Source organism: Anoplopoma fimbria, chromosome 21, assembly GCF_027596085.1.
Source record: "Anoplopoma fimbria isolate UVic2021 breed Golden Eagle Sablefish chromosome 21, Afim_UVic_2022, whole genome shotgun sequence".
Classification (NCBI taxonomy): Eukaryota; Metazoa; Chordata; class Actinopteri; order Perciformes; family Anoplopomatidae; genus Anoplopoma; species Anoplopoma fimbria.
In genome coordinates this window covers 8,940,681-9,012,220 of record NC_072469.1, presented here as the reverse complement: position 1 = coordinate 9,012,220, position 71,540 = coordinate 8,940,681, and the positions used below count along the sequence as shown (strand labels likewise).

Here is a 71,540-nt window from a genome sequence, read left to right as displayed (position 1 = left end):
TTTTTTTACTTTTATCTGGATGCGCCCCATGAATTTCAATGAGCTGTATTCCTAAGGCTACAAATCTTTTTTTCTTCCATTTTTCGAATTTCGCAGATGAGATTTGTTGTGTCTTTGTTGTTGTTGTTACACACCACAGCCATGTGCTTACCAACAACTTCCTTCCTGTCACTGCATCCATTGACCTGAATAACCTCAGGTACACACACACACACACACACACAGGCTCAGGTCTCACTCACACATAAACCCAATAAAACAAGGACTAATGTAAAACATGAGCTAAGGCAAATCTGAAGCTTGTTAAACACTAATACAGTCAGAGAAAGCTTGTAAATACGTCACCTTCATTTGTCCTTTTTTTAATGATCTAAAAGCTGATTTTTAAGATGTTTTAACTACAAGATTGTTGTGGGTGGTTGTGTTTTTTTTGTAAATGTTTGGGAGAACAATAAGAAGAAGCCCAATGACCACACTTCCATATGTTATGTGGGAGGGAAAAAAAATGTATCATTTTTTTATTATTTTTTTATAAAACGAGCCCGTTGCTGGGTGTGGAGTGGTGTCATCGTTTGAAAGAATGTGTGAGGGTATGATCTGTCTGCAGATGGCTGTTTTTGGTGTGTGTGTTTGAGGACTCATGTTTCCTTGGTTTATGAGTGTGTCTCTACAAACAACTGCAGTCATGTGACAGAGAGCACTCACTGACTCACTCAGGCGTTTTGCAGTCCCCACAGATCCACGCTGAGTGTACTTTTCAGATCGCTACCCTCTTAGAAATACCAATCTGCTGCTTAATTTTTGATGGAAAGGATAGTTTATTTCTCTATATCTCCCTTCTTTTATCTCTCTTTTTCTTTCTCGGAGTCTGAGCTTCAGCCCCCTCTCTCCCTACTTCTTACCCTTTCCATGAGGCCTCTGTACTCTGCCTTCCAGGGCTAGACCGGAGGCCTCTCTATCCCGCACTCTCATTGGCTAAGACTGACCACATGGTCACAGAGTGGGCCGCCCTGCTCCACTATCCGCCCAGCTCTCTGGGTGTTCACATGGAATAACTCTACAGCTGCAGTGGGAAGAGAGCAGGGGCCGGGAAAGAGACAGACAGAGAGAGAGAGAGAGAGAGGGAGAGACGGCGAGCCCAAAATGGACATGGCTAACCTATTCAAACATTTCTTTCGTGAGTTTTTCCACTTTCTTGGTCTTCTGTAGCTCCTTGTTTGCTGTTTTACAAGTGGTTTTGAGAGCTTTTGTCTGAAGTTTTCTCTCTCTGACTGTGCAGGAGTGGTTGTCACGGTTTTTCTTTCATCATACCCTTTCTGTTTTTTTTTTGTTTTTGTTTTTTCGGCTGCAAGTCGGTTTCGGCTTCAGGTCAGCCAAACGAATGTGTCATATGTAGAGCGGTCTGACAGTGATTTCTGTGCTAACATGTTGTGCTGATAGAGAGAAAGTGTGTTAACAGCTTTTCCAGGCTGTCTGTGCGAGCGGCTGCAGAGACTGGGTGGATATGCTTTTGAGAAGCCTTCTGCTGAGCCGAAGCCTGTAATTGCCTCAGCAATCATTCTCTGTCTCTTTTCTTTTAAACACACACACACACACACACACACACACACACACACACACACACACACACACACACACACACACACACACACACACACACACACACACACTCACAGTAATCCTACTCCCATTTTTTCCCCCAGCATTTGTCCTAGTGAGTGGGCTGCAACTTGCTGGATTACATTATCATGCTTGAAGACCCACTCTCCACCCCGTTTAGGAATATCTCAAGACATAGCCGAAGTCTGTTTTCTTTTATTCTACCCTCAGGGCGAGCTCGCTCATTCTGGGAGGGGTCCCCCCCCCCCCCCCCCCCCCACCTCCTCCTTCTCCTTCTCCATCCCGTCCACCCCACCGCCAGTCATGAGCTACAGTTGAAGGGACGGCGGGGTGCTCATGTAGAACACTGTAGTCATTGTGCTGAGAGGAGCAAGGGGTCTCTGCTGATTGATGGGACCTGGGTTCCCATCTCCCGCACCTCGCTCGGTTATCAGAGGAATGTCATTACTCCGTGGGCCGCGGATACTTTACAGCCACACTGCCACACTTTTTTTTCTCTTTTTTTTTTTTTTTTTTTTTTCAAAAGGCCCTGGCGCACACCCCGTGCTGTAATCTCACCTTGTAACTGTTGAGTGGTATCTCCTGTCTCTGTCTAGCTCCCTACTTGTGTGTGTGTGTGTGTGTGTGAGTGTGTGAGAGTGTGAGTGTCCACTGCTTGTAAAGAATCCAGAGTGCAAAGGGCTGAGGAGGACATAGCGATGAGCTAACAAACCTTTTGCTTGTGTAAACTGAGAGCTGTTGGTCTCCTCTCTCTTTCTCTCTTTCTCTCTTTCCCCTCCCTCTGTTTTCCTGTTTCTCAGCCTCCCCAGCGAGCGGAAACTCTAATTTGAGCCACATTTCTCTCTCCGAGCATTGGAGGAGTGCAAGCCAGAGAGGAAGTGAGAAGTTAGAAGGAAGTTGAATCATTGTGCGGGGTCTGTCTGTTTGACTCTCTGTCCCTCGCTCCTGCTTTCCAACTCCCGCTTCTTTCTTTTTCTCCAAACCGCTGTTCACTGTTCCCAGACCAGGAAAAGCAAAAGACATAATTATAATTAAAAGATTGGCGGGAGAGTTGTCAACGTCACTTAGGCCTTAAGATGTTTTTCTCCTGTGAAGCTCGCCACTCATCTTTGTTTGCTTGTGTCTTTTGCCATTAAGAATTGCTTAACAGGAAGTCAGCAGTGGTTTGGACTTGTTGAAGACTTTCAAGCACTGTAAACATGTTGGTAGAAAACAGTGTAACTTCTTCAGTGCAACTCCCCTTTAATATTGCGACTGTCAGTTTACTGATCGACTAGTGGTAATATTCCCATTAGAAAAGCTGGAACCAGTCAATTTCTACTTTTCCCTCGCCTTCAGTCTTATTTCCTGGTTTGCATAGTTACATATTTGCCTGAGAGTAATAGCCCCTAGTTACATACTGAATTAGTTTGTGTTGAGTTTAGCAATAGCTATCCTAAAGTCATTGTTTTAAGTCCATGTCATGAGTATAGCTCGCTAGTGAACTTCAATACTTTTTTTGTTATTGAATTAAATGTGGAGATGTCGATGAGTATCGAAATGTCAGGGACTGTTAGCTGTCATTGTGGATCAGTTCTGTAGTCTTGTTTTCTTAGTTCTTGGATTGGTTCATTTCTGTTTAAACTCAAAATGTTGCCATGTGTGATTTCTCTTCTTAAGAAAAAAATGGTAGAAAAACATTAGTATGTCTTTAACTCAAGTGTCATATGTATCAAGGATTCTAAACGACACTCCGCTCTGTCATTAGACTGATCCTAGAGGGGCGACCAATGCTAATGCTTATCTCTTAGCTTTCTTGCAGTTGCTCTCGTTTCCCACGAATAACTGTTATTTTACAAATTATTTTTTATTATTTCAAGCAGTGGACCAATCTGTGTCATGACATCTGTTGCTTCAGTGCTGTGCCAAATTATTGTCTAAATTTGGGTCACCAAATAGAGGGTGGAGGTTTACAGAAGAATAGGTCAAGTGATTTAGAGTTTTTTTTTTTTTTTTTTTTTTACAGTTAGAGATGCTGGAGTTTGAGAATGATCAGTGTTCCTGCATTGATGCAAAGGTAAACAAATCTCAAAAGCCAGGCTTGATCCACAACCAGTATGCTTTCAAAATTATTAACTTTTCAGAAAGTTAATAAATAAATACAACCACCTTGTTTTTCTACCAGGAAGTGTTCTGACTGGCCTAGTCTTTGACAGAAAACGCTGTACCGTAGCACTGCGCCTCCATCCCTCCCTCCGCTCCATCACGGAGAGACTGATGGCTGCCTGCCTGCTTTTGATGTCTCAGACGGCTGAAGTTGAAAGAGCTTTGAATGTTTCCTGTGCAGCTATCAGTCAGCCATGTTAGCAACTTGATTGAAGCCGTAGTCTTAGAAGGCACCCCCAAACCAATCCCATTGAAGAATACGCCAACTGGCTCTAGTCAACGTTCCCTTTAGTCAGTTCGACTCACTCTCTGTCTGCACACAGTGTCATTACATTTAATGTGCAAGTCTCATACTGAACCATATGGCTGAGGGCTGTTGTGTTGCGTCACGTCGCATGTCCTTTTGAAAGCGAATGACACATTGATGTCAAGAGTTTAAATTGCCACGGACACACAAAGGATGGACTTCAGTCACTGTTGTGCTGACCTGATTTACTAGAAAGTTTAAAACACTTTTGGCTCTTATTCATTTGTGGGGAAACAAAGAATCTCACTGCTGTTGAACTTGTCCCAGTGCTCATGTTCTGTTCAAGTACTGGGATGTTCAGACGCTGTCAGACAGCCTGACGCGGGGTGTTGTCGTCCACAGAGGAAGAGCCCTGGAATGGAGGGAAGCGGAGGGGTCGAAAGGGCCCGGACAGACAATGGATAGCCGGCCAGCGTAGGGAGGCCAGAGTTAAAAAACAAAACTAGTTCCTGTCTGTCACTGGCAGTCGAGCAAACTCCCCAGCACTTTCTTCTCCTCGTGCTGGTTCACCTCATCTGTAAACAAAAAGTGAAGTTTTTTTTTTTTTTGTTTGTTTGTTTTTGAGGTTTGGCTTATGCGTGTTAGGGTCTTTGTCATTGTTTGCAGTGAGTGACTGCCATCTGACACATGATTTCCTTCCCCCGCATCCTTTGCTCAGGAAATGCACAGGAAAAAGCATCTGACGTAGAAACAGAAAAGTTTCCAGTGCATTTTTTCTTATTAATTCCTCATATGTCTTGAAGACCTTTTCTTAAGTAACAGTAGCTGCATGGTGTGTGTGTTTCAGGGGAACTGCTCAGATTTCCACATCAGCATTGACTCATAATTCAGGTTTGTTTTCAGGTGGGGAGATGAAGTGTGGGCATGAGAGGAGGACCGTGTTCTCCCTCAGTTAGGGAGGAGTTGGGGCTGCTGTCAGGGTTGGGGGTTGTTCATTTGTTTTTAGTTTTTTTTTTTTTTTTTTGGTGTACAGGACCGTTTACATGATGCAGCATTTGGGCACAACATTGGCACTTTGTATTAGTTATTGACTGCTACTATTTACTCTTTAATTCAATTCTACTCAACTCCCTGACTCATCACTTAGTAGTGTTGTGGTAAAGCTGGGAGGTCTGGTGATAGACAATCCCATAATTAAAGATTCACAGCTTCAGTCATGATAATAACCTGTGATGTTTCTGTCACAACAACTGATGTTGTGTCTGTCTGACGTGCTTGACCTCATTGTAATATTTTATTCGATATGCAATGTTGGAAGAAAATCATATGCAATGAACATTACATTTTAATTATTGCACTAATTCCTGCTAGTTCTTTCTTTAAATGTAAAGATGATCTGACATTTCTACTTGTAGGAAAGTAAGGAGTATTTCAGATTTTCTGTGCAAGTCCTCACACAATGTCAAGTTGTGCTGATTTATTTACAAACTGTTTATCTCCATACTATTTTAGATGTACAGTTTGGCATTTTAAGCTTATTAGTTGGCACCCCATTCACCAGATCACTCCTCCTCTCTTGTTTACAGTCAATTGTGTTTTCCTCAAAAATTCAGCCTCCCACTGGACGTGGTTTGTAGAGGTCGGTTTATTTAAAGGTCCAAAGATCTGCTTTTTTTTTCTTTTTTAAACTTCAGTTAGGCTATGTATTAGAACTAACATATTGAAATATGCCAATTCTGATATGTTCACACTCGAAGCCTCTCTAGTACTGCTGCTCGGTCAGAGGTTTTAGATACCTGCACTTACCTGACCCCTGATCAGAGCCAAATAGCACAGCTTCATCCGCAAAAATATGCTTTAATCAACCACAAGAACCTGACCCACAAACTGCCTCATTTTATGCATAATAGTTGAATGCTTGTCCGGACGGAGACACGGGCACTGCAGGGCTTTTCTGAGGTACACCTCCAAGCTCCTCCCGCTAGGCTCAGCTACAGCTGGAAATGTCCAGAGTGCTTTCTTTCTCCCCCACCAACAGAAGTAGGAAGATCTAGGCTAAATAAACAGAAGCATCGTCCCAAAACAAAACAAGTAACGCTTCATTAAAGACATGAACTCTCGCTCTCTCGCACTAACAAAAACACACATAAACTTCCGTCCAACCCCTGAAAATAATTTCATATTAACAGGAAGTGTTATAATTGTAATAACAAGTATGTTGTTATAATAAGATCATTTGAATGATTAAGAAGTGCCTTTTTCTCCTTCAGAAAGTAGCACCAGCGACCGTACAACCAATGACTATTTGGTTGACCAGCCGAACCGACCAAAAGGCGTCTGCCCTACAAACCTGGCAGAAAACCACGACAGAATATTAAGAAAGTGCTTGCTAAGATCAATTACCACCAGTTAGGCAAAATGCAACGGTGTGCCCCATTGAAGACAGAGGCCTTGCTTTAAAGCAGTAACATACTGAGTGTGTGTGTGGTGTGAAAGCCCGGCAAGATAAGAGCCTCTGCTAAATGATCAAATAAAGCATGATCTCATTTGTTTGTTTGCTGCCACCTGAGTGAATTATCACCAATTAACCTACAGCAGCAGGGCCGATGGGCGCTTCCAGAAGCAGATTCCCTCATCTGATCTTCTCTCCGTATCGTCTACCTATAGATGTACAGGCACATGCCATCTACCCTTTAATACCGTGGCTTTGATTGAGCATCTAATCAAATGCAGTGGCCCCGGACTCTGATCTGTTTTTTAAATGCAAAGTGCTCGTGTGTACGAAGCAGGAAGCATCAAATCCCTGACCGGGACACTGATAAGGGCTGTTATACCTGGCCAGAGAGATAAAATATAAGCTCTCAGTCGTCCCCATGCCCAGCTGGAGCCAAAAGATCATTTATTTATGCTGGGTTGACCCCTAACCTTTGTTTGGAGCTAACTAGGTCATTTCCAACTGTGCACTGAACACATCCTGGGGTTTGCACCTGCGCGGACATGTTCTTCTTCCTCAACATGTGACAGTAGATTCTGTCTGGGGTCATTTTTGTATATTTTTTTAACATTGAAGAGGAGTAAGAAGTTTGTGTTTTGTTTATAATCCAGAGTATGTGGAATTCTCTAACTTGGCCATTTCATATATTTAAGAAGGGTTTAAATGTAGATGTTTGTTCTTGTCTTTTTTAAGTTCTTCCCTCTGAATTATTAAGACTGCACCGAGGCATAAGTAGACCTAACCTCCACGTACAGACATCAGCTCTTAGCACCCTGTCTGGAATCTGTAGTTATCTACAGTGGTGTGACTAATAACAGGGTCTACCTGGAAGCAATTTGACGTTGGACTCTCAGCACTACCATGAAATTTGTCTGCACTCCTTGAGTCACGGACACTTTTCTGCGCCAATTTATCTGCGGTAAAGCAGATTCAGTATGGCGTTCTGACAAATAGGTCACGTTCCCCGCTCGGAAAACAAACACGCACTGCCCTGGAGACTACACCCTGCCTTCCTATATAATTTCACCCAGCTGACTTTTGATTATGCAAGCAATAGCCTTGCAAACGTAATCAGAAATAGTCCCTACTTTGGTTTGCTCACTGTGTCTGGTATCAAAGTCTGTCTCAACTTTGGTCTGGTTTGCCTACATCATCAGTTAGGCCATAGATCTGTGACAATGTATTAGCTTTGCAAGAACTAGCACTATTATGGACTGTTTTGATTGTTTCTTTCCACAAGTAATATATAGAAAGATCAAACTGTAAATATTACAGCTGCTTTCTGGTATCTTGGAAAGTTGGAAGAAGTTGTGATCCGGCCACTGTGTCCACTCCAACGCTAGCTACACATGTGTTTTATACAACGGTTAGCATGCCAGGCTGCCAAGTGGAAATTTTTTGTCCAGTAAGACGATGGCCACAGGCCTGCCAAAGCTCGGCCTCTGGGTTCCCTAACCGAGGGAAAGGCTAAAGGGCTTGGTAATCCCCCTTCTGTAAGCCTCTGGGGAGGTTTAGAGTTGCCAAAAGGTCGACTAAATGTATGATAAATTCATCCTGTGGTCATTCCCTGTGTGACTCGCTGACATCAGGTCCTGCAAACCGAAAGGAAAAGCACGTCCTTTTTACTAGAACACTGTTTTTCTAAATTCTTGATAAATATGCTCTTTAAGTCATCTCCTCTCTTTGCTGAAATCAAATGGTCAGCTCAGTGGGGTGCTTGGAGGGTGATGGGGGGGGGACTGTGGACAGAGGGGAGATATCAGAGCAAAAAGCTAGAGCGGTTGCAGAAGTGGGACAGAATTTGGTATCCAGCTGCTGTGAAAGCGGGGCCGCAGGAGTCAGTTCAGCCAAGGTGATTCGCCCAATGTGATCAGCAACAATGAGATGTGACCGAGGCCTTCTTGCACACAGAGTTGGAGTAATGCTGTTTGTAGATCGTTCCAGTGTTAGGTAGCAGTACTTTGATAAACTAGTGTACAATGTTTTTGTTTCCACAGGATTTATTGGCCCATGCCAAAACAAGTTTTCAGCCCACTCAACCACACCAGCGTTGCTTTTTCTGTTTCCTCAGCACCTAGGCCTAATCCCCAAGAATGTATCTGGATTTGGAATGTGGGGGGGTTAGGGCAATGTAAATGAGGAAAAGGAATGATTTTAGCCCTACTTACCCACCCACTCTAATGCTTACATCGTTGCCTGGTATTTGTCTGAGAATTCTTACATTTACAGAGGTGTGTGTGTGTGTGTGTGTGTGTGTGTGTGTGTGTGTGTGTGTGTTTCTGTTGAGACTTGTTCCACATCTGTGGAAGGGTGTGTGAAAATATGAATTCCAGGGACTTTAGTAAAATTGTGACTTTTAAGTTTTTATTCACACACAAAACCTAAAGGTCCGTGTACCTTCTAATTACCTTCCTGACTCAGTGGATTCACTTCGCTTTAGTGTAGATGATTCTGTTTTCTCTGTTAACTCACAAACCTTTCCTCGGTCGCTCCCTCTAGGAATTGGGAAGGTGAAGAGCAGAAAGGGGGGGATGAGAGACACGGCCTCCAACGCAGACCCAGAAATGGGCCCCGACGGCGAGCGACTGTACGACCTCAACCTGCCCGCCTTGGTCAAGTTCAGCTACACAGCAGAGCGCGAGGACGAGCTGTCTCTGGTGAAAGGCACGCGGGTCATAGTGATGGAGAAGTGCAGCGACGGCTGGTGGCGCGGCAGCTACAGCGGACGGTCTGGCTGGTTTCCGTCCAACTACGTGACGGAAGACATGGATGGGACGGCGGGGGGAGTGGGCATGGGCGGGCTCGGGGACCCGGCCGGATCGCTAACGGAGAAGCTGGCGGCCGTAGTGAACAGCACCACTAACGGGAACAGGGTGCTGCACACGGTCCAGGCTCTCTACCCTTTCAGCTCAGGCAACGACGAGGAGCTTAACTTTGAGAAAGGCGAGGTGATGGAGGTGGTGGAGAAGCCCGAGAACGACCCCGAGTGGTGGAAGTGTCGCAAAGCAGACGGACAACTGGGCTTGGTGCCTAAAAACTACGTCACTGTGCTGGACTCCACCGCCCATAAATCCGCAGCAGGGCCTGCTGGGCCGCCCACACCCGACTGTGACTACATCTCGCCCTCAGGCATCGGGCGCTTCGCGGGGAAGGAGTGGTACTACGGGAAGGTGACACGCCACCAGGCGGAGGTGGCCCTCAACCAGAGGGGTGTAGAGGGGGACTTCCTCATCCGGGACAGCGAGTCATCGGTCAGTATTCAGCGCACCATCACTGATGTGGACACGGTTTACAGCAGGAAGGCACCTTTTACACTGTGTGATCAAATCTAAAACCGTAGATTTCCCTGTGACACACGTACACAGACGGGGGATTTTGAGCTTTAGCAACAGTGTCTGAAATTTAGAACCAAATTCTCACCATGTGACTGCTGCTATAAATGCTACAATAATCATGCACGGTCGTCGCACAATCTAAAGGCGCCTTGACTCTGGAGAAAGAAATCTTAAAAAAAAAAACACTGTCGCAACACTGAAAATATAAACTTGTATTTCCTTCTTTTTTCACAGCCAAACGACTTCTCCATCTCCCTGAAGGCGCAGAGTAAGAACAAGCATTTCAAAGTGCAGCTGAAAGAAAACCTTTACTGCATTGGACAGCGCAAGTTCAACTCTATGGAGGAGCTTGTGGAACACTACAAAAAGGCCCCCATCTTTACCAGTGAGCAGGGAGACAAACTGTACCTGATCAAGGCCCTGGCTGCTTCTTGATCCCTCTGTGTTACACACACACACACACACACACACACACACACACACACACACACACACACACACACACACACACACACACACACACTTCCACGCAGACACACAATTCAACGCAGACACACACACACCTATACATTAACTGCATCCCTATATATATATATACAGACAGATACTTACCCCAGAACACACACTAACATTTAAACTCCAAGCCTGAGGACTTTAACACATCATCAGGACTTTAATGCCGATTTGTGAGCATTCCAAGAGGAGGTATGGAAAAAGTATGGGAGACACACTGAGGAATGGAAGGGGACGACACAAAAAGACTATGGACTCCTGAGAGTTGACTACAGACCTCTTGGTCGCCTATTTTAAATTATCCAGATGTGTTAGGTCATAGGCAATGCCATTTATTTCCACCTTGATATCTATTAGAGTTGCCTTTTTAGTTTCCTTTTTTTTTTTTTTTTTTTTTTTTTTTTTTTCGTAATATATAATCTTTTTAACAGTTTCTTTTTAAAAAAATGTGATGACTTTTAACTGTATCCAATTCACAACCACCACCGTTATGAGGCATTTTTCAGATGTTCGCAAACTCGCCTACAGAGGTCGACATTTCAACTCATTTTTCGTGTTGTCTGTCTTAATTTTTTTCTCTGATTGTGGACACGCTAATCCACAACTTCTGCTAATTGCTAATCATGAATAAAAAAAAAAAAAACTAAGTGACCAAAATATATTTATTGATACAATTCTGTTAGGATCATAGTGGTAGAGATTGCAATATCACACTCGTCTGTGGTTGGAGGATTTGGAGGATTCCTCTTCTTGTGCAAAGTCAAACTTAGTTGTTCAACATTTTATTTTTGTACAACAGAACTGCTTGTCTCACATATTGCTGTATCCATGTCATGTGAATGTTACAAAGCCGAGGCATCGCAGACAGTGTGGGGGGGGGGGGGGGGGGGGGGGGCGACTTTGCATGCGTGCATGCCGACAGAAAAGCGTCCTCACACTTCCACTGTTATCTCCCAAAAGAGAGAGACAGTCCGCATGAGTGATGGGGAGTTTGTCCATGTGTCTGGAGGTCATGTGAAGAGTCCGAAGGCACAATCCCCCCCCCCCCAGCTGGAATGTGACTGACAGCTGACATGTCCTCCCAGTGTTGCTAAAGGGGACATTTATCTCTTGATGAGGAAGAAGGAGAGCAGTGGGGTGGAGCAGTGCAGCTTCCAAAACACCCAACCAGCTACGTGGAGCAGGGAGGGGGAAATAGAGGACCAGCATAGGCAGTCGAGAGGATGATGTCACTGCCCCTGAATTAGTGATCACGGGAGGGAACGGCTGAGTTACGGGGTCACCCAGGGGTCGCGTTTGTGCGGTTGCAACGCATATAAATCAAACTAGGAGACGCCCTTTTCCTCGATGCCGCATAAAGGATTTCCAATTGATAATTCCTTACGGCTAAGTACTGGTAAAAGAAATGCAAGATATTTCCTTTTGATATCTGGGCGTTTATTTCCATGGCCAATATGTCTTAAAAAGTCTCATAGTTTGGGGAATCCAGCTCCTTTCCCCCCAAATGTATGGTTAGTGTAAAGTTAGAATAAAGTGCACCTAAGTGTGTTCAGCAGAACACATGGTTTGTATTTACAGTGAATGGGTATTTGTTGAGTGAATATGGACCAAGTAGTGTTTTGAATGTTGAAGTGGGGCAGCTAGCACCAGCGCCTGCAATCAGAGCTGCAGCAGCGTTGGCAGGGAGATGATGATGATGATGATGATGATCACGATGCTTGCGATGATGAGTTCTCCAGCCGCGGCCAGTTGGACCCTAGTGCCGAGAAAGAGAGAGAGGGGGAGGAAAGGGGATTTCATAGTGGAGGAATGGAAAAATGGACCCTAAAAAACAAAAGCAGTGAAGTAGGATCTAGGGAGGAGACTTGGAGAATGTGTTCCACTGAATAGAATATCTGGATTACCGCTCCCAGTCCAATACGGGCGGGGAAATGAACCAAGGCCGACGCCAATGTATCATAGTGGAAAAGAAAGGATTTTGGATTTGAGGGCTTTCAAGGTCTAATTTATCCAAGCATGAAAAAGTCATTCATGCCACAAGGAACTCAGAACATGGGTGTGAACCCTTTTTTTTTTTTTTTTTTTTTTTTTTTTTTCCTCTCCATTCCCCAGATGATTGACAGAGCTATTCATACGAGAGCTGTGTTTTTCTTCTGTTTTGGAGCTGTAAAAGATGCATTATAAACAGTGCAACAATTACCTTTCAGTTTGATTTATGACTGGCTATAAATGGCAAGTTCTAATTATGCGCCTACAGTGACAGTTGTCAATTCATTTAAGTGAAAATAACATCTTATTAAACAGTACAAACATAAACATTCCAAGATTAAAAGGCTTCTGTCAAGACTCTAAACGGTCTTGTTTAATGTAAATCAGAGGCTTGTTTATCAGTATGGCTAAAGGTTTTTTTTGTTCATTTTGGCTTCTAAAACTATACAAAAAAATGTGTAGTGCATTTGTGCCTGTGTTCCTTTCATTTTCAGTTTCCCCCTTTTGGTTTCTGTGTCACCAGATAAGTATTTGTGTTACAGGAATCCTGTCGCATGTCATTTATTACACCCAATCCCTGGCTGTTGCATTGGTGCCATTTCTTCTGACACTTTTACGTGAGATAGTGTTTGCCTACAGTGATAACAACCGCCCATCTTTTTTTTTTTTTTTTTCTTTGTGAAATTTCCTCCCTGACTTCCAGCTCTATAGCATCAGTAATATTACACAACATTAAAGTGACAAACGCCAACGCAATGAGCTCCAGTTTGAAGGATTTAGGAGATTTTAATGTGCCTTCACAGCTTTCTGTCAACCAAAGGTTTAGTCCCTTTTTTTTTTTCTTCTTTCTTTCTTTCTTCCCACCTCTCGTCACCGCTGCGTGCTATTTGGTTGAAGCTTTGCATGTGCGTCCGATAAGTGATCGTTGTGTTGGGTTGGCATCCTCGTAGAGAAAAGGGTATTTCCTCATTTGGCTGTCGGCTGATAATGTCATTGTCTAACGTTTTTTTTTTTTTTTTTTTTTTTTTGTCTCGCATAAAATGCCCATTTGGTGATATTGTGTGTAGTTTCAAGTGACCTTACCTTTGCTGAGTTCATCAAGTATAACTTCTTAAGTGAACAGTGAATGCCTACATGTACAGTATAAAATATGTGCTGATGTTCATTTGGAAACATAACCCGCCAGGTGTGATGTAATCATGACCTGAATCTCATGTATGAGCACCTCAAGTAACGGCATCACATATCGTTGGTTGTGTCAAGGAAATTTTTTTTTTAATATGTCTGTATGTATTTCATATAAGACTAGTGTAAGACATTCACTTTTGCAGTTTAGCCACTTAAATATGTAAAAAAAGAAAATCCTCGATACTTAAATGTTTTACTTGATATTCAAATACAGAACTACAGTATCTCCCTGCATAGATATTGTTATAAACTGGGATCTCTTTTTTTTAATTTTACACCAATGGAGGCCGCATGAGCAGAGCCTTGTAGCTGTACAGAAATGGTTTTAAAATCTGCTTAAAAAGACACTGAAGTCAGTTGTGACGGATATCATCAAGAGATCGTTCATCAAACTATTTTTCATGATCAAGAAACTACAGTGCAGCCGGACAGCTTTTTTGTTTCTCCACTGCTAAACAAGCCTGAGATAATCTTGAATCTCCTGATTTCTTGATAATATTCAGAACAAATGATGCGTGTTCAACTTTGGTGCTTTTGTGCTGCTTTCTTGGTGTTCTTTGTCTCACAAAGCTTTTTTTTTTTGTTTTTTTGTTTTTTTTCTGTATGAGAGAGAGTGAAGAAAACAGATCCATGCTGTGGAATGATAAAGGCAGTGCTGTGAAATTTAATGTCATGCTCTTAATACTGTTTTTATGGAGGGGAGATTGTCTTCAGGTGTAATAATTTAGAAGAGTTTATTAGTGTTTAAAAGACGTAATAAACAGCATAAAAACGATATGATGATGTCTTGTTTTAAACTCACAATGTTTTAATACTCTCAGGGCTATCAAAAACAGCATTTTTATTTTTACTTGATAACAAAACGTGGCATTTGACGTAAAAAATGTTTTATATGTGGCCTATTGTTTGTCTACAAGTCCTAACTACAAGAAAACTGGGAAGATTATTTTCTTCTCTGTGCTTCAGCTTTGCTATAATGTGATTATAATGCCGTTTAAATTAGGATATTAACTTTATGTGAAAGATGGCAGATGATTCATGCACGTGGAGAGCAGCGGTAGTTTTGTATGATGCATGTGCGCCACTTGGTGGCCATTTGTATAATTACTACTGACAACACCCAGGCCAATCTCAAATGAGACATTCAACAAAACATCAACACATTTCGATCACTTTATTTCCAAATCAGTCTTGAAAAATTAAACTGCGATTTGTAAAATTTAAAAAAATAAATGTTCTTTTCATTTACAGCACTCGCTCGTTTAAGCACAACCATTAATCACATAAATCAACCTCACAGTCCAAGGAGCATGCAGGATTTCACAGAGCCTGTGGGACAAAGTGGGCTTGTGTTGTCCTTACGTAACTTTGGGGTGAGTCGAGCCAAATCTCACCACGGCCTTACAGTAGCTGACCTCGGTTTGTTCCGGCGTCAGCCACAACAGAACAGCGGGAGCCTTCTCAAAGCTCTGCCGACTTTGGTCCTCATGCCAGTGTGGCCCCGGCTGAGTCCCATACCCAAAACATTACAAGTATGAGGGAAAAGAAAACAAGATAAAAGGGGGACAAACATCCTTTTCATTCTTTTTTTTTTTTTTTTTAAAGATAATGCCACAGCGAGTAATAAAGATGTATTTATAGCTACGAGTATGTCATAGCGTCACTGATATTCAACACAAAGTAGTTACTACTTATCAAGGAATATATCTGTGTAGAAAAAGTTATGATTCCTGTAAGACATACAATAAGCAAAGTGCAATAATGAACTTACAGTTTATAAAAATGGTTGTTTTAAGGCTTGATCAGTGTATGATTTAAAGTGCTGAGGACTACCTAGCAGAATGCCCTCTGAAGAGTCTGAATCGAGCTACAGAAGGGTCTGTATCTAGATAGTTGACTAATGCGCTGCTCTTGCAGGAACAGCTCCTCTTTTAGAAGTACAGGAAGTCAGATATGGCGGCAGGCAGGTGGGTCATCAGCTGAACTCTGATCCACCAGTGTGGCTCCATGGGGTGATACCGTGTATACGGACGTTTGGACATGATGGCGTCAGTGATGTCATCCAGGACAGGAGCCACATCCTTCTGTCCGCTGTTGCAGTAAGAGCGCATCAGAGCCACGTGTTGCTCAAAGTGGGCTTTCCCATAATCTTCCTTTACCTGCGAGGGTGCCTCACTCCACAGCTTGTTGGCCGTGCTGGCCACAATGTCTCGGGTCAGGATGCCGGTGGCCGCGATGAAGTTCCCCGGTTCGATTATTGACACTTTAACTCCCCAGGTCTTCATCTCGTAGCGAAGGCAGTCAGAAAAAGCTTCCACGCCGTATTTAGACACGCAGTAAGGTGACCGCAAGGCATTTCCCATCCTCCCATACATGCTGGCCAGGTTCACAACACGTCCTGCGGAGAGAGAGAGAGGTTACTGAAATACAGCAGGGTTTGGTGCAGCATCTGATGATATTTATCTTTAAAACTAATGCTGGTTTAGAATGAATAGTCTGATACAATGAGAATTGAATTCAGCACCACAAGTAATAAAAGGATGTAAAATTTAATTAAGTGATGCAGCTTTAAACTCTAGCTTAAATTTAAACTTTAAATTCTTAGCAAGAACATGGTCACAAGTCACCACGTCGCTGTTTCTGAAAGAGTCACTCATTTCCAACTCATTTAAAGCAGTGAACCACACTGCTGCTGCTGTTGGCTGCTGATACGTTTTGTCAAAAAACAACTTCTTTGACATTTGCATATTCTGAGCAATGAGTAATCCAAGTTTTCCATTTCCCCTAAAATATTAACTATCAATGTGTTACTGCACCTAAGCTGCCGAAAGAAGCACCATTCACAGTCCACAACACTATACGAACGCATTTTCTTTTAAATGTCAGCTAGAACACACCTTTTTAAACTGGCTTTAAGATGATGATCTATAATCTATATTATGTATTTCTTTTCATTTACCATTTGCTTTAATAATAACAACATTGCTTTACAAATGTTGTTATTATCGATATTAAAAGTGTCATTTCAGGCTTGTTTGCATTATTGGCATTCCTCACATTCATCATAGGACACAACTTATTGGTTGGCTGCACCCTTTTCTTTCAAAGAGGAATTCGAAGAATGCTTATAATCCTTCATAAAGAAACTTGAGGGGAAAGAATGTGGTAACCAAATGAACTAAGAAAAATCCAAGCAACAGTTCGGCTATTCCTTTTTGGACAATATTCAACATCCTGTTTATGTTTCATAAAATGATTATGTGTAACATACAGTGGGTTTTTTTCCCCAGTCACTGACCTTTGGCCCTGCGGATTAATGGCAGAACAGCTTTGGTGACCCTGATGGTGCCCCACAGGTTGACCTCTGACACCTGCTTGTAGGTGTCCATTGAGGTGAACTCTACTTCTCCAAAGGTTGACACACCAGCGTTGTTCACCACAGCCCAAAGACCTAGATAATGTCAAAGTAGAAAACAAGTCTGTGAATGAACATATCTTCATTTCTTATTCGTATTTAAATAAGTGAATGCATGCAAGTTATTTACAGCACCTGTTTCTGTGTCCTCCAGGTTGTCCTTGATATATTCTGCAGCCTTGTCCACCTGCTCTTCACTGCAAACATCAAGCTGGACGACCTTCATGCGATCTGAATGAAATTCTTCCAGTTCCTTTGCACCCTCGCCACCTTTATCCTGCAAGGATGTAATTTATTCTTAGTTACACCAACTCATGACATGAAGACGTAAAGCACCAATTAAATTCCATCGCACAGAAAAATGCATTCAATAATGCATTCAAAAATGCAAACAAATGATAGTCACTTAATTCATTTTTCATCCTTGAATTATCTTTCTGATTCTTTTTTGTAGTGCAAAAAAAAAAAAGGCTGCAAAGTTGCATCAATACTTCTTAAGAAGAGTTTCAATTGATGAGTAGTGACCGTTTGTTTTATCTGTACCTTAAAAAGACATCCAGCAAAGACAGTGAAGCCAAGTTTGTGAAGATGTTTGGCAAGTGCATGACCAAATCCACTGTCACAGCCTGTAACGAACACAGCTTTTCCCTTCACCTGCAGAAAGGGGCAGAAAATAGGAAGGTTTTTGTTATATTCCCAAAGAGATATAAAAAAGCTTAAATACGTTTATATCTAATGTTTATAATGTAATGAAAATAAAATATTCAACAAGGAAATATAAAAAAAAAAAAGATCTATAGATGTCTATATATGGCACAACACGAATGAACAATAACAGGGAGTCAGTTTTGTTATATATGTACATATCTGCACCAATTCAATATTTATAAAATTGTTCTATATCTAATACTGATTATTACATGTAGTTGATTGTCCTTTAATATGACTTTTTCGACATACTTTATTATGACCTTATATTGCTTTTTTTCGACATACTATACTGACTTTTTTTTAATAATTTTCGACATGCTATACTATGACTTTCTTTTTCTTTTTTCAACATACTATACCATTAATTTGTATTGCTTTTTATCAACATACTATACTATGACTTTTTTTCCGACAGTATAAAAAAAAAGTCATAGTATAGTAGGTCCAAAAAAGTTAAAAAAGGTCATAGTATAGTATTACTTTTTATTACTTTTTAGGACATACTATACTATTTAATTTCTTTTACTTTTTTCAACATACTAAACTATTACTTTTTTTACATATTTCAACATACTATGACTTTTTCTTACTTTTTTCAACATACTATACTTTTACTTTTTATCAACATACTATACTATGACTTTTTTTCGACATACTATATTATGACTTTTTTAAAACTTTTTTTAAACATACTATACTGTATATGACTTTTTATTGCTTTTTTTCCGACATACTATACTATGACTTTTGTTACTTTTTTCAATGTACTATACTATGACCTTTTATTACTTTTTTTGACATAATATACTATGTTTTTTGTAGACAAACTATACTATCACTATTTATGACTTTTTTCCACAAACTATAAAATTACTTTTTATCAACATACTATATTATGATTTTTTTTCGACATACTATACGATGACCTTTTTTAACATACTATACTAAAAATTTGTATTGCTTTTTATCAATATACTATACCATGACTTTTTTCAACATACTATACTTTGCCTCAAGGACCTTGAGGCAAAGTATAGTATGCAAGGAAAAAGTATAGTATGCAAGGAAGATTGTAGCCAACACGCTGAACCCTGGACACAAACTCTTTGAATCCCTGAATTTTGACAAGAGGCTGCGGACAATCAGGACCAAGAACTCAAGCCATAAAAACAGCTTCTTTCCGTCTGCAGTTGGGTTAATTAATAAAGCCAAGGACCCCCACTGACCACCTGACTGAGACACTTACATCCCCAGGACAATTTCCCATAGATACACACCCCTGCACATGTCTACATTCCTTAGAAAATATACACTTTGTCACTTTAATTGTATACTTGTTTTAATGTAATTCTATTGGTATCTCTGTTACCATATTTTATTGTACATTTTCATATTTCTGTTTTTTGCACTGTCTGATGTTTATTGTTACGCACCGATAGATCACTTAGGCAAAATCCTTGTATGTATAACGTACTTGGCAATAAACAGCTTCTGATTCTCTGATTTTTTTTGACATACTATACGATTGCTTTTTTTTAACTTTTATCAACATACCATGACTTTTTTTTTTTTACTTTACTTTTTCCGACATACTATACCATGACTTTTTATTACTTTATTCAACATACTATACTTATGACCTTTTATTGCTTTTTTTCAACATACTATTCTATTACTTTTTTTTTTCCGACATACTATACTATGACTTTTTTTTTACTTTTTTCAACATACTATACTATACATTTTTATTGCTTTTTATCAACATACTATACTTTTTTTTAAACTTATTTTTACTTACTATAATATGACTTTTTTCTGACATACTATATACTATGACTATTTTTCAAATACGAAGATTTTCTTTAACTTTTGCAACTTATTGTACTATGACTTTTTTGACATGCTTTACAATGACTTTTTAGATCTTTTTCGAATTTTTTAGAAAATCTATACTATACTTTTTTCACTAATTTAAAAATTCTAGACTATGACTTTTCTGGCTATACTATACTATGACATTTTTGCGTATCCCTTATTTCAACAATACTACTTATTTTTTTTACATTTTTGACATACTATACCAGAAATATATTACTATGACTTTTAATGATTTTTTTCTTACTTTGTCATAGTTATCAATTTTTCAATAGATTTTCATGTCATTCATGACACATATCATTTCACTGAATGTTATTTAACTTTTTATGGCATGCAGTACTATGACATTTTACGACACCTTTTACGACATGCTCATGGTATACATGTCTGCCACCTACTATAGCAGAAGTATGATGTTTTACACGGCCCACTATACTACATTACATTTTTTTATGATATACGATGGTGTTACAGGAGGCATTCATTAATTCTTAGTGGGAAGTAACGTTACTGACATATTAAACAGTTGCTGTAATGTTTCCATCCCTATATGATGTTTTATAGGACAATATACTTTAATTAATGCATTTTCGTGTTGGGAATTAAGTCCATGCTGTAACATTACCTCCACCAATCCTCTAGGAACTCGAGGCGTCGCAACATACAAGACAAAACATAAATACAGCACGACTATGCACTCGGTTACACTCGTCTCTGGTAAGCCCATCATTCCCATCGCTCTGTTCAGGAGAAAAGGCAATCCAAAGCCCAACACGACGGTCAGGAACACTGAAAAGGAAACCAGAAGAGCCACTCGGAACACGGGGAGCGGAGCCATCTTAACCGAGTGGTGCGTTTACTGTCGGAGCGCTCTGTTGTGATACATTGTAGCGCGGTGCGGCGGCACGCCTCCTGCAACGTTATGAGATCACCATGAACCGCAGGGGGCTGCGTTCAAGTTAAAGGTGAAATCGTTTTTATGAAATAGGTTACTAAAAGTTGCAACTATGAAAGGTGTGCGTGCTTATGAACGGGTTGTTTTGACGTGTCAGCTATTTGTTTTTGTTGTATTGGTTAAGATTAAACTCCAGACCGTGTTTGTTATGTTCATCCGTAATTTTCCACTAACAGTGAATATGTCATCAGTGTCCAATGATTACATTTCAGAAGTTAGCTTCTATTTTATATTGCAAAATAAAATAATGTGATTAAGTCATATTACAGGTTGTTTATGGTCCTCACTATTTCGTTCATCCAGAAGTTTCTAATACAGAACAGAGTCCGGTTTGGCTGTCGAAGGGAGTAAAGCGAAACCGGAAAAACGCACGACTGAAAGCTCTTGGCTTTTGGTTTTCTGGTACTGTGTGTATATATATATATATATATATATATATATATATATACACAGTACCAGTCAAAACTTTGGACACACCTTCTCATTCAACTACTTTGAAGAATCTAAAATATAAAACATATTCTGGTTTGTTGAGCATTGTGTTCCTTCATAGTTTGGATGTCTTCAATATTAATCTACAATGTAGAAAAAAAAATAAAAATAAAGAAAAACCATTGAATGAGAAGGTGTGTCCAAACTTTTGACTGTATATATATATATAAAAAATAAATGAACATACTCCACTGGTTTCAGTTTTAACCAAGACCTAAATGTTGAAGAAAAGACCAAAGCAAATCCCAAGCGTTTACTGATATTTTATTATTTCCAAATGAAAGACTTTGTGGTACAGAAAACATTCTTGTTAAGTGCAACACAAGAAAGTTAAATCCTAATGTCCTACACATAGACTGCATTCAAGAAGCTGGCAGCCAGTCAAGAACAGATGGGGTGATGCAATAGAGAGAGAGAGCGCAAGAAGGCACTACAGAGTATAGTGTATGGCAAAATAACCATACTATGGCATATAGATGTAAACATGTTTCAGATCTATGTTAAACAGAGGCTGTTTATCCAATTCAAAAGCACAAGAAATAAACCCAGAAAAAAGCAATAATTAATGCTCAGAAGAGTGCATGGTAAAAAAAAATAACATGAAAAAAAAGAAAGAAAATTATAGTTGTAAGTGACTGCTAATCTTGGCCACAACAATACATAACAATACCCAGCTCAACTTGTTGCCATATCCGTTTAACAAAACGAGTATTGGCATGAGAAAAAAGGAAAAAATATGCAAAATCTATAATGCAAAATACCTTTGAAAAGAGTGAATTTGTGTTATCATAAATCTTTCATGATTTTCTTCACAGTATAGAAGGAGATACCTGTGGCTGGTTAAAAATGATGACAGTCTTGCATAGACAATTAAGGCCGTTGAGAAAATTTTACTTTTCATTCCCCATTTAAACGGCACCGTCTTTGGAGTATGGAAGGGGTGTTATGCTGGTGGAGGGAGACTCAAGTTATTTCTAGTTGAGCAACAGCTAAGATGGAAAAATACAAGCTGTTTTACAGTATTTTCTTGAACGACCTGTGGTGAGTTTGTTAAACTGCAAGTGCAGTTTTGATATCCCGCTTCATTGCTTCTTTAATTGAGGAAAACTGTATGTGCTCTTTTGATATCCCACTTCACTGCATCTTTATTTAAGAAAAGTATCAAGCTTTCTCTTAATATTGTCAAATGAGTCCACTCCCATGTAGTCTGCCTGGCCTTGCTCCCATTTCTGCTTCCGTTCTTCTGAGGACATCTGGGGTTCGGTTGATTGTGCAAGTGAAGAGCTCCCATCCTTAAAAAAAATAAAAATAATAATAAAACATATTAGTCAAACAGAGCAGAAAAATTGAAAATGTATAAAGACAAGACACACGGACAGCACAGCACACATCAAAGCACTGAACTTAGCCTTTCCAAATTAATGGCCGCAGGCAAACACACGCAAAAGTTCTGATTTTAGAGGACGAGCAGTAATAGCATTAAACCAGGTGCCAACAAACCGTTATTGACTGCTAGCTTTCATACATACATACCGATATCTGTTCACTCTCAAAAGTGACCATTTCACTGTACTGGAACTTTGAGATGAATGGGAAGACAGAAAAGGAAGTATATCATCCAGAATCAGAGCAAAATAAAATAAAATTAAAAAAAAGGTAAACTGTAAAATAAATTAAAAAAGGTGAAAAGAAATGACACAGAGTATGTGACAGCAGAATACATGTGTGTACATATTATGGCACAACCTATTTCCACACATACAGTACTTCCCTTCATATTCAATGCAAGCACCACAATCAAAAATTACTTTATTTTGATAGAGCTGGATAATCAGGAAACCTGGTTCAGCATGTCAATGGTCAAAAGATGTAAGAGCTGTAAAAAGTTGGTCATGTCAGAAATCCTTAGGCCTTGATATAGCCGAGTAGCTTGCAGTATAAATAGAAGTCTGCAGGTCGAATAAAACCAAATCATTCACCTCCACACATCCGGAATGGAAAGGCTCTTCTCCATATTGCTCCTGCAGCATCGGCACCACAGCGCTGGAGTACAGGGTCCACCAGTCCAGGAGGAACGTGGGATGTGTGGTGGCCTCGTGCCCACTTCCTTTGATCTGTTTGGATTTGAGGTCATAGGTGTAACTCCATGGCTTGGTCTGCCCGAGGAAATGGACCACCTTGGCATTGCCACCATATCTGAAATGAGTAACATGGTAAATTAGAACATGTTTTTATTGTAGATGCTTTATTATGGTTAGATTTAGTGGTGATAAAATGAAACTATGTAACTTTTTCTGAACAGTTTCCACTGTGGCTAAGGGTAAACTACTGTTTAGCTAAACTATTGTTTAGTATTTAGCTACAATGCTAAGTTATTGTAACAATAGCTCAAATGGAGAAGAGTCAAAGTCTGCAAACTGACTCAGTAATGTATGTTATAAAACTGTAATTTTAAAATAAGATTTAACATTGCATATTATGGTGCTGTAGTTGCATTAGCCTGCTTGTATTGGACTACATTAGAGTATATAGTCTCTCCATGGTCAACCCCTTCAGATATGGATTTCTTCTTAGTATTGGCAAACTGCACATGTTCATATAAACCTGAAACTGGCACTGAGGGGGTTGTTTTGTTGCGTTTGCCAGACCTCTTAAGCAGTACCACTGCTGACAAGTAAGAACATGTTTATCACCCTTGATATCCTGATTCGGATGCCAGGAAATGCCGAACCTAAGAGCTTGTTGATGTTTGTTTCTATGGAGGACAGAGGTTTTGCCGCAGAGGGGCAGTGAAGATGAGGATGGGAGGGGAAGCTTAAGAAAGAGCGTACAATGACCAGTCCTAGAGGCCGACATAAAAGGTCTTTAAATAAACCACTCTATTTTAGGCTTGGGTTTCAGCTGTTGGGAGCTCAGGGTGGATATCCAACCCAGCGTTGAGGCCTGCTGTGGGGATTCTCCAGCAGAGCTGCTGGAATCTTAACTGCTCATCTCGCTCATAACCCGATGTCGTCACGATGGGAATACATGTTCATGTGACCGAGTGTCTGCTTACAAATTGGCTTCTAGTCCGAGACGGAAGACTTTAGTCACACTGACTGACTCTCTGCTGTAGTATAATAAAAACGGTCTTGTGGAAGTATATTCTGCAGCCGCTTAAACAGTAGAAACACCTCCAACTACTGTGTGAATGTTTTTAGAAACATGACCTTGGTACACTGACACTTACTGCTTGAATGCTGGAAGGTAAGTGTAGATGGCTATGCTGCTGAGGTTGTAGATGAATGGGAGGTGTTTTGATATATCAGCTGTTGCCCAGTCACCGAAGAAGCCGTTCAAAACACCTTGGTCTCCTCCTGCAACAGAGAGGAGAAAAAAGATGAATCAACATGACAGTATATTAACGACACACTGTACTTCTCAGGAATAATCTGCAGGTTCAGATGTGGTTTAACACTGAGAAACCAATTAGAGTGGATAATAACTTAACCTCTACAAAAAAATGGATCTTTTCACTAAATGGATATATAAATAGAGCGGAATTCCCACTTTTTCAGATCAGACTTTTTTCTTCACGTTATGCAAGACAGCAATACAGTGCTGATCCACATCACACATTTCCTTTTATTTGATGTTCAAAGATTTATCGGTCATATCAGATATTGTACCACAGATGACGCTGTAGCAGAATCTTGGTAAGAAGTAAAACGCTTTGAATTCATTTTGAATGGCGTTTTCAAAAAATGAGACGGGTAAAAGAGAGTGGGAGTGATTTCTGTTAATTCATGTGTGTGAACATGCTGTGAGAAGCTGTTATGACGTCATAACAGTCAACTCGGTTATGAAATGCAGCTGACAAATGCTCTGACAATGCATGACTAGATAGCGTCTCTGAAAGAAGAAAAGCAGTTGTGACAGTTCAGTCGGATGATCTGCACACCTGTGACAGCCAAATGAATTAGTCTTTCTGTTTTCGCTGGCCAACATTAGTCAGCAACCTGCTGACACCAGTGCAGACAAGAAGTTAGAAAAATGTTCCCACACATTCAGAGATAGATTTCTTTCCTTCATAAATTGCTGTGGTTATTTGAAATAAAAATATCTCACTTGCTAGAAGTCACTGGCAGATCTGATTTATAGAGATCACAGAAGATGTACAGAGCATTAAAGAGACACGATGTACAGAACTTGTCACATTATGCACTACTGTAGACACACTACTCTCCACTGAAGGCTCTATTGCCAGCTGTTTGCTCACCGACCTCCAAAACTCGGCTCAGTTCAAAGCCAAAATCTGCTCGGCAACACCAGAAGTCTTCAGTAAGCTGCAGTATCATAGCCTGTTAGCAGACAGCGATGCTAGTGTGATCGCTCTATTGTGCATCAATAATGAATAGTCTTCATTATTACTGTCAAATTAGTGTAGCTAAATTATCAAATTCCTCAAAAAATGTTTTGCTGATAACAGCAGCGGGATTTAACCAAAACCGCAAGTTGCTAGTCACAAAATAAAAATAAAATAAAAACAATGAACTAAAAATACACTAAATGCTCTGTAGAGCTGAGGAGAACTGTGGAGTCTGATATATTTTCTAAATCTAAATAAGTTATGGAAAAAAAGCATCTTTTGGTATCGCTGTTGAAACCCAGGTATTGTATCTGAACTGGTTTTTTTTTTTCAAAAGAGCCCAAGCCCAAATCATGACTTCTCTAATATAAATAATAGAACTAGACACTAGTATTTAAAATGTTTTGCCTCTCTGTGCTGGTCAAGTACATTAACAATGCCCTCTGAGTTAACCCTCATTTTAAAGTTTTCACTTGAGTTGCCTCAGGTCCTCGGGGCCCGACTGGAGGGCTGGACAGCCACTCGCCCTCGCTCAATTAGGCTAATTTAGAAGTTGGGAAGCCCTCGTCATGGCGGAGGCTTACATGACCACAAAACCCAGTTTTGGGTCGAGAGTTACAATTGACGTTAAGTCGGTTACACTTCAAGTTAGTAGAGTCTAATGAAAAGTTTTATTTTTTTTTCCTCTGTTGCATTGTGACAAATAACCAGCCAGAACTGAATTTTGAAGCCAAACTAAAAACAACAAGCTCATTGACCATTCATGCTGAATTGCGTCACCTAGTCACCATACAGTAAGTCATTGGACTGACACTGGTATAAGATGAAAAGTTGGCCTTTAAAATAAGTTTCACATGTAATTCCTAAAAAAGCACAAGCCTGTACAGTCTATGAAACCGCCGACTGCTGCAGTTTTAAATAACACACAAAGATGCCGTTTGTTTGAACCCACAACCTCCTCTGGGCATTTACAAACTTAGTATGGGGCTGAGTGTCTTCATTTTGAGGGGATGAGCAGAGCTCAGCATTTAACTCGGCCAGTTTGTTTTGGCAGCGGACATCATTGGAGCCACAGATGCAGAGATAGAGCCTCTGGGTTCAACCACTGAAATGATTTTCATGTTGCCTTACCTCAGTCAGTTTTTAATGTCAACCATGAACTGCATAGAGACAGAGCTGCGTGTGTACATCATGGATTCCTTTTGGTTCAGTGGAACTGAAATGCCAAAAGGTCACAGCCACTACAAGTCATAACCCAGTGCACATGAAAAGACCATCCATGGCTATAAATAAGACAGCTTTACCCAATACCATGCCATCAGGCATGCAGACACTGAAATCCCATTGAAATATAGGACACAAAAATCTTACTTAATAAAAATGACACCGTAAATTACATGAGTTTTCATTGACAAAGAGGTATCTTTCCTGGAAAAAAATGAATGCAACAATGTCTTCTCTGTGATGTCTCTGAAAAATTCCTGTCAATGAACACAGCCAGAATGAGTTGGCACTTGAAAGCACTGGCCACTATGAAGCAAACTAATTGGTTTCTCACAGATGGAATCTCTTTCACAGTATCACAAAGGAAAACAGCTCGTCATTTAATGTTAAAAAGGTTCCCTGCTACCAACAAGGACAAGCTTTGGCTCTTCCCAGCCCTGCTGCTAGTTGCATACTGTTTTGTTGTTTATTCCACAACCGTTTCCTTTGTTTAGTGGCATTTTGAGAACCCTGAGGAAACAATTAATTTGATAAGAGCCCGACCGTAATAAAAGTAGGTGACTTAAGGTCCCTTACTAGCTCTTTCACCACATCTTACAGTCTTCAACACCTCAGTTGTCATGGTGTCATCATCACTTAACCTATGTATGATTTTTTGGTAACATAATTAAGACAGTCGTATGCGTTTAAAAAGAAGCTACCTAAACCATGAGTTAAGAATATTTTGTCAAAACCCAGTTACAGCTTTGCCTTATGCCTTGGCTGATGAATAAGAAATGACAGTAGCGAAATGCCAAAGATATGTTTGAGGTAATGTTGAAAAAGTGTTGCAACTACATAGTTTATCCAGCAGAGCATTCACAAGTTTATTTTTCAAAACCTATACTGAGAAATAATTTTTGTCTATTTATTAGAAATATTTTCTTTACATTATGTGCTTATTCAGATCCATCTTAATAATCTTGACATGACAATTTTCTAGTCTCAAGATAGAAAACGATTCTTAAAACTTTTTGCATCTTTCTGCTGTTAAAAAAAATAGCATTCACAAAAGCAGGACTCTGTCAAAGAAGGAACCTTTTAATACCTGTTTGACATTTCAAATAATGTATTTACGAGTTATTAAACCCTGGGTTCCTTTGTTACTTTTACTAATACATTAAATCTTTTGAACACAACAATAAACAAAAGTGCTTTGCTTTAGTATTTGAGAAAGTATGCAATGCTTGACTGAGGTGATGCAATTGTATACTTTAGAACGTCCAAATGTTTAAGAAGGATGGCAATAAAGTATTCCCTAATGAATGTTACGTCATGGTAAAATGTTTACTGGATACCTTTACAGAAAATGGCCTCAGCTGATTCAAAAGGTTTTATATAATGTACAAAAACTGCAGTAACTTTTTTTGAAAGCAAAGGTGGTAAACCTGCAGTATAGGAGAACCACAACCCCCTACAAGTGTTGACTCATGTTCTTTTAGCCACGGATTTCAGATGCTCAGTGAACCTGATACGGAGCCAAAACAACAACCACAATTCAGTCACAGAACGCCTCACGGAGAAGGGTTGCTGAATGTCAACCAGTGCTCTGTGCAATACACGACTCAAATTTAACTTCCACCCCTCCCCAGTGAGCCCCTGAGAATAACTCAGCAGAGTTACACAAGTTGTTACACAGGTTGTTACAGGAGGGCCTTGTGCCCGGGCACCCGGCTCGATAAAGACTTTACTTAGAGCAAAAGATAAACAAGGTCGGTTTAACATCACGTTACCAAGAACTCAAAGCAGGTCAAATCATTAATGTTTGTGTGTGACTGAAAAAAAGTTTGTCAACATCAAAACTCAGAGGTGGTAGAACCAGAAATACTTCTAGTCATACTAAATCCTTTCTTGTAATGCATTTGGTAGTGAAATGTGAAATGTCCATTTTGAGGGAAACTTGTTCATGACACAAATACATTTATGCCAATACCAACAAACGGATACAAGTTCAGAACATAACTGAAAAGTGGTATGTTGAGTGAAAGGAATAGTTTGGATTGGTTGGAAATATTTTGGAAATGCATTAATTCATTATCTTGTTTAGATAGAAGACAAACATGATACCACTCTTAACTTGTACATGTCTGTTAAATATGAGGGTATGAATGTTAGCTGAGCATGAAGATTGGAAACAGCTAGTGTGGCTCATCCCAACGTTAAAAAAAAAAAAATCCACCAAATAGCACCCCTAAAGCTGACAAATTAACATGACATATTTTGTTTGTTATATTCATGCAAAACCCTAGATGGAAAAACAACAAGTTTTGGTCTCATTGGGGGTCATGTTCTGGTGCTAGCATTGATCTTATCTAATCCTCGGCAAGAAAGCTAATAAATGTATTTCCAAGAATGTGGAACTATTCCTCTAAGTAAAGTAGGGATGCAAATTATGATTATTATTGAATTAACTATCGAGTATTCTCAATTCATGTTTCAGTCTGTAACATGGAAAAACAAAAATCCCAGAGCCAAAGGTCACGTCATTAAATGACATGTTTTTTCCCCCCAAAAAAAACCTACCGAATCTACAACATCATAAAATTAAATAAACATGCAAGCACAAAGCTAAAGCATAAAAAAAATGCTCTTCGGGACTCACCGTCAAAGCTGCCGTGTTCTGTACAATACTGGAGCAGTTTGCCATAAGTCTCCACAGAAGGCCGAAAAACAAACACGCCAGAGTTGAAACAGTCAGGCCATCCAGGGTCGGGAGCAGCTGACAATTCTTCTCTGTCAAACAACTCATCGATATTTGACAGCACCTAGCAGGAGGACAAACACAAATAGTTGCAGTAAAACAGCTTGAAATGTTCTTGCCTAAGGTAAATGCTCAGTTAAGTCTCACCAGGGTGTCTGCGTCCATGAAAACACATTTGGAGTAATGTGTCAGAGTCCAGCAGTGTAGTTTGGTGAAGGTGACGCCCAAGTCTGGCCTCTTCATCATGGCCAGGTGCGCCGTGTCGCCGCTGTCCAGCACGTCCACCACCCTCACCTCGTCAAAGATTCTCTTCAGCACCGACCTAATGAGTCACAATACTCTACAATGAATCACCATCAACAATGCTGGCTGAAAACATTCCTTTACGAGAATGTTAACAGGAGTGATTTAAAAATGTTGCATCAGCTGTTGGAGGTAGGGGTTTCTTACTTGCAAGCCTCTGACATTTGTGGACCGATGAGTGCCACCAGCTTCTTGGATGTATTGTGGTTGCGGAGGGACTTTCCCAAAACCATGGCTCCCCGAGCATAGCTGTCATTGGTAGCCAACGTCACGAAAGCCTGGTCTGTAGGACGAAGAACATATAACAACACAAGATGATTACAAAAAAAGAATCATTACATTTACTTTCTACAGATAAATAAATGTCTGAAGAGTTGTATACATGCACACTATATCCATTTAATGCAAGATATCTGATGGTACACTTCTCTCAACTTAGAAAAGTGTGTCCTGTTTAAAAAGGTTGTCTTAAACTTTATCAAACATACACTTGTATATCATCTGTGTCTTCCTTTAATTTGGATTTGCACTGTCTACTTGGTAAAATCCCTAAATATTTCAACAAAACCCAGCAAACAAGTTTCAGAGCCAAAGTACAATATGTAAATCCAAAGAAATTAGCTCCAGTTGAGATAAAGCACAATGGGGAGGATGGTGTGTCTAACAAGTAGCCGTTATTATTTGACTGTCTGACACCGAATCATTAAGTTTGCCATTGATGCTTCAAATAGTTGATTTTTTTCCCTGCAAATTAACTACATTGCGACTGTGCTGCAATTATCTTGACATAAAGTCACATCTTTTAATGTTTGGCCAGCAGGAACATAAAACAAACTCTACGCAACAACAAAAAAAAAAAAAAAAAAAAAAAAAAAAAAAAAAAAAAAAAAAAAAAAAGCAGAAAAGCATAACTGCAACAGGTGAAACAGTAAAATCATCTTGCAACTTTATGTTCCAATCAATCCATCAGTATAAAGACAATGGTAATTCAAATACTCAAAACAAGCAGAGTCTCCACAAACTCTAGGGCCTTGCCTCAATTGGAGATTTCTGACTTGTTTAAAAAGAAGAAAAAAAAGACTTTAGTCTCCACTACCAGATTAAAATCGCTCATTAACTTGAATTTTATTTGCATTCTAGTGCCCACTCTCTACCTCCACCTCTGACGGTAAGGGGAGGAACAAATCTGTCAGCTCACTGCCAAGGCAAGACTCCGAACAATGACTTGCCTGTGAAAGGACATATAAATTGCACTGACAAAATGCCCATGGCAGCTAGGAAGGTTGTGTGAATCCCACTTGGATTGTATATCAACCTTTTGGTACTTTCCAACCAATAATGGTCAAAGTCAGTACCTAACACAGTAGGTACAGCATGTACAAAACAAATCAAGCGTGTAGTGTTGCCCATCACGGTATGCCAGGAAAAGTTGCTCAGTCTCACTGGCTGCACACAGCGCCACACCTCCTTTCTCTCACACCCCCTTTTTTTCCTCCCCAATTTGCACAACAAGAGCTGTATTATTTATGCATGAAGCCTAACATGAAACACATCTTATATAAACAAGTTCAATGCATTTACAGTACATTCTGCACACATCCACCCCCAGTAAGATAATACCACAAGTAGGGGTGGATAATGGAGAATTATGGCATATAGTAGCACTTTTTTTTTTATTTTTTTACAAAACTTAGCTCTGAGAACTATTACAGTACCAGTCAAAAGTTTGGACACAACTTCTCATTCAACTACTTTGAAGAATCTAAAATATAAAAACATATTCTGGTTTGTTGAGCATTTGTTTGTTTACCACATAATTCCACATGTGTTCCTTCATAGTTTGGATATCTTCAATATTAATCTACAATGTAGAAAAAACATTGAATGAGAAGGTGTGTCCAAACTTTTGACTGGTACTGTATGTTAAAAAAGGATAATCTGATAGGGATCTCTAGTAAGAAATTGAATTTATTTAACGTGACAAATGGAGTTGACCACACAGCACAGGCTGACTGGTGACTCATATATGGTAACATGGCTCAGCTGTGAGATCAGCTGGCTGATGGGACAGCAAAACACAGCGTTACTGTTACACATTAGGACTCTGCAAACATCAGGGGGGGCTGCTGCTCTTTTACAAACATTTAAACCAAACTTTACGCAAGAAACTCTTAACGACATGCTCCCAAATTTTCAGAAAAGCTGCACAAGCAAAGTTCACAAGCGTTTTAAACGTCACCCAAAACACGTTTTTAGTTTTGAAGCTTCAGCCACATGAACTAAAAAAAAAAAAAACGAACACGCTTTATATATTAAAAATGTTACATACCAGCCATAACTGAAGAAAGTGGACGCGACTTTGAAGCCTGGACTCGAAGAACCGTCAGCCAAGCGTGGAGAGGAGGAAAAAAAAAAAGGACAGACCAAATCTACAGAGGTGGATTTATACCAGTGTGACAGCAGCCAGGAGCTGCGTCATGTGACGGTCTCTCCACACACCCACCTGCTCCCAACATGAGCTTCCACACACACACACACACACACACACACACACACACACACACACACACACACACAGACACCCTCCCTCCTGATAGGTTAGGGAGTTCAGCCTCACAGATTTAAATGTAGAGACACATGCATCATTTATTAATTCTTAAAAATACTTTTTATTCCCTGTGCACTCGTTTTATTAAGTTCAAATGTGATTACAGCTGGTCTCAAAGCGGAAAAAAACACACCAAAAAAGTCATCATGACCTTCAATGATAATTTCATATTCCCAAGACATCACTCTGCAGCTGTGACCTTTCAAACAACAGCCTTGTGGTGTCATCTTTACTGTTGATGATGTAGAGAAGGTGATGATGCTGTAATGAGGTGCTGAGATCAGGAACACCATGTTCCATATTAAAGGCTGCAGTTGGTGTTCTGTCGCCATCTTGTGGAATAAAGACAATATATATATATATATATATATATATATATATATATATATATATATAAATATATATATATATATATATATTGTCTTATATATATATATATATATATATATATATATATATATATATATATATATATATATATATATATATATATAATATATATTGTCTTTATTCCACAAGATGGCGACAGAACACCAACTATATATATATATATATATATATATATATATATATATATATATATATATTGTTATATTGTTATTGTTATATTGTTTTTTTTCCATGTTACAGACTGAAACATGAATTGAGAATACTCGATAGTTAATTCAATAATAATCATAATTTGCATCCCTACTTTACTTAGAGGAATAGTTCCACATTCTTGGAAATGCATTTATTAGCTTTCTTGCCGAGGATTAGATAAGATCAACACAGTAACAAGACAAACATAAGCAGTAGTTTAGCTCCCTGGGCCTCCTGAACTGTGTTACATTACATTACAGTCATTTAGCAGACGCTTTATCCAAAGCGACTTACAATCAGTAGTATATTACATATCATTCACCCACTGATGACAGGCTACCATGCAAGGTGCCACCATCAGACTCTAACTAACATTCATGCAACATCCAGTCCACACCGATGGCAAGCCTTCAGGAGCAACTTGGGGTTAAGTGTCTTGCCCAAGGGCACATCGACTGCCGAAGCCGGGTATCGAACCACCGACCCTCTGAATGGAGAACTACCTTGCTCTCCACTACGCCACAGACGCCCCATGTTACACAACATGAGTTGTCTCAGTAGTTCTCTTGAGCATAGCTCTTATACTAGGATAATCCACTGTAGTGTTTATTTTTTCATGTTTAAATGAAATAAAGATATTTGTGAGTACATGTAATGTTATGACTGGACTTTAAAGGCACATATAATGGAATATTCCCTTAACTGCACTTGTGATTTGGGGAAAATTATGGACACAGCTAGTCCAGGAAAAAACAAATCCTTACGAATAATATGATATGGAGGCGACAGTAGCTCAGTCCGTGGGGACTTGGATTTGGAGCAGGAGGGTCGCCCGCACAAAGTCGGCCTAGGGAGTGTGTACTGGTAGCTGGAGATGCCAGATTGCCTACTGGGTACTGCCGAAGTGCCCTTGAGCAAGGCACAGAACCCCCCCTAAACTGCTAAACGGGCGCTGTATCGTAGCTGCCGACTGCTCCTTATGCTAGGATGGGTTAAATGCAGTGACTAAATGTTACTACATTGTGCTGTGTACGGTTGTGTGTGACAAAATTTAAATTTGATTTGATTAGATTTGTAACCTTAAGTTTACAAATTAGCATTTGTAGTAATGTAATCGCTGAAAATCTACCTTCTGCTCCATAAATGTGTGCCAGCGCAGTTAAACTCCCTGCTGATCTTTGGCTCCTTTATTTTTTCCAAATGCTTGGCAGAGTGGAGTCGCTGCCAAGGAGTCACTCTGTGGGGGTCACGTGCTGTGCTGCTGGACTAAAATCCTTGACTGATACCCTGACCCTCCCATCCTCCACCACTGGAAGAGTGCCAGAAGAGCAAGAAGGATCACTAGGGTCCAAAGGGTCTGATACAGTAGATCAGGAGATTGTTTTGATTCTTGTGTGCTTTTTTGATAGAGAAGCAGGTTAAGCATGTAGATGCTGATTTGTTTAAGGCAACACACTGGATGTTTTTCATTGTTAAAGTTAAGTGTCTCACTATGTTTCTTTGGGCCGTGAATAGTTTTTTTAAAGCATATTATTCCATCATTTCTGTCCACACAACTTTCCTGACCGAATTAGTGATGGCCTGTGAAGTGTAAGCATTATTTTTATCACCATACATCAGACTGTTTGTTGTATATTTTCATACAAATGACAAAGGTTCAGTCCATCAGACATTTTATTATCATATACACATAAAAAAAAAAAAAAAAAAAAAAAAAAAATGATTCAGCATGTGGGGATGGATCATTGATTTTATTGTTTGCACTCATCTTGACATTCTGTCAAGCACAGCAAGGAAACATGGCGGGTGGTGCCCGTATCCATGGATACAGGCTGGAGATGGCTGAGAGGTTGGAGGGGCTGGGGGCTGGTGCAGAGGAGCTGAGTTGGCGGGGGTCCTGGCAGTCTCATTCTTTAATAGAGGTTCTTCTGCACGTAGGCGGCGATGTACTTGATGGCCAGCATGGTCTCCTCGCATGTGGGCTTGATCTGAGACTCGGGCAGCAGGAAGCCATAACGACCAGTGTCACGCAACTCGAAGGTGTAGGAATACTTCACTCCCAGGTCGTAGGCCCAGTCATCAGAGCCTCCAGCTGCGGGGTCTGAGTGCAGATAAGGAGAGGGGGGTTATTCAGAGTGGGATATGCTGATGACCTGGAACAGCCTGGATGTATTATTTTTATACAAATACTGCTTTCAGGGGCCCAAAAAATCCTTTGTGTGCTTGAAATAGCTTTCTCTTACATTAGGTCATACGCTTTTGTAGCCTCTGAGGCCATTTCTCTCAAAAGAGGTTTGTGCATCGTGAACACATCATAATGCATATCATTATGGGTGGGAAATAGAATATCAAGGTCCCTCTAATACACTATTTCCCCATGGAAACCAATGCAGCTGCAATATTTGAGGTACTTACAGATGGTTGCAGCACCAGGTCCACTGGTGTAGCGAGTACCATACAGACTACGCAGAGCAGCGGATGCTCCCTCAGCAACCTTCAGCTATGATATAGAGAAGAAACACAAGTTAGAAGAAGTTCAGACCAAGTCGAATGTTGTTGACCTTACAAAGTACAGATATATTAATATATGTTATTGAATACTTTGCCAAATCTGAGCCTGTTTTATTCCTGAATCGTCAGCATATAAAATCTCTCTCTCTCTCTAAAGTTAGCTAACACTAGCCTTCATAGGCTTCTGTTCATACCAGCGCAAGTAAGTTTTATCAGCGAAACACCTTACTTTAATAACTCTTGATTTAGAAGGGTAAGACTGTGCTGTTAATTCTTTTGAAAGTTAAATAGTCTGGTTTTAAAGTAATAAAAGAACAATACAGAAGCAAACAACTTTACAAATTCAACTTGTTGTAAGAAAAGTAAATATATGTTGTTGTCCGTGCAGCATCCATCATCCAGTGCCCTTGTTTAAACAACATGTTTTACTGATATTACAGAAAATAGTAAAAAGCTTCAGTGAGTTCCAACAGGAAATGAAAACCCCCAGAGAATTGCACAAGCAGGAAATTATATTTCTAACAGAACAGATGAGTTATGACGGATCCCCGGAGTTCTTTTGTTCTATAAAGTGTCAGAAGAGAGGTTAAATTACGAGCCTCAGTTAGTGTGAGAGCTGGAGCAGGGGTGTGAGTGTTAACTGTACACCCCAGTGAGAGGTAAAAGAGCCATGAGAATGAGACATGAGCAGGGAGTAAATGATTTGAAGCAGGCAAGTGTGGCATTTAGATTCATAACTCATACAGGACTGAGCTGAATTCGTACTTAAGCTTTTAGAAACACCTTTACAGATATTCAAATCAGCTATATATATATAATATATAATCATTATGAAGAGCCAGATTGATCCTAAATTCAACATACCTAGTATGTCTGATGCAGTTAATCTATTGATGTTGCGTTCCAAATGCATATGTTTCTAGCAAAGCTGTATACACAAGGCTGCCACACTGTAGTGTTGAATTTTACACAGTAATGATGAATAATTATATAGTCATTATGACCGAGCAAGCATGTTAGACCATAAAATTCCAATGAGCCATTTATGGCACATAAGGATGACTTACCAGCTCACTGTGGTCTGCAGCCAGATCAAAGGTGTAGGAATAGGGGAAGAGCAGCAGCTGGGAGTAGGAGTGGACGGTGAGGTAGGCCTTAAGGACGGACTTGTTCCTGCGGATGAAGTCGGCAACGTTCCTGACCTCGATCTCAGACTCGGGTGTGTATCCGCAGAAGGTGTCGCTGCAGGGGTTGCTGGAGGCTCCAGTGGCTGTAATGAAAATTGTATCTCATTTATTTACTATTTACTTTACTTATTTTACTTCTCCAAATGCATTGTGACCAGGCTTAAAGGCATTCAATTAACTTGAGGAGTACTATGCAGCCTGTAGAAAGTCTTATGTGGTTCAAGAGGGAGTTTATATATAAATAACCTTGATGATGTCATAGTGATGTCATTAGGTGACCTCTCTTTTAGGTTGAGACCACAACTTTATAACACATCTTGGAATTGCTTACGAAATTTTGAATTTGAAAGAGGTGGATGTTTCCAATAAATGATGGTACCAAGTTGCATTATGGGAAATTGAGCATTCAAGGTTATTGGGGTGTGTCTTACTAAAGGTTAAAATATCTTGGCCTCTGCTGCACAGATTTTGGCAATTACAAAAAAAATCTGTTTCACATACAGTATACACCCTTTTTTAAGGAGTGCAAACTAAAAAAGCTGGAGTACCCCTTTAAAAAATACAGTAAACATGTATGTGTTGCACTTACTGCACCAGCCAGCGTTGAAGTTCCTGTTGGGATCGGCACCAATGCAGCTAGATTGAGACTTCCTGGAGCGAGTCTTCCTCCACATCCTGTTCTAAATTCCCCAAGAGGACAAAATAAACATGTTAGATTTAACACATCAACGAACTCTTTAAATGAAACAAGACAGCCTGGTCTCCATCTGATCAGGCTTTAAGCTTGAAGATGGAACTTACGCTCTTGTGGGTGTAGTCGTAGCCATCAATGTTAAAGACGGGCAGGACAAAGACATCCATCTCGTCCAGCAGGCTGGTCATCTGAGCATCACTGCCATAGGTGGACAGAGCCTGAGGAAGATTGGAAAAAAAATCTGTGCTGTTAACAGCGGAAGTCTTTGAATAAATGCTTGACATGCCTATCCGGGTGTTTTCCTTACCTCTTTGACAAACCACTGGCAGAAAGCAGGAGAGATCCACTCCCTTGCGTGGATACCACAATCCATGAAGATAGCGGGTTTGGTGGAGCTGGACTTCTTACCGAGCTGTGGTTGTCAAAAGTAATCATAGATAATTTAGAACTAATCTTTGTATTATGTATCTGGCACTTTGCAACCGGAGTGATTGATATAGCAGATAAGTCTTGTATTACCTTGAGGACAGTCATTGGGCGTCCCTCGTAGGTGTTTCCAATCACCTGCTTGCTGATCAGATTAGAATTGGAGGAAGAAATGGAGGCAATCCAGGACTGGACCTGAAATTGAAAGGGTGGAAAATTAGACCAGGAAATAACAGACCAGTCAGGGTAGGGATTGCAACTGATGATTTTTTTTCTTACTGTGTTCCAGTTGTTGTACTTGGTGTAGCTGTGGGCTCTGGGAGAAGGCTTGTTGTCAGCCTGGGCTTCAACAGCAGACTGCAGATCCTTAATCAGGACCCTGAAGAGGAATTCATTAAAAAGTGTTAAAACATCACATGTCAAAAAAAGAAAATTGATTGAAAGGAAATCATATAAAGTCTGTCTTGTGTCTTGTGACCTACTCATGCTTAATGTCACTCTGCTGCAGGATGGTGTACACAATATCCAGGTACATGGCAGGCACATGGATGTCCACGTCAATGTCGATGGTCACCATCTCAGAGCTCTCGGGGCTCCAGAAGTCGACCTGCAGATGGCGCCAAAGTCAAACACTTCAGCATTTGGAGATATTCAGATGTGAAATGCCAATTCCAGCTTCTCAATTGACAAACTGTGATGAGCTAAAAGCCATTCTTATTGTAAAGTGAATATGACATGCCAAATATCCAGCAATATAGAAAGGTGCAATTAGATATGATTTGCATATTTTAACACGCATACAATGAATTGACCAGAAAAGTAGGTCCTATTTAGCCTCTCACACCATTAGCAAATTAATGAATTCCCTGTAGTGAGTACAGATAGTATTATAAGGTGTGAGGTTCTGTTTTGCAAAAAAGCAGTAAGTTACCTCGATGCTCTTAGCCAGTTGCTTAATAAGAGTCACATGCTCATCAAGCACCGGCTTCAGACGGAAGACTTTATCTCTAGAAAAAAACAAATAGAGAAGTCAAAAATACAGTCAAATAAAGCCACAGTTTAATGGTTCAAATGAACGGGCTGTCTCTTTAACAAAGGAATACAAACTGTAGCCTACAAGTGCTGGCGTTTCTCAGGAATTAATGGTTTTGTGATTTAATAGTTTGTTATTCATTGGCACCTACGCAAGGTTTATAACTATTATTTGTTATATACATGTTCAATTCCACTTTTCAACTAATGTCACAAAACAGTGTGTATACATTGAATTGCGTGTGCATCAAGCTATAATGGCCAATGATTTTTTGGGGGACTTTTGCAGTTGAAGGGTTACCGGTTTGTACATTACTGCTACAGAAACTTTGAGCAATGTAATCTGTCATTTTGTCTGAGGACAAATGTTATAAAATACCTGTTTAATCATTTTGAAAACCTCTTGCTTTAATAACAAAATTCAACTAACAAATTGTCACAATCATTGAAATTAACACATCAACAATTGATGGCATATTCTGACCTAAAGCCTACAGTACTCTCTTGGTCCGCTAGTTAACATTAGCTAAGATCACCCTATAATACATAGTAGAGAGGTCAAGAGTCATTGTACAGTATTTCATCATTCTTTCTTTTATGCATTTTTGTAACAAATATTTCTGACAGAATGAAATGATAATGTCTTTTTTTCTTTAACAGAGACTAGAGATTTACCCCTCGAAGCGAGTGATGTCAGCCAGGGCAAAAGCCACCAATCCGAGAAGCAGGAGGACCCTCATGTTGTCTGTGAGGCTGAACTCACCGCTTGGCAGCATTTATAAACCCAACCTGCCGCCCATCCACCAATCCCCATCTGTGATACAGCAGCGTGTCACACATCGTTCCAAAAAGCCACTAGTTATTTTTAGGTGCTACGTGGAGGTAAGGGGGCCTACATGATGAATGGTCAATGATTAATAGGTGCTAGAGGTGTTTGAGCAAGTTTTGAGCCAAGATCACTTCATTTTTTTCCTTAATAATTAAATGTTATTTCTGGATGTTTTGGTTACTTATTACATTTTTTCATGACTAAACAGGATGATTGGAATATTTTACTGTGAGTAGATGTGTCCCGATATACCAGCATAGACAATAACGGTGATATTTAAATATTAAATATTGATATCATGTTAATGATCCATATATGATGATAGTGTTAATAATCCAGGGCCTCTTAAATCATTTAATATGTACTGCAAAGGTCACAGACTCTCTGCACCTACTACACTTTTATTTTGAGTTTCATTTTTCTTTTTACAAAAAAAGACAAAAAAGACAAAACCCACATTAAACAGTTAAAGATGAATTTGACTGATAGCAATGCATTATTATAATTCGTTTTAGTATTAATAAAAATAAAAATCTATAGATATCATGATAATATCAAAATTGTGAATTATTCTGGCCGTGATAATCGTGTAGTGAAAATCAGATGTTGTGACAGCTCTATTATGTGGTGATAAAAAAATCAACTTAGTACAGTGTATTTTTAAATTTTATTCATGTTTTCAACATATTCACATACTGTACACTTACAGAGTAGAAAAAAAATCTATCAACATGTTTTAAATACCACAACGACAACCACCAGAAATATTGACAATGATCACCCTTGAGTATTTGTGTAGAACTCTTATTTATAGATCATGTTACTCCCAGATTAGGCAACATTTCAGCATTTCAAAGTTATTATGCAAACACTTAACCACATACAGCATACAGGCACTAATTATCAGAGTCAAATATGTTACTAACTAACTATTATTTTTGCTACACCTTTCCAATTGTTCATTGTGTAAAGCTGCTGACAGAGCATGCATGAGTGTCTCATGATATTTCCTATTTTGTTTTAGCTTTGGCATCTTTGCTGAACACTTGGTCACTGTTCCAACTGGTGATAGTCCTGTTGAGCACACAGAATGGTTATCACAGGACAGTATATTACTGCACTGTATCCTTAAGGCGCAAAAAGCGACAAAATCTTGCAGAACATGCATATCTTATATAAATAATGGGTGATCTGTACGTATAGTCTTGGACTCTTTTTCTTCTTTTTCACTTAACTTCAGAGCAGGCCTTGCTTTTGGCTGTGAGGCTCAGTGCTCCAGAGGCACGAAAAGAGCAGCGCAATAGTCGAAGCAAGTTTTTGCGGAAGTTGTGCCCAACAAAGCCATACACAATAGGGTTAACGCAACTGTTGAAGTAAATATTTCAAAGTTATTATGCAAAGACTTAACCACATACAGTATACAGGCACTAATTATCAGAGTCAAATATGTTACTAACTGATATAAACATCACATTTCTGCTACACTTTTCCAATTGCTCATTGTGTAAAGCTGCTGGCAGAGCATGCATGAGTGTCTCATGATATTTCCTTTTTTTTTTTTTTTGCTGAACACTTGATCACTGTTCCAACTGGTAATATTCCTGCTTAGCACACATAGTGGTTATCACAGGACAATATATTACTGCACTGTATCCTTAAGGCACAAAAAGCGACAAAATCGTGCAGCACATGCATATCTTATATAAATAATGGGTGATCTGTACGTATAGTCTTTTCTAGCATTGACATAGTTAATTCCTGGATTGGACACATGCTTGGAGAGAAGAAACATTTGCTCACATGAATGTTACAAGTATGAGTTTGACATGTGATGATTTTTGAATAATTATTCTTCAGATAAGCATTGTACAAGGTGGTGAATCTATTTTGGACTTACTCACAGAGGGACATGAATACAACCTTTCAACCATTCTGCGTGTTTCAGTGCTTTGTAATACAGTTGGGGTTTTAAAAGCATGGAATGTCTCCATCCCCAGCCCCTTAACCACAGACCAAAAGAGTGGGGAGAGTAAACTTGGACTCTTTTTCTTCTCTTTCACCTAACTTCAGAGGAGGCCTTGCTTTTGGCTGTGAGGCTCAGTGCCTCAGAAGCACGAAAAGAGAGGGCGCTCATCTTGGAGCTGATGCTCGGGCGAGGCACCGCAGCTCCACCCGGGGAGCAGTGCAGCAGTCGAAGCAAGTTTTTGCGGAAGTTGTGCCCAACAAAGCCATACACAATAGGGTTAACGCAACTGTTGAAGTAGGCGATGCAGATAGTGAAGGGCATGGCGGTGTCAATGATTTCTATGATGGCACAGTTCTTTTCCTGTGACAGCTGGGTGAGCATCTGCATCAAGTGGAACACCTGATGGGGCACCCAGCACAGGAAAAAGGCCAGGACAGCTGCTGCAAGCATGCGCAGTACCTCGTCATCCCGTGAACGGGAGCTTTTCTGGATGTGCCTCGCCCCAACCAGTGCACGTCCAATGAGGCAGTAACAGGTGATGATGATGACAAAGGGCACCAGGAAGCCGAGCAGGCTTTTCATCAGGCTGATTGCAAGCAGGAGCTCTTTCAGAATCATGGTATTTTCAATGGTAGGGTGAAGAATGCCACACACTGTAGTGTAGTTTTCGATGTTGTGGACATCCCTGGTCAATGCTGTGGGCACACTTAGCACAAAGGCAAAAAGCCAGATCACTACACAGGTGATACGTGCGTACACCACAGTGCGTAACCTGCGCGATCGCATTGGGTGGACGATGGCGAGGTAACGGTCAATGCTAAGCGCTGTGAGGAAGAAGATGCTGGTGTAAAGGTTAAAAATCACCAGGCCTGCACTGGCCTTGCACAGGAATCCTCCAAACGGCCAGTTATAGCCGGTGGCAGTGAAGATGGCCCACATGGGCAGAGTTATGAGGAAGGTGAGGTCAGAAACAGCGAGATTGAGCACAAATATGTTGGCCACCGTCTTGAGCTTCATGTAGCAGTAGATCACAGCCACTACCATACTGTTTCCAACAATGCCAATGACAAAGTTACAGCCGTAGACGATGGGTATCAGGGTGAAGATGAAATGATGGCTTCCAGACATGCCACACGCCAGAGTTATCTCGTCTGTCTCTCCTGTCGTTATATTCGTCATTTTCCTTTTTTAGTGCCAGATCCTGGGACTTTTAAACGGGGCCCTGTCGGCAGGGTGCGTCTGTGGTGACTGATACAGGCCTTGGGCGAGGGGCCTCAGCGAATCCTATAAAAGAAACACAACAAAAATGTCAGAGGCAGTCTAGGGGAAGAGCCATCATTACTGCTGGCATGGCCCATAAACGCTAATCCACACGAGCACCAATGAAAGCGCTCACCCTACACCAGCTCATTAAAGACCTGCACATTAAAGCCATCCTGACGCTTTATGTTATTTCTGTAAAATAAGGAGCCATGAAAAACAGATGTTGTATGTTATTCAATATTCCAAAAATGCCCTTTGAAACATCATTATTCAGACTGTCTGCATTCTCCCTTCTCCTTTAAATCGTCCCTCGGCTAATGAATGGCAACAGTAAAACAGTGCAGTGTTTATCAAATGGTCTGTCCATCTGGGTGGACTGTCAGCACCCGGAAGGAGAACATTTATGCCTTGTGTTACGACCTTTGTTAATGAAGACTGCATGGCAAAGTGCGAGCTGGGATAACAACACCATTAAACACTGAGGTACTAAGGGAACAGAAAGGAGAGAGAAGGAAAGGGTTGAGTTTCCAGTCACTGTAAAAGACATGTCACGTTTCAAACCCTTGGTGTGCTGAGATACATTGTACCCAGCATGAGAACTTCTAATCAGCACACACCTAAACAAACAGGACAGCAGGGATTCGGCGCTGTGGAAACTTTGCTCTGTGAGAAAATCAAACCTGCGTGCAGCGGAAAATTTGCCTCAGGGCTAGTTTTTGCTTCATTTGTACCAGCAGAATGTGAAATGGGAATATAAAACAAATTCTCCTCATCGTTGAGAGTCTTTATGTTTAATAGAATGGCTTAGTGAGTGTCATTAGTGTGGCTAATGTAATCATATTAGCATAAGCCTCATATATTCTATTACTATAGCTGCAAAGATAGTTTCTGTTACTAATTGCATGAAAATGACAACATGTTTGTGGATGCATTAAAACCAAACAGATCCCAGGGGGAAAACACGCTCTGATTTCGGAGCTCAAAAGTGAGCAGATAGCACACCGATAACAAAACCACTATTTTATGTTTTTTAGAATATGAAGTTGACTATTTTACATAATAAGGATAAAATGTGCACTACTGTTTACTCTGCCACAGTAAAAATGTAAATCCTAAAAACTAAGCAGGTGTTTTGCCACAAGATGGCATTCTAACCTCAAAGTTTTATTCAGTCCATTTCACAGCTGACACGTTACAGAGATATTAAGACTTATTGTACATCTAAAGAAAGTTGTATTTACATGAATCCAGTTGCTGCCTTTGCTCTTACAGCTAGTTTGGACTAGATAATTAATGCACTTTTGAAAACCTTCCATATCTGCATTCCTACAGACAGCCCTTACGGTAGAACTATTTTATCAAATCCTCATTTTCCACCAGGATTCAGTGGATGAAGTCTTTGAAAAGCAACTACCGTATTAGTTGCAGATGTGGGGATTGTTGAGTGTGGAGGATGTGTGGGTGCCAAGGGCAACAGAATAATGAAATATCTCTGTGACGAGTAGGTAAGGTAAAGCACCAACCCAGATGTCATTGCTTGGATTTACAGTACATGTGTTTTCTTACTATGATTAAAATAATGGTTGGCTGCAAATTTAAACCATTCAGAAGTGAGTGACAAAACACGTAATAATTTCACAGTTTAGGGATTTCAAACCGTTTAAAGAAAATCTCTTGATGCTAAGACGATTTCTGTTGACCACAAATGGAAATATCCCTTGTTGGCTGGAATTTTAACCACCAGTATTTTTCCATGAGGGAGATGTTCAAGGCGAAGGGACGTGTGTGGGGAGTGAATATAAACAAGGCTGAAAGTTATTGCTGCCTATATATGTAAGTGAGCCATATAATAAAGGTGAGGTGGCACGGACAGAAGGTGACTCGGAAGCATAGTGATTTACTGTGGCTGTGTCCAGTGAGCTTTGGCTCGCGAGTGAGCTGGCACATTACTGAATGACAGCCATAAACCCTGGGTGACCACAGACAGGAAGGTAAACACCTACTTCACAAGGTCCATGGGCAAGCTGCATCCTCTCGGACAAGACAATGGTCTGCGTGGCCCTGCGCTGTCTGCAAACACACAGCTGCTTACAGTGTATGATAAAATCAGGATTAAGAGGAAGTTTGGGGACATTTTTGCTCCACAGTGTCGAGTTTGACTCCTGAATGTCACTGTAGTGACAACATTCCATTTCTAATCCTTTTTCGGGGTATGTAAATGCAGCCCCTTACTGGGATCATGGGAAATTCTCAAAAAGCTAAACCTAGGAAAATTTTAATCATAGCTAAAATGCATGCATATTTAAATCTTGGTTCCCATCAACGGAGCTATCTGAGGCTGCCCTCGGCCTGAGCACCCGGCTGCTCTGACATGAGCACCACCATCTGGCTGCCCATAGAGTGAGCCACTAAAATGTTTGTTTGATGGAGTTAATGATTTATATCAGCCCATTATGAAGTGAGGTTCATCTTACTGCAGGGCGACACCACCTCAGCCACCCACCTCATGATCATCCTCTCGTTTAGTCCTTGTTTCAGGCCTGTTTGGCAAACAGAGCGTTTTGCAACATTGGACACTTTTCCGGTTTTGAATCCTGTATCTTCAAACATGTTACAGGAATATAAATTATTACCCAGCTCCCCACCACTAACAAATGGAAGTCTTGAAATGGCTCTGCAGCTTAATTTGTCATTATTACACCTTGCACTCCTGCAGCTCTGTCTCAACTTACAGGGTCTCACTTCAGCTGGAGAGTTTTTGAAGTAGGAAACTTGATCAAAAACAAACTCTTAGACTACTTTAGTAACTCTTAAATGTTAAGTTTGGTGGTTGATTGCAATAAAAATAAATAAACTGCACCAAACCTACACACTTCTCCATTTAAACTGTGTGCAGTATTTATATATGTGTTAAAAAAGAGAAAGAACAGAAGACTTTGATAAAGTGTGTGTGAGTGAGAGAGAGTGATAGTCTCCATGAACTAAATTAGGACTTGACTTCTGCTTGCCAGAGAGTGGCTAATGGAAATATTGGCTTCAGAGACCATGTCTGCATTTTTCTGTTTATAAAACGTTCATGTGTCTTGCACGATTAAACAGCACTGACTTCAGCCCGTAAAGCTTCCCTTTATTTCCTGTATGTACTTTAATGAAATATGCTACTGATACTTTCAATTACAATAACATCAAACTTTATAAATCCTTTTATCTCCTATTTATTTTCAATCATTGAGATAGTTTGTTAGAGGATTATTTCACAGTAGGACCTGATATTATATCAAGTAACACATTTACTGGCTCTCAAGAGTAGAGTTTGTCTCCAACATAGAAACATCAGGGGGGAATATAAGCACCTATAAAAGTGAAACTCACACAAAGCTCTTAGTTAAAGAGCGTGATGTTGAGCAGCCTTCACTCTGAAGCCACAGCTACTTTTCCTCATGTTTCGTACTCCAGTATCACTCTATCTTCTTCACCAGTTAGACCTGTCTCTCTCACTGACGAGGCTGAAAATGAAATGTCACCTGTTATTCTCTTCTTTACGCTCAGTTACTTTTCCCCACTATTCCACATACATCCACCGTGATTTATTCACATTTCCTCTCTTTCCTGCCTGGCTTCGGATTTAATTCTTCATTAAATGAGGATTTCTTAGGGAGCGCAGAGCTACTGTTTATCAGGAAGTGGATCAAAATCTCTATGTGGAAATGCGACAATGTGAACTTTACAGTAGACTCCATCCTTCTTATCATAAAGTTTACAGAATGCAGTTCTGGATTCTTCCAATCTCAAGTGCACAGCTACAGCGGTTGTTTTAGAGGCTCTGCCCACACAGGACTTTCACATGAAAAACTTGAACAAACAGCAACAACAGGTGGCAACCATCAAGTCAGTGAATGCATCTAATATGTCCTTTTGTTCTATGCATTCGCTTCATGTGCGTGTTCGCAAAGTAATATCACCGATTCACAACAAAGGGCTTATGAGATACATATTTACAGACACGGAAAACTTTTTGTGCTGGAGTTGGAACATTAAAATGGCCTTAAAGCAGTTTCAGTTCAAATCTGCTTATCCAATAAGGGAAGCTATTACAGAAAGTTACATTTAAAGAGTTTATAGACTTTGACTGCCAAATATATTCTTTTAAAGTTGGTCAAACATCTTCCTGAAAGTGAGGTAATGTGAGCTCTTACCTGTGGTGCTGAATCAGGAAGCTGTTGATGCTTTCAGAGCCGGACAGACAGAGAGATAGAAGGACCACCTTAGTGTGCCAGTGGCTGCCTCTGATTTAACTTAACTGGTGGAGCGAGACGAGCAGGAATACCGTCCGACACACAAACACTCCCCCCCACTACTCTCTCTCTCTTTCTCACACACACACACTCACACACACACACACACACACACACACACACACACACACACACACACACACACACACACACACACACACACACACACACACACACACACACACACACACACACACACACAGACACACACTACGATGATGAATGAATTACACTGGGGCCAGTCAGCTACGTATTGTCCTAGTCCATTTCTCTCTAGGGCCAACAGCATGCCCACACAAACAAACACACACAAGATCTTACACAATAGCACCTCTCCTCCGCCTCCTCCTCCTCCTCCTCCCCTCTCTCCTCCTCCTCCTCCTCCTCCTCTCCTCTTTCCACCGTACTCCCCGAGCACCATCTCCCTCTCCTCTCTCTGAATTAATGTCTGCTTTTAATCACTCACTTTCTCTTTCATATGAAATCTATCGCTGCCTCTGACAGGTAGAGCTGATTAAAGCGCCAAATCTAGGCCTGTTGCACATCTTTTTAGGGGGTGTTCAATGCAGCGTTACGGTTTTAATTAACCAGACACACGCATGCATGGACAGCACTTTGTTTAATTTTGCTTTAATATCTCAACCAAATTTCTTCCTCCACTAGTGCTCATCTTTCATCCCATGGCGGTCCCCAGTCTATTGTCCTTTGCACAGCATGAAAGGAACGGTCAGGCTTTGATTGTGATTGGACCTGTCGACACACTGTATTAATAGCTGCCACAGGCTCACCCTTGGCTTGAATCAGCGTGTATCAGGGGGCTAGGAGAGGGGGATTCTGGTGGGGAGGAGCCAGAGAGTTGGGTTACCTCTTGTTTTTCACTCCTTGCTGGCCCTCCTAAGAACATTTCCCCTTTTTTCCAGTGTGATTCAATTGTCAAACTTTATTTTTAAAGAGGGGGATGCACTGTTGGAGTGTGTGAACGCATGTCAGGGTGACCGAGCTGATAACTCCCAGTAATCAAGCTGGTTTTGCTGAGGCTATTTACGTTTGACAGGGGCACTTGCTAATGAATCTGGCTGGTAAAATTGTACTACAAATAATTATTTCACGTGGGATGAAAGAATTTAATCGGTTCCAAAGGGAGGAATTTGAAGCCTGCACACTTTACAGTTGCGAAATCAAGCTGTAATAAGAAAAGATTTCTATTTTTAGCAAGTGCAAATATCCATCAGACACTCCTTGGCTCTAAAGATATTTGTCTCTATTCTTCTTTGTCTCAAGGTCTTGACAGGTGTTGAGAAGTGGGTCACGTCCTCACCTCTCCGCCTCAGTCCAAAGCCACTATTGCAACTGTCACGGAGATGGATAGTGATGGATGAGGCAGCATGGCTGTCATCCTCTAAATCCCTCTCAGTTTCAGTGTCTGCAGTGTTGACGGTGAAGAGAGCTATCACCTGGGTAGAAGACAAACAAGGAAAGAAAGGAAAAACAAACACTTTAAGCTAAGTGGAGGTCCTGTTCGGTGGCTTTTGCTCACTCAGGTGTGACTTAGTCATTTGAGAATGATCACATTTACCAAGCTTTCTATGGCACACAGCATCTTGGAGGTCACACAAGGTGAAAAGGCAACATGTACAAAGACCTGGAAAACTTTTTCGAAACTACATGACACGCACCAGAGTGTTCTTCAGTCTTTATACCTGTAATTTCTCAGGAAGGACAGGTTGCAGAGAGGAGGACGGTCTCTCACTTTGTCTGAAACACAGCAACAGAGACATTTACGCCTCCAGGGGGATTATGAGCTTTCTCCATTATGTCTTCAATTACTGAGGTGATAAGAATCATCCATTTGGCAAATGTTATCTTATTGCGCATCCTGTCTCAGCAATGAACAACTGTACGGTATCAAATCGCCTGCGCCGTCTTGGTCTCGCTGCCACAAGAATTATCAACAATCTAAATCTGACCCACGAGACCTCTCAGGAAGTGAGGAGAGAGTTATGTATCAAGCTCCAAATCTCAGCTGCATTTTCCCCAAAACAAATAATTCTCAGTAGGGACAGGATGTTGTTGCGACACCCAACGTTGATTTACTATTAGAAACAGATGTTGATTTAAAAATGGATGGCGATCTGGGGGTAAAATATGGGACACTTTTTAGAATGGATGGGTGGTGTTTATTTCAGGGCATATTGGGTGTAAAAGTAAAACTCCCTGGCCTGAAATTAAACTCCATGATTCACTCTTAGCAACACACATGAATGATCATTTCAAGATTCTCTGTCAAAATTCATGTTGTGCAACACTAAAATCCAAGGAATATGGTCATTTATCATCTATTGGGTAATACATAATTTACGGGTGAGTAAGTACAAAGATGACATGGCTTCATCTCAAATGCTCATATACCCTGGAGGTGTGATTTTGGGCGATGTTCTTGCTAATCAAATTACTCTAACAAGATAAGCTGTGTTAGCACTTAGGCCGTTGTAGAATGAATTGATTAATTACTGGTAGCACAGAGCTCTGCGGGGAACGACGGACCATTTTCACCAGAGCAACACAGGCACTAAAATGCCAAACCATCTCACAGCCACCTGCTGAAGAAATACAATATTCTGTGAGATCTGGAGACCTCAGCTCCTACCGTAAACTGCTGACCTGTATTGATGACAAGAAGCTGAATCATCTCTTATACCTGTGTAAATAATATTTGACATGTTGCTCTGTGGTTTCCATCAAAAATCCCAATGTGAATTGACTGCATTTTAACCAGTGTCAAGGGGACAATATAATTATCAAGAACATGAACAGCATGTTTCTTTCCTCACATGTTATTCATTAGTTTCTGTTGAAATATGCAAGTAAAGCTTTGCCAAACTGCGAAACTTCTTACACAATACACATCATTCTTCCACATAAAGAAAATGACCTCCAGAGCAATACAGGCTGTTGTCTTAATGAGCATCATAATTTTTATTTTCAAAAGTCTGTCCATCTTCATCTTTTTTAAAGTCTCACTATAAAAATGTGTGCCTCATCGTTCACAAATGCATCGTATTCATGTATTCAATTTCACAACAGCAGACATTTGGGCTTGCCGTAGCAGGAAAAGCACAGGTGGAACTAATAACATTAAGGATTACTATGTTCCAGCAATCACTGCAATGAAATGCAACAATTCATAATGTTATTAGATACACCTCTGTTTGACAGGTTGAAAAAGTTTGTTGTGAAGAGGTTCAGTTCAACTTTACCTTTTAAGGTATTGCGAGTGTTTTGACCCTGTCATCAATGTAGTATTGCAAAAGGCACAATCTGGGGCTAGGTGAGCAATAATGCCAAACTGATAAAAAGTTAGAAAATAATGCAGTGAAGCAACGTTACGCTTAATACTAGCTTTACTGTTTCAGTCACAGGTGAACTTCAATTTTGTGCTACATTACTTTCCCCCCACTTTCTTGTATTGGCACTAATGTAAAACAATGATGCTAACTCTGCCCCAAAAAACCGCCACTAACATTTTGGTTTAAACATAAAAATGTTTGTTTGGTGCTCCCTCTCGCAGCTTCAGGCTCTTTAAGTGAGTAGATGTTTGGCCCTGTTAAGTTGGTGATTATGTGCTTGGCTGACAAGATGCTTCTGGTTTAATTGCTCTACTGCAGATCTGTTTGCATAGATATTGATTGTGATATAATGTGTTGTTTTTTCTGAGTTAGTTTTTTACTTTTGCTTGTAAATCATGATCGGCCACTTTTGTGATGTTGAGTTTGAACAGGTCTCTCTCCCAACTCGTCAAATATGGTAGGTTGGTCAGTGTCCTTTGGCATTTAATAACTTAAAGTAAATGTTGAAATTTTGTCATGTAAGATGGCTCACGTGAATCGTTTGTCACTCGCTAGTCAGTCAACGTCAACGCTCTTTTTCTAAACCTAACTAAGTGGTTTTGTTGCCTGTAGTGGCTGATGTACCAGGTTGCTAGCTGCTAGCTGTCCCCTCTGTTGCGTCACCCGGGTCGGCCTCAGCTCAACCGACAACCACCTTTTTGCCCAATTTTTGGATTAGGCTGGAGTTAGGCTGTGTCCCAACTGCCAAAATGGCGACGGGACCAGCCACTTTGAGCTTAACAACAGCTCTTACCACCTATGGGTGAGGTCACAGAGACTATATTTTCATATTTTATACAGTCTTTGAGTTTGTTACCCTGTTATCTTGGTCTCCTTGAGGACTGAACATGGCCTTTGCCATATTCATCAACAAATAAAATAAGTTTTACTGTCCCGGTTTAAACTTCTGCTACTCAGCTACATCCATGTCTTTATAAATAGCGTGACCTCTATAACATTTCATAAACAAAGCCTGTGTGCTCCATCACTATTCCCACTGGTTTGCTCTGCTCTGCTGCTTTATTTTTGCTAACTCTGCTCTGAATGTCCCTGCTGTAGCTGCTAGTGTTCATATTTATATGTGGCATTTCAGTTCACACACTCCACCTCCAGGACAGCATCCACATGTTGACTGAGTTAAAGTTTTCGTGTGAGGAGGAACGTTTATTGTCATTCGCTTGCCTCTTCCTGCTGTGCTGAACTTGGTGAACGCTTGCCGTGAGTGATGAGGTCAGAGTCTAGATGCCAAATATCAACTCTGTATATATGTCACATTATAAATTCTTCTCATGTCAGTTGGCTAACTGAACCATCCTCATCTGCCACTCCAATAACCTGACACCATGATTTATATTCAGTATAGTATGCAGGACATTGTGTTGTCATAAGTGTCATTCATGTGTCGACACATTTTTGCACACTATATATTTTATCGAGGAAAAACTACTTTTTCATCAGCTGCAACAGCAATGCTGGTATTGTTTTCAACTTGTGAGTCTTTGTTTGTGTCATCATAGCAAAATGTAGTCCTGGAGACTGTAGTGGTAACTACCACAGAAGCTGGTAGTTGAGATCAAAATGATAGCAAAGTTTGAAAAAGGGGTATGGTCTCAGCAAGGTGGCCATAAGTGCCATTGTTCCCCCACTTTACACCCCTGGCCTGGTTTGGTGTCATGAAAACTTTTCAGCTATGTAGTTAAATTTAAAATTAAAGTCAAGTTTGAAGATGGGTGCAGTCCGAACAAGGGCGGTGGAAATACAGGGGGATAGGAAGAGGGGAAGGGGACATTTGCACCCACTTGATGTGATCACATCGCAATATGGTCCATTTTTAAAACTAATACTATGCTTAAGCATAATATACTGTATATATCATTAAACCCTTTGTTATGTGCTAAAATAGTGACATAGAGATGTGTAATTTAAGATATTCATCAATTTAATAAGATAAGATAAGATAATCCTTTATTAGTCCCGCAGCGTGGAAATTTGCATAAATTTAATAAGACACCTAATTAACATAAACAGTTATGTTTCGTATATTGCAGTGATTATAGTGTTACAATAAATAGAACATATGAGCCTTGTGTTTAAAACTGATATTTATAAGGGAAAGCCGAGAGGTTCAGTTGACAAATTCCATAACTGACGACAAATTCTATAACTGACGTAGATCTGGTGTGGGATGATAGAGGATAAAAATATGTTGTCTTAAAAAGATGTTTCGTGTTTTATCTAAACCACTCTCACTCTTTATATAGACATAACAAGCATCCATCTGTACAGAACCAATTTCTGGGCTCCTGACAGTCCTAAACATCCAGCGCTACGTACATCTCCCTCAGATGGCCCACAAGGGACCTAATGTACCAATGTGACTTTAACAAGCTTTTTATTTTCTCAGTGTGCTGCGTAGGTGTCAAGGACAACTCCACACCAACCCTCTGGTGCAGTCAAGGCTCAGAAAATATTTACTGCATCTCTTACAGTAAATTGACCCGCCTTATTGGTGTTGTTGTCTGCTTGAGCCTGATTTAAAAACTTTGTATGTTTGGGAGGACGAGAATAACGTGGACAAAGTGTAACAGAACAGTTAGTGTGTTTTGTCACATAAACTGTTTAGTGTTTTATTTTAGATGGAGCTGTTAGGAGTCAGGAATATGTGAAGTACAACCTGTAAACACACTGGTTTTGGATTGACCTTTGCCCCTGAGCTTCAATTCCTGTTCAACGTCACGGAACTCACTGACCCAGAGGTTGGCCATGGAGACGTAAAATTATGTAGCCGGCACACTCCTCTTGATCGGAGCTAAAGGAACAGATATGTCAAAGACAACAAATCTTTTGCACAAACAGGAAGCCCCCAAGAGATTGGGGAGGAAAGTGGTGGGAAGGCATGTAACAGGCCTCTAAGAGCCACATTGTTTAGGTCTGGGCTCCCCAAGGTTGTCTTTTACATTTACACACAGGGAGGGATGGGAAAATACTGGGGGGGGGGACGCTGAGGGAGGCATGCTACTTCTCCTTTTGCTTAACCTCTCCCATGAATATTTCAAATTCTTTTTTAGATCTGTGGAGGATTTAAAAAAAGAGATTTGTACTTCCTTCCAGTCCCGAGGGTTTTATCAGTAGGATGACATTTGAATTCAATTAAACAGTGAGCTGTCATATACACGTATTTTGCTTTCTTACGGTACTATCTGTTCAGCCAAAGGAGTTTTATAGACTAAGATAACAGAGGAAGAGGTAATGCTGCCTTCAAGCAAGGAAGTGAGTATGTTGCTGTGAAGGTTTGGTTATTTTTATTAAAGTGATTTGTCATTACAATCAGACATCTCAGACACAGATTACAAGAGCATAAACAAATAAATTTGTCTCTATGTTCTTTCATTCTTGTTTGGTAGCAGTGGGCTGTCAGTATGGGTCTGTTAACTCAAATGCATATTATTGCTCTTGCCCTGTTATTGTCACTTAACTTTAAAATAAGAACAGATTCTGTGTGTGTGCGTGTCCACATGGGGGTACGCCTGTTACTCTATTATTCCTGTAAAACTCAGCGTGTGTGTATGTGTGCCTGCGGTGTTTGTTAGACAGAAAGGTTTCACGTACACACTGGCGTACTCAGGGTCTGGAACCTGTTCTTATCCACAGCCAGGCTTTCCTTGCGTAAACAGCATGTGAACTGCATTGAGTTTTCATTCTCACCCATGACTCTCTTTAAAAAATGGAGTCATAGCCAGGCAAAGAAACATTACCAAGGAGTTTTGAAACTAAGCCAACAACAGTTTAATACAAAAACAGATAATAAAAATAAACATCCATTAAATCACCACTGGACAATAAATTGCACTTTTGAGATGCTTTCTGTGTGTGAATTTATCCATAAGTACAGTATCTCAGCTTGTACCCACTTCCCTTTTAAACCCCCTCTGGCCATGTTGTTACTATCTGGGGGTGCTGGAGAGTTTGGGCTCAGCTGAGTCAATAACCCTGGGGCCCTTCAGACCTTATAAACACCCCCGTCCTCCAGGAAGAGGGTGACTCGCGCCATGCTGGCGATGTTTTGTCATGTCCTCAACTCTGTTGTAACAAACAGATAGGTCTTTGACAGATGTGTTTGGAGAAAAACATGGTTTAGTCTTTAAAGACACTGTCGCATTACAAATACACAGACTATCTTTTGTGATAGCATGATTCTTAATTGGAGGGTCAATAATCCATTTAAAACAAACCATGAACAAATGTATTGCTTTAAAAGAGCAGATTATGGAGGTGAAACAATATGAAAACATAAATGATCCCCTCAAAAATAATTGTTACAGTATGAAACACTCGTTGCTCAAAATTTGTTGATTTCTTAAATGACTCGGATTAATAATCCTGGATTCTTGACGGCTTCAGAGAAAAAGGGCAACCAACCTCCTTTTTTTTTAATTTGTGCTATCGGTTTAAACTTTGTGGGAAAGTTCCATGGTGATTAAAGCAATATATCACCAGTCATTTGATACAATCTAACTCAAATTAATTTAGACATTTAACAATCAGTTGTAGCAGTGTGACATGTTTGCCTTTCAGATTTAGAACATGCATTTCTTTCTCACAAAATGCCACAAAATAGACATGTGAAAGGCTCTGCACCCAGTTGAATGTTGATGATTACATTCCTAGAAGGAAATTCTTTCTGGGGTGATGCAAGTTTTGTTAGATCTTTTAAAATAAAAACAATCTGTCTTAGTTGTGAGTTCTCTTGTAGGTGTAGCTCTTACTGACAATAACTGCTGGTAACAGCAAAGTTAATGAGTTATCATGGTCAAGCTTTAGAGACAAATAGAAATACTGACATGCAGTTGCATATCAATTAGTAATGGCCAAAAATGGGTTTGTTACATCAGTGAAATTGACCTGTGACCTTTGATATCAAGTTCACGAGAATGGATGACCGGACAACCCGAAACATAATAACTCTGGCCCAGCTTTCACTGGCCAGAGGCATGTTTTAGTCAATAGTTAGAGAAACTTGGGAGAACAGAGGATTGGAAAATCTGAAATTCACAAGCAAGATGCCATTTGATTATTGCCTTGGAAGGAAACATAAAGATTATGACTTGACTGTGTTATTCTTTAGTTTAATGCTCTTTTGTAGAGCATTAACTGTAATAAACTCCATACAGCTGCTTCTGATGTATTTTCCTGTAATTCCTATTTAGTCATCTGTGTGTTGTAAGGGCCATGACTCCATAACCTTTTACAAGGACAAATTATTGCTGCAACATAAATCTTAGCTGAGATCTACTGCCAACATTGAGTACAAACAACAATTTATAGTCTTAAAACCTGACTCTAAATGACCTTAACTTGCATATTTCAGACGTCCACTTCTTCGTCATTAGGTTCCTGGATGTTTGCTGCATATTCTGGGACGTTGAGTTCACTTGACATGAAGCAATCGACAAGTCAAGAACTTTGTTCCAGCCAAAATGACTCATCTTCTGTCCATCCCTACAGTTCTGTTTTGTGCACTGATCTGCACGTTATAAAATACAGTACTTGCATTTAGTAATGCATTCAATCTTAATTCCTTTGATGGAGACACGTCAGTCTGATTCCCTGGTGTGTTTGGCTACTTTTTCTACTGAATACCAGAAGTTTGGAACATTCTTAAAAACAATTCCTGCCAGTTCCCAGCGTTTTCTACTGAGGTGGCCATGCATAGGGAGTTTGTCTAGCCCCTGTTTTAAAGGAGTGCCAGTTGGTGGATTGCATCAATGTCTTGTACTCAGCATCCCTGGGAAGGCGGACCTCGTACTGGTTTCTAATTTTGTTTTCCGTCCTGTTTGTTTGTATTTGGATACTTGAAGAAACAGGGAAAACACAGTTAGACCATCTCCAGCTGAGGTTATGTGACGTATTTTCAAGTAAAGTGGAATATGTGGGCATGGGAGGATTTCAGAAGTATGTATGCATACCAATAATGGATTCTATTTGGTTGCTTGAATGTTGGCGTGGCACAGAGAATATGAGTCTCTGGAGAAACACAGTGATGCATACTTATCCATCTTTTTGCATCCACCCACACCTCTCCCACAAAGTAGACAGTCCGAAAATCTGCGCTGTTATTGTATATTTTATCTTAACTCACTCTATGAGCATTTTTCACCCCTCATCCTTTAGTGTGACAGTTAATAGCATCTATAAACACTTTTACCCGTGACATAGTTGGATATACACTTCAACACTATGAACAAGCTTGTTTGTTTCTCAAATACACACACCTTCAATCCAGGATATTGAATAGATAATACGACTGACGGGATATCAAAGTAAAGTGTGTCGCATTTTATTGAAAGAAAATCTAGATATAAGGCCCTGAATGTAAGATGAGTCATACAATATTACTTTTACATTCTCAGACGAAAAGACAACAATTTTGATATTAAATATAAATGCAAAATAAAGCAGAATCATTAATGCAGGGACACAGAAGAGCATTGTATATTGCATTATGTCCCCTTCTTTCAATGAACAACTTGCTCAAAACTGAGCCAAGGAATTCCCCAACAGGAGCCAAAGTGGCCTGGCATGTTTTGACTGGCAACAACCACTTTTTTCCCCCTCTATGACAAATACATCATGTCAATAGACATCACAAAGCTAATATTAATTGCAGGGAAGCATGGATGATATTTGTTGCTGTTAAATACAAAACCAAAAAATGTATTTCATGGAGATTCATTATCAGTGCATCTCCTTGTATTTCAGTGTTTCAATTTGTCGTTAACCTTGAATGGTTTGTTTGTTAGCTTCAGTAAACGTCATCTCATCAAGCCGTTGTATCATCTGTGTAAATCTTTTGGCTCTGAGGTAGCTAATATCCGTCCATGCTAGTTAAAAAAACAACAAAGTGCTTTCATATTTCTATACCATTATTACAAATTGGAGTCCAAGGCTCCTAAATTGGTCATGAGATGCATGTACTTTGTCATTTCCCCCCTGATAATCACAGAGGCATTCAGCTTCCCCATGGGTGCTCGTACTGTGTGTTTCTGAGGTCAGTTAACCCCTGCTGGGAGAGCTGGAGTGGATGGGAGGAGGAGTAAAGCTAGAGGAAATAACACAGCAGCGGGGTATCTCGTGCAAATCAACATACAGCAAAGTGAGAAACATTAGCCAAAAGACTGATGCTTACCGATTTCCCAAGACTGTGTGGGTTGATGTTTTTACCCTTGAGAGGATAGAGTGGTTAATGTGCCTACTATAGCTTGAATCGTGTTGTCTCAGTGGGGCTATGCTTTGGTTCCTTTGGGTATTTTATGCCATAGGTTCAGGCTCTCATGTTATGAAGCAGTTCAATTCACATAACTGTATTTAGTTTGTTTGACTCTTCTTGTATTTGTCAGTGAATGAGCATCTTATTTTCTCCCTGGTGTCTGTATTGTCGCCGTCATTATGGCATTTATCTCGGTTGCCACACGACTTGACATTAAGGGTGAAGTTTCAGAGTACTCCCACTCTGTGTCGGCATGAAGAGAGAGGAAGGAGGCGACTCACCACTGAGCAACTCCTAATGAAATCCCTTCCTGGGAGCTTTGTAAATATTTTCATCCACTCCCTCAGCCCGCTGATAGACTAAGTCCACTCACGCTTGTAATTAATCATTGAGGAGTGCAGAGAGGCTGAGACGGGAGGAACTGGATAAGTGGTCAAGCTATAGCCCAAATCAACACCCTGTGTGCAACCTCATCCACACACGTGCACAGGCAGATCAAAATAGCTCTTTAAATGAATTGAACAGTACTGGTGGCAATGTTTTTATTTCATTAATACGATGCACAAGTGTCATCTACATCTTAAGTAATTAGTCAATAAATGCATTCATAAACTGAAATATTGTTTGTGAAGATTGTCATAATGTGAAGTCATTTTTCTTGCTAAAACACCACACATGACCTGGTTCCAACTCCCCAATTGCTTTTCTTATGTGATGGTTCACTATATGTACTTATAGGTTTTGGACAGTTGGTTGGACAAGACATGATTTTAGGGTTAAAATATAATTGTGTTATGTGAATGTTATGCTATTTATAATGATTAATCAAGACAATAAACAATAGAATAATCCATAAATGAAAATAAAGTGTTAGTTGCAGCTTTAATTCCACCTTTCCAAAACCATGAAATCCATACCAGTTACCTCAGATTATTGAAGTAATGTGTTCATCAGGTTTTATTGGATTACATCTCCCTTGAGTTTAGTGATGTCCTAACTGAAAACACCTGGGATCAATATGGCTTAATACTGGTAGTGAATTTGAATTTGCTGTTAATGGTTTGAACATTCGTCTCGACACTTTTGCACTATAAAAGCATAATTTGTGATTAAAGCAAAACTTTATACTTGTGACACTTATTTTATTTACAATCTCTTATCACAGAATAGAAAATGTTATATCCCCATATGAATATATGTATATAATGATTAAGGGTTAGGTGAAAGTTGTCTATACATTTTCCTGGACATTCAATTGAAAAACTGTTAGCAAAGACAATATAATCATCACATTGACTCAAAAAAGCTGTAAATCCAATATCCATAAAGCAGTCCTGCTCGTTGATGGTGTATATAAACACGTGACTCTCAGCCAGTGTCTATTTCCCACCTAATCACATAATTGTTTGTCTTGCAGTGACTATTTATTAAGGACATGCTGCTTTTAGATTCAAATTCTTGCTTTACTTTCTTTCCCAAACAGGCATTTAGAATATCTAATTGTCTCAATAGCTACAATTATCACAGCAATACTCTGCTGATAGCCACACATAGGGGAAATACTACTCTCTATTAAAAGATCGTACTGTTTTCTTTAATAAAGATTAATCTGCTGGAGGGGGTTTGGCAAAGCTAGGAAAATCTCACAGAAACTGCACTCTGAAACACAGTACATCCAGATGTTAAATTGTAAAAGATGAATTGTTGCTGAATTTGTTACAGATAAATACTTGGACTCGTCTCACAGCGGACAAAAACACACACCAGCACATGTAATCCATCTCTGACAGGTGAGATGCCGCAGTAATGCTGACACTGTTGAATCTGCATTTATTTTGCAGAGTCTAAGCTTTGTCTGTCATCCTGGTTATTTGGAAAGCATTACAAACTGATGGCAGTAATACTGATTGATAAAGTTGAGTTTCCACATGAGCCTTTTCTCAGTTAAGCCAAACCGCAGAATGGATGCCATGTGGGTCTTCATTTCACCTCAAAGAAACCTCTAATCTTATTTTCATAGTTTCCAGCCTCCTCTATATTCAAATAATATCAAATGTGTAGTCTATTTCTCTTCATCTGAAGATTTAACTCATGAACAGAATCTGTATTTATTGTCTTAAGGTTAAGTAAAACATGAAAAGGTGTGAGCAAGGGTCACACCTTTAAAGTGTAAAATGGCAGATTTGATGGTAATATGACACACTTTACCCAAGCACTTTCTCAATAGACGTCACAGTTAACAGGTTCTCAGAAAACTGTCCATCATGTTTATTTAATCACTCCTGATGGGCTTTGGGGGATGCAGGCAGATATTGGTCTCCGAGCTAGCGCAGTGAAAATCAGGTTAGGTCTTACACTGAATGTGGAGGAGGCCTGCAAATCTGGCCCCTGTTCCATTTCCCCTGGCTGCATTACCCACTTCTAACAAAGTTACAGCACACTTCTCATTTTTCATTGGATTAAAAGGGCCATATAGATTCAGACATGAGACACCGTGGTACATCAATCCCCAAGTGCATCTGCCCAACTGTTCAGTTTGTCGCACGCACACACCTTTCTCCCTCACGCGCAATCTCTCTGACTCATATCAGGGTTTAGTATGTCGCCGACCTCCCTCACAACAGACGCTGCTCATTAGCCTTTTGTCTCAGCCGCCTGCTTAATTAAATCACAAAAAGGACAACAGCGCTAATAATGATCATAGAAAATGAGTCAGACCCATTAAAAGATATAAGCAGGGCAGAGAATGGAACGTAAGGCCACTTTTAACAGCGTAAATTAACAATACAAAAAGTTGTTTTTGTCTTGAGCTTGGCTGGGTATTGTGGTTTGTCTTTCTACTAAAAAAAAACATGCTGACTAAACAAAACAGAATGGACATAAACATGGTTTGTGTTATGGTTTTGGATATGTTATTAATTTGTGTAGTCCCAAATATAGGCACTGGTAGAAAGCCAATTTTTTTTTTGTTTGGCATTGATTCACACATGTTTTCTATGTAATCCAGTTCCAACCAGTAATTCAATACTTCCCAAAGGGCTGGTTTCATAACATCATCACATTTTCTAGAAATATATTCAGCCATTTTACACCATTATGTAATAATTTGTTGGAGCACTACTCATTGTGCCTATTCATATTCTGCTTTGTTAAGAGGCAACCTGTTGGACTGAGACAAGAGTTCATCAGTTCAATAAATATGTGTAAAACATAGTATATAGTAAGAGTTAAAATAGAGCTATCAAACTCCATTAACGTCACATTCACACTTTCCAGAACATCAGCACTCAATGCTTTCTCTACATTATTCTTCCTCTCATGGGTCATTTCCTTTACTGTACATCTGTTTCATATTATGTATAGTATAAGACTCCCTTGGGCAAAGTACTAAATAACTGTGTTCGAGTGACATTTGAGGGACATCTTCCCATAGTCCTCTCCGTGCACCTGACGTTTAAGTTTTGTTATCATGACCTCGGCGTTTCGTCAAGGACATATGTTAACTATTCAGAAGAAAGTGTTTCCCTGGCCACTGGTTTGCAAGGTTCAGCCTGTTTGAAAGAGACAGTTTCCCATGCCTGTTTCTCATGTAGGTTGTGCAACACAATTTGTGCAAAGGAAACACGGGGGTCTGGAGATGAACTTCTCATGCTTCCAATAGGCTGCAAAAACAGACTGTAGATTGCATAAAAGAAGAAGAAAGAAATTCAACATGATGATGATGATGATGATGATGATGATGATGATGATGATGATGATGACTCATTTAGGAGATCCTAGCCAGTTTGTGCTTGTCTGTAAAAATGAGGAAGTTCCCCATGGAGTGGAAGGAGACAAAGTGACTGTATAATTTTAACTAGAGACAAGTGCAGAGGGGCAGCCATGAGCTAACCAGTGGGGCACACTCACATGCACTAAAATCTACTAACATGCGCTAAAATCACGTACGGCCAGCCAGGCTATATCAACAAAGCAAGAAAACTTGAATAACAACATGAGAGAGATAGAGACTTCACTCTCTGCTCAGGTAGACATCGCTCCACTATATCGACACAGAGAAAAGTGTTTGTTGGCTGCTACATTATGTTCAGAATATTAAATACAGTTCATGTAAGCAAGGGATTTAGGAATGCAGGAGTTAAGGGAGGAATTAAGGTTTTAAAGAAAATATTGAGAAATAAATAAAGGGAAGAAGAATTTTTAGAAAAGAAATGACGGGTGGAAAGAATAAAGGTATTAAGGGAAGGAGGAATTAAGGGATCGGGAAAGAAAGAAATCAAGGAAAAGAGGAATTAGGGAAAAAATGAATTAAAAGGAAATTAAAGAAGGAATAGCAAGGAAGGGAAAAATTGAACTGCATGCAATCCAGTCTTCCTTCATAATACTCCAGTCCCTCTTCATTCTTTGATTTCAAGGCTATTGCATTAATATTATATTGTCAAAAAAGGGTGATAAATGAGCTGTTTCAGTACACTGGATTTGTTTCGATAGACATAACTTATTGTGCTATTTTGGATCTACGTTTTCAAAGTTTGGCTAAATGTTTAAAAGAACACTAACTTACCTTAGCCATGATGTATGATACAATTATATAGCACCAGGCAGAGCATCTGCTCAGACCATGCACATAATAATAAAGAGGACCCTGCTTACGTCATCAAAAAGGCTTTCAAAGTCAGGCACATGAAAGGGCCTAACTGTTCCATTTTTCACATGCTTTACATCCATTAACCCCACTCACCAGAAACAGAGGCGTCAACAGGCAGGTTGTTAACTGTGAGTAACCAGGCTGTGCTGATGTCACTGCAGAGGTTGTATACTCATCCACACAAAGGGATTTTTCCTAGAAATGTGCCTTCTGTACTGTTTGATAGGTGATTAGTAGGCCACCAGATCACTTCCAGTCACAGATTGCACTCTGTTGTACTTGTTTCCATTGATAAGATTCGTAATTCGCCCTACTCCCGGAACAAGTGTCCAGTTTTATATTTATGTTTTTTATGTGGAAATATACTTTTATGGTTCTGTTGTTTCCTTTCATGTGTGGAGTATTCAATACATACAGCCTAGAAAGCTTTAGACAATGCATTTATTTTTCCATTAAATATACATGATGTTGGTGCATTGAGTGATTTGTTTTTGATTGCTCAACACAGCGATGTAAAATGAAACAGTTCTACTCCTTTCCACTCGAAGTCTTTTCCATGTCTCAACTCTGCCCCATGGTGGACGCATGAATTAACAGCTTCCCTTTGCTTTGTCTGATTTTCAGCACTCTTTCTGCAGTAACACAATGTGTTCCATCTCTGATACTCTTTTTTTGTTCTCATTTCCCTTTGAAATTAGTAAAAATTGGTCTCTGGCATGTTTGTAAACAGTTGTTGAAAACAGAGGCAAATTTTGAGAAATCATTGAGGCGTTATCTTTATTAAAATATAGAATACAGTGCAATAATAAGTTTAGGTTACTTAAATATCATATAGGGGTTGAGCACCATTAACTGCAGCCATAAACATTTGGTGCAAGTAAACTTTCTAAAGTATATTTTTCAGTGGAGATCTGCCAGTCTGAACATTTTTAAAATGTAAGATGTGAATTGGGTGGCTGCCATCTTGTGGTTTCTAATATGAATTACATAAAAATGATACATTCAGTGAAGGGTCATTTAATGACATGAATAAACAGAATCTATATCACTCCAGCTGCAGTGTAGTTAGATTTGTGTTGTCTTAAAGCAGGTAAAGCCCCTGCTTAACGTTAATGTCACTGAAAACATGCTTTTATTTGATGGTTTGCAGTTGTACCACAGGAAAGATGAGGGACATGCAAGGTCTCATGCTTTTCAGAAGGCTGTGTCATTTTGAGGTTATTGCCATTAGTAGTTCAGACTCTCTCTGACTTTTTGTTCTAATCAATATTTAGGACTTATAGACGCTATTTCTGGGAACTATCATACAGTTGTAGGCTTGCAAAGTCTTGCAATTTTTATTTTGTCATAGACTAAGACATTTTTTTTCACTTCCTAATGGTCTTCACATTGTGCTGAGTTTACACCTACAAATAAAAACTACTTTCCTGCTTCATGGAATTTCTCTGCAATTGGGATTGTTAAAATTGCATTGACACTAAAATGACCTGCTCCTTTATGCATTTGGTTTAAGGTGCTCAGCCATAAAATAGCCGCTAAATCACTGGAAGTGTACAAAGTGAAAACTATTAAGTTTGACCACACCACTGGAGTTCAATTGATGTGTCGTAGCATGCAGTTAGCAGCAGAATGTTTGCAAGTCCCATGGTGAGAAGTTCGGGATGCTAACTCTGTGCCTGCACACCAAGCACATCAACTAGCTAGCCTTGGGCAAAGGAAGTAAACATGCTGGAGTATTTGAGTCAGTTTGCATCCCTAATGTCGGAACAAAACGGTAGCCCCGGCGGTAACACTCAACGCTTTACTTGTTTATTTATTTCTGTATTTTTGCCCCCTTCTAATCTCCTGTTCCCGAATTAATTGCTCAATTAGCATAGTAAATTAGCGAAACAATTATGATGCATGGAAAACTTCCAGCACACACCATCACAGCCAGTCTGGATACATTTAGTGGAGTGAAGAGAAAGAAAATATAAAAGAGGAACGAAAGCAGGCAGGGTGGCTTGGAGAGTCGGAGAATTACTTGAGTTTGTAGTGAAATAAAACATTTTAACAAACAGTCCTGGCAAATGAAATGTGATACCCTCTCCTCAGTGTGAGATGTAATAAACATGGCAGTTCAAATTTATTAGCACTGTATAAAAGTAGCAATGAATTAATTCTGCATGCCTCTCAGATGGTTGCATGGAGTGCACAAACAATTAACTGCTTTTCTACTTCTACCCAAACACACACACACACACACACACACACAAACACAAGCTGGTGGAGGTGTAAGAAGTATGAAGCTTACAAAAAATGTTGAGAAAAGAAATGTTTTATTATAAGTTTTCTTTATCTGGTTTTCAAGTTACTAATGAAAGAATACAGTGACTTGCATTTACATGTACAAGAATGCATTGTTTGTGAATTACACCATGCAGCAATCCTTGTGTTTAAAGTTCAGGGTCAAGGATTTGTCCACTGATTAATCCCCACCTTTAAGTTTTGGAAGAACCCCAGTGATCCATCTTGAAGAGCACGCTACCTGGTATAGAAGACTGCTTTCTGACCAGCACCAGCTCAACTTGTATACTAAGAGGAAGTGTTTGTATGATGATGAAGCCGTATGACGATTGCAGGACACTCGCGCTGCCTGTACTACCTGAGAACCAGCCTGCTGTGAAGGTGATTGGAGGGACTGACCCTCTGTGTGTGTTATCTCTTGGAAATGTAAACCCCACACTAGTATGGCAGGCTGATGGTGGTGATGGGTGAACAAGCAGGAAGCTCTTTTATCTACAGCAGTTATCAGCAGTTTTATCCAGAATGGAAAGCACACAAAACAAGTTGCTACACTCAAGTTTTGCTGGAGTAAAATGTCTCACTCTATTCCTTGTCGTTTGAAAAAGTCTGTTTGGGAGAGTAGCTTTATCATTACTGTGGAGTTTATTTAGAGGGTTTCTACTTTTGCTTCTTCCAAGACTTATGCCTACTGAGCACTGAATTGCTTATGTGCCACCCCATTTGCTGTCTTTGAAGAAGATGCAACATTTTTTTTCTTTCCAGGTGACTGGTTTAGCACTGTCGGCTCTCCGAGTAACTTCTTTTTGATGGTTAATCTTTTATATGTTGTTTGCTTTTGGTCTAGACTCTACCTGCATGTCCTTTTCCCACAGCATTGAAACTCTGAATGGCGAATGAGATTGATTTCAGTTTTTCTGAATTTTTTTTCCTGTGTTTCATTGCCTGCCATATTGTTTTGATAACATGCAGTGACAGGGTCTTTTCTATGGTAACATCAATGAAGAATTATGGGATAATAGTTTTGATTCTGATGGTACAGTGGGCTCTATCCTTCATATACTTCTATGTTTTAGGGATATTCACATCACTTATCAAAGCATGCAATTAGTCTGCAGGCCATGTTTTCAATTCAGTCAAAGAGAATAAGTACAAAACAACATGTAAATCCAGTTGATTGAGTGTAAATATTTCTGACTAGGATCCATAATGTATGTATCTGTGTTATAGGGGGGCTTTCACCTATTTAAGACATCTATCAAGTTGCAGCTCTCTGGTGTTCCCTTTGACCTCTGACCAAGACATAAACAATGCTCAACTCCAGCATACTTGGACATAACCCGTTCTCTTGAGCACATGAAAGGCAGGCCTATACAAATATTAAACCTTAATTAAATCAGAAACAAAGCTGAATTTAAGTTTACTTCAGTGCTTAAGACAGTGACCGCTTTGAATCAACAAGACTCACTAGTCGCATTATGTTTATTATACACACCATATTACACGCAACCATACAATACTCCCAATACTGATATTAAAAGCGATTTATAATATGTGGGCTAAAAATGTAACATCTGTCGGGATGGCGAGATTAAAGGAAAGTTTTGTGGTCTTTAAAGGATTAATTACTACATTTTTGTAAATATGGTTTCCTGCAGAGAGAGATGAGAAAATTGATAGTAAGAGTTCTCTTGAATACCTATGTTGAATACACTTCCTGTAAGTCGCTTTGGATAAAAGCGTCTGCTAAATGACTGTAATGTAATGTAATGTAATGTAATGTACTCTCATATCTGTAGCTTTAAAAAAATATAAGGCTACAGCTAGCAGAGAGTCTTAGCTTAGCACAAACACTGGCAGCAGGGGGAACGGCTGGATTGGCTCCGTAAAAAATACCAACAGAGAGCGGTATCGGTCTTCTCAGCAAACTCTTAGGCACCTAAATTATTTCCCCAAGGAGTTTCAGTATTCTTAATCCCCATGAATAAGTCCGTAATTTACACCCTTACTCTTCCTCCAGCAGTCCAGATAGCCCAAATTACCAATTACTCAAATAGTCCTGAAAAAAGGACATTATGTGTTAACTGTATGTGTGGTTTCAGGCAGGTGTGGAATGGTGGCATCACAAATTTCCATTGGCATGCTCCCAATGGCATAAGTTCCTTGTGAATATCACATACCTCATTACGCTCCACTCAGTTTAGGTTCAATGTGTAATTAGTTTAATGAGTGTTGTCCACTGAGAGTACTGTGGAGGGACCCATCTCCTAAGCTAATGTATTTGCATGACAGTATGAGAGGCGAGCAGATTGCACATCACAGTCTAGCAGTAGGCTACTCTCCTATGTGTAATAAAAGATCAAAAAGTCACTGACGGTTGAAGTTAGTGGACTCACATAACGTACTCGACAGCTCTCTCCATTTTAATTGCATTACATTGTTTGGCAAATATCTGTTTTAATTTGTCCAAGTTCTTTTTTTGTTTGTCTTCTTTCATTTGTCTTTTCCAAGGCCGACGCAATCTGTTCAGTCTTGTCATGTAAATAAAAGCTGCATCTTGAATAGAGGGAAATTAAATTCAAAGCATCCCACTGGCTGCCTGGCAGCTACATCAAATGGCTGGAACAAAAATCTCTTTTATAGTTTCATTGTTCTTGTGTTTTGCTTAAGAGCTTAAAGCCACTCCGGGGATAAAAGACATTTCAGTAGAAGTCAGTGGCCGAAGCGAAGGGAGATGAGGCAAATGATGTTGATGAAACAAGCTGATTAAGTGTGCTACATTCTGCACATTTTGGCACAATGTCCAGTATAATCAAATGTTTTTGAAGGCTTTCATGCAGTGATTTGGGAAGTGACTGAGAGCAGGCAAGAGTTGTGTTACCTTCAGTAAAATCAGCTTGTTCTCACTCCTAACTCTAATACGACAGATGGGTCAGTGGCCCTTTGTGTCAAATAATTAATCTCTACGTGGCCATAGTTATGGGGGGAGGAAAGAAGGAAGTCTGGATGGATGGCTTGGTTTGGTCCAAAAACCCTGGACTTTCACTCAGGAGACCAAAAGTCATCGCTCACTTATTTTAAGTTATGTAATGTGACGTAATGTTACTACGTTAAATACTTAACGTTGCCTAACTACTTAACTAGCAAACAAACTTATTTTACCAAAACTAAGATTTCCTAACCCTTGCCAGGTAGTGTTATTGCCTTTAACTAACCAAGTTGTTTCTGGTGAAGTTTATATTGAAAAGACAGTGTATGCAGAAAATAGGCGGAAATTGACACCTGCAAAACTGACACTAGTGGGTTACCTAGAGCGTTATAGTTTGAGGTGTAGATCCACTGACAACACGTTGACCTGATCAGCTCAGACTGCTCTTGTAGTGGCAAAACTTTACATTCCTGCACAGACAATAGAAGACCAAAACATCATTGTGTATATTGTTGTGTATATTTAAGAACAAAAAAAAGTAAATTAAAAATGACTACAAACAGTCTTGTAGCTGGAAAGAGACAGGCTGTTACACTTTAATTCGGAACCCATCGATCTCGCTAAACTGTTTTCTGCTCGAGATTGCAACTTCAGTCGTCTTTTCTCTCTCTTCTTTTGGGGGGGAGGAAAAGTCAGCAGTCGGAACGTCACCAGTCTTCGCCTGTCAAGGATGTCACAGCTTGACTCCGCTTGTGAGTTGATTAAAATAGGAGAGTCCGTAGCTAATTAAAAAGCTCTTCCCTTTTAATGCGAGAGTGTTAAATAAAGGAGCGGGAGAGGGGATATAAACAGCCTCCTGACAGATCGTTCATTTGCAGAAACTCCAGGCTCCCTGTTGGCTTAAGCGGAGTGTGTGAGGAGAGTGTTGATTTGGAGTAGAGATGCAGTGTCAAAGGTCACCTTTATGGACACGCAGCATCATCCTTTAATTGAGTGTCCAACCTGCAGTATCTCCAGTGCATTACAGTTTTTATTTTGTGATTTCATTTCAGGTTTTGACATTATAATATTCTTTTTATGTTATTGTTTCCCCTACCCACGGTGAAGATGGGAAAATGAGGTAAAATAAGCAGCGTTTCCTGTCTGCATTTCCTCTCCCGGCTCAAAGGACAGGTAAAGTCTTCAGCCTGAATTTTGTGTTTATTTTACAAGCGACCCCCGCTGCTGCTGCTGCTGGTTGGAGCTACCCCTGGAGGTGGAGATGATGGGATGGGTGGGGAGGGAGTGTTTTCCAGTTTAGAGTTGCAGTATTTTTTGACTCTCAGCTTTCTACTTGTATTGCTCCCTCCTGCCCTGTCATGTTATCTTGAGGCACCATCTTTATGGCAGCCAGACTTGAAAAAAGGAATAATTAATATAAGGTGCTTCACTTTTTATTATCTTCATTGAAGTTTGATTGTGCTAAGTTCTCCAATGCATGCTCATTCAAAAATAGAAATGTACTGTATGCTGTAGCCTGTTTGAACTTCCAAGCACCACTTGACTACATGAATGGAAAATGATATATGGTTTAGCTCAACACCTAAGTGCCAACAGTCACCTAAGAGGCTGAGGAGTAACCAATGGAATCTGAGCTTTCATTCAAGATCATTATTCAGTGAAGAGGTCTTTTTTTCCATTGCTCACATACAGAAGAGTTCGACCTTCAGATCTACAATGACCAAGTTTAATTTGTTTGCCCCAATACGAGTGTGGAAACTATCCTTACTTTTGCTCAATAAAGAGTCTTACATGAGTTTAATGGGCACATTTTTCTGTATGTTTTTCAGCTCATTGCGTAATCCAGGCATGATGGCCTGCAAAAGACATGCCACGTTACACACGCTTGCTGTGTAGTGTCGTACGGCTGGATTCCTACCAGTGGTCCAAAAAATAAACAGCGCACTATAGGAGATATAGGTGAAACAAAATACAAGCAATACTCAGTGATGATGGTAACAGTGAAGAAATATTTTGAAGTCATAAATCTTATCCAGTCACTACGATCGGCTACATAGGTTGGCAAGAAAGTTAATATTGTTTTGAACGTAAGAAAAAGCAGACAACTTGACTTCAGCCTGCAGTTGCATAAATAAAGCCGGTCTTACAAAACAGCGGTCCTTAAGAGCTTTTGTGTGGCCGTAGAATTTTATGATCTCAATTCTTTGGTATATATTGCCAACATAAATATGGCGCTTTGCTGTGGGATGCTCCACGGAGGGCCGTTAAGGCCATAGGCCATAGGCTCAGCAGCAACAGGTTCTGATACACAAATTTTACTGCAGGCCCTATGAATTTTTCCCGTCAATGCCTTCTCGGCATGTTTGGGTGTGAGCAGAGGCCGCATGCTGTGTATCATTTAAAAAAGATCTGGGTTTCCAATGCTGTAGTGACATGATTTAGTGCTTCAACACGGGGGAGAATACGTATCTTGATTTTTGTATTTAAACTTTTAACAATGTAATTCACACCATTACAACAGATGTGCTGGATACACTGGAGTGAGAGGTATTTCTTGATTTAACCTGGAGAACCTGAACTTAATTTATCCACTCAATTAAAAAAAATATCCTGTCCACACATTACACACAATCTGTAAGGTTGCCATGAATTAGAGATAAAAAAGCGAGTGCATTTTGATGATAAATCAAGTGGGTTTTTTTAAACACCCTGTGACCAGGAAATGCGTATATTTGACAGCAGATGTGTACAAAGAGAATTATCTGGCCAGTACAAAGACTGCTGCTCAGTGCATGATATATACAATAATTTTTTTTTATGAAAGTAGCAACACTTTTGCAAATACAGATTTAAATTCCCCTCTATCCAAAATATTTAAGATCGCAGCCATTTCGAGAAAACAGAATACGAGGATCTCAAAGGCTATGATGCACAACAGGAAAAAGGCAGTCGACTATATCATCATAACCCTTTGGCAACAACACTGTGGTGGGTGATTCAGAAACATGTGCTGCCATTTTATCATGCCGAGGGCCAAGTTTTGGAGCCTTAAACACCCCGCCAAGGCTTGATAAATTTGGCTTGAAAAATCTCATTTGCAGAGAGTTAGGCATCTGCAACAATATTTATCTTCTTCCCTGTCCAAGGGTAATGGGTTAGGCAGGATGGATGAGGGCACAGTCCTCTTGCCTTCAGGTGCAGCGATCTCACAGAGGACCCGTAGACAGGCTGCTTATGACGAAGCAAAAGGAAACACATCAACTCCCTCAGTAAACATATCACCATGGTTGAACAATTGGCTATTAGCATAATTAGCCAGCCTGATCTTAGACTTTTTATGTATGTGTGTGCGTGTGTTTGGAGGGGGGTGGGTGTTTTGCTGTTGTTCCACAGCAATTAAACCCATCTAATTTCAAGAAGAACAAACATTCTTTGGTGGCTGGGGGAAAGCTTCGGGGCGCAGAAACTTCAGGAAAAATAAAGTCCTTGGTGGCACCAAGTCTTGTCTGATGATGTTTGCTAATTATGCAGCCAGGCACTTCCTGGGAAAACACAAAAAAAGTAATAGGCAAGGGTCTGCGCCTGAAGCTTATCAAGAAACAAGCAGGCAACTCTGTCTGGATATGGCCTTTTTGTATCTGATACAGAAAAGAGTAAGAAGGGCGGAAAAAGAAAACAGAAAATCTAAAGGTCAATTTCCAGTGAAGGACTCTGTCTCAGATGTAATTAACCTTTTGATTTAGGACACTCCATCTCGTAAATAAGCTAGCAATTAGTTTATTTCGCCATTATGTGATAGTAATGACTCTCATTAGCATGATGTGACCTCCTCTAATCTGTTGCCTCCCAGACTCTTACTGGATTTCTTGCGAAACTGCCTCTGATGACTGCTGATGTGCTCCCACTGATAGAACACACGTCTGTCTGATGTGAAGAGTTGTTGTGAAGTCAGAACTTCTGTCATCTCTTTATTTTGTGCCACATTCAATCTAATTTTCTCTCCATCACATTATGGGACTCTCACTTATCTGCAGAAA

The 71,540-nt window shown here is 39.9% G+C and overlaps 5 protein-coding genes across 6 annotated transcripts in view; 1 reads left to right on the top strand and 4 right to left on the bottom strand.

Annotated features, from left to right (window-relative positions):
• The window catches only part of nck1b (NCK adaptor protein 1b), a 24,147-nt gene extending 12,911 nt beyond the window's left edge, over positions 1-11,236 (top strand). The window contains exons 1-3 of one of the 2 annotated variants that reach the window (XM_054622679.1): positions 1,095-1,177; positions 9,006-9,757; positions 10,076-11,234. In XM_054622679.1, coding sequence (XP_054478654.1) covers positions 1,144-1,177; positions 9,006-9,757; positions 10,076-10,276 — 987 coding nt within the window. In that variant the 5' untranslated portion in view covers positions 1,095-1,143 and the 3' untranslated portion in view covers positions 10,277-11,234. Of the gene's footprint in view, positions 1-1,094; positions 1,178-9,005; positions 9,758-10,075 lie in introns of those variants that run through there. The other variant, XM_054622678.1, reaches the window with a different exon arrangement.
• A 3,715-nt stretch (positions 11,237-14,951) lies between these two features.
• On the bottom strand, positions 14,952-20,404 carry bdh1 (3-hydroxybutyrate dehydrogenase, type 1). The gene is made up of 5 exons (XM_054622680.1): positions 20,161-20,404; positions 17,490-17,600; positions 17,082-17,223; positions 16,830-16,982; positions 14,952-15,929 (listed from the first exon to the last, which is right to left on the bottom strand). Exons 1-5 carry the CDS (start codon positions 20,371-20,373, stop codon positions 15,463-15,465), a joined length of 1,086 nt encoding a protein of 361 aa, XP_054478655.1. The 5' UTR covers positions 20,374-20,404; the 3' UTR covers positions 14,952-15,462.
• Positions 20,405-21,236: 832 nt separating this feature from the next.
• gyg1b (glycogenin 1b) lies at positions 21,237-32,035 on the bottom strand. The gene is made up of 7 exons (XM_054622521.1): positions 31,927-32,035; positions 29,745-29,880; positions 29,442-29,616; positions 29,196-29,358; positions 24,212-24,338; positions 22,962-23,178; positions 21,237-22,274 (listed from the first exon to the last, which is right to left on the bottom strand). Exons 1-7 carry the CDS (start codon positions 31,931-31,933, stop codon positions 22,128-22,130), a joined length of 972 nt encoding a protein of 323 aa, XP_054478496.1. The 5' UTR covers positions 31,934-32,035; the 3' UTR covers positions 21,237-22,127.
• Positions 32,036-34,497: 2,462 nt separating this feature from the next.
• Positions 34,498-39,412, bottom strand: cpb1 (carboxypeptidase B1 (tissue)). Its single transcript, XM_054622520.1, has 11 exons — positions 39,313-39,412; positions 38,537-38,612; positions 38,088-38,212; positions 37,885-37,984; positions 37,699-37,800; positions 37,487-37,591; positions 37,287-37,397; positions 37,075-37,165; positions 36,366-36,568; positions 35,203-35,287; positions 34,498-34,888 (listed from the first exon to the last, which is right to left on the bottom strand). The coding sequence occupies exons 1-11, from the start codon at positions 39,375-39,377 to the stop codon at positions 34,701-34,703; spliced, it is 1,251 nt and encodes a 416-aa protein (XP_054478495.1). The 5' UTR covers positions 39,378-39,412; the 3' UTR covers positions 34,498-34,700.
• Positions 39,413-40,185: 773 nt separating this feature from the next.
• agtr1b (angiotensin II receptor, type 1b) lies at positions 40,186-46,976 on the bottom strand. The gene is made up of 2 exons (XM_054623160.1): positions 46,892-46,976; positions 40,186-42,716 (listed from the first exon to the last, which is right to left on the bottom strand). Exon 2 carries the CDS (start codon positions 42,609-42,611, stop codon positions 41,523-41,525), a length of 1,089 nt encoding a protein of 362 aa, XP_054479135.1. The 5' UTR covers positions 42,612-42,716; positions 46,892-46,976; the 3' UTR covers positions 40,186-41,522.
• Positions 46,977-71,540: the final 24,564 nt, after the last annotated feature.

What these genes read in the sequence shown, in the direction of transcription:
- bdh1 (XM_054622680.1), bottom strand. Translation starts at nt 20,373, where the DNA reads ATGGCTCCGCTCCCCGTGTTCCGAGTGGCTCTTCTGGTTTCCTTTTCA. An exon ending in TTGCTGGATGTCTTTTTAAG is followed by an intron (nt 17,224 to 17,489) that starts GTACAGATAAAA and finishes ACATCCTTGCAG; the next exon opens with GATAAAGGTGGCGAGGGTGC. An exon ending in ATTAATCCGCAGGGCCAAAG is followed by an intron (nt 15,930 to 16,829) that starts GTCAGTGACTGG and finishes CTCTCTCCGCAG; the next exon opens with GACGTGTTGTGAACCTGGCC.
- gyg1b (XM_054622521.1), bottom strand. An exon ending in TACCTTCCAGCATTCAAGCA is followed by an intron (nt 23,179 to 24,211) that starts GTAAGTGTCAGT and finishes TACTCATTTCAG; the next exon opens with ATATGGTGGCAATGCCAAGG. An exon ending in TCCATTCCGGATGTGTGGAG is followed by an intron (nt 22,275 to 22,961) that starts GTGAATGATTTG and finishes ATTTTTTTTAAG; the next exon opens with GATGGGAGCTCTTCACTTGC.
- cpb1 (XM_054622520.1), bottom strand. Translation starts at nt 39,377, where the DNA reads ATGAGGGTCCTCCTGCTTCTCGGATTGGTGGCTTTTGCCCTGGCTGAC. An exon ending in GCCAGTGGTTTGTCAAAGAG is followed by an intron (nt 37,398 to 37,486) that starts GTAAGGAAAACA and finishes AATCTTCCTCAG; the next exon opens with GCTCTGTCCACCTATGGCAG. An exon ending in ACGACTACACCCACAAGAGC is followed by an intron (nt 37,166 to 37,286) that starts GTAAGTTCCATC and finishes TGGGGAATTTAG; the next exon opens with AACAGGATGTGGAGGAAGAC.
- agtr1b (XM_054623160.1), bottom strand. Translation starts at nt 42,611, where the DNA reads ATGACGAATATAACGACAGGAGAGACAGACGAGATAACTCTGGCGTGT.